Below are 53,604 nucleotides of genomic sequence, written 5' to 3' on the forward strand. Positions count from 1 at the left end.
CCAAAATGTGCCCGAAAGGTGCCCTCTGCATGCTCCCTACATCGTGGGGTGAGGATGCAGAAGTGGGTTTGCATTACCCTCCGTAGCGGTGACACCCTGGCAAAGCCTCCACAACATCCCACTGCTTCTCAGTTCCCATCACCTTTCCTGCCAGGCCCATGTTCTGCAGTAAGCTGTTCCCAGCTGATATTAACTCCACCTGGATTACAATCAGATACAATTTTGCTCCTCTGACTCAGTGCAGCTGCATGATGTGATGGGCTGTATCAGCATGGTAGGGACCGGCAGGTGGGGGTGAGCCCCTTCCCACCCCCACGGGGACTGTGGGCTGCTCCAGTGCCGCCGCATCAATTTTAGTCTTGCAAATGTTTCCCAGTCAGCATTTTCCCTTATTTGTTTGCTTGCTTTCTGCCAAGCCATGCCTACTTGCAACCATACCTTTTAATCCAAATCAGGTCCAAGTTTTGAGGTTTTTAATCTGAGCTGTTGTATAATTTAATCTGAACTCATTAGATTAATGAAGGTGTCACCAAAGCAAAGACCGGGTAAGGGCAGCCCACCTCAAACTTTGCAGACAGATGATTTTAGAAAAGATGAGCTGAAAGCAGTTGCCTCACTTCCAGCATCACTGCAGGTGCTGTCACAGCCTGGTACTGGTACGCAGCACCCTACTGCTGATGCCTGACCTTCCCACTGGGCTGCATCCCACCCAGAAGGGATGCCTCCCAAACACCCATATGAGCGCACAGAAAATGCTGCTCATTGGAAACACACTTCCCAGGGAAAAGCTGCGGCTCCCAGGAGCTGAGCTGTGCTCGGTGAGATAGCCAAGCTTTGATCGAATAGCGCTGGTTGGAAAACAGCAAAGCCATGGACCTGAAGCCGTGGGACAGCAGGAGTACAGTAAGAAAGATGAGACCTGCATGCATGTTTCTAACTAAATGCCACTTTCCCCTCCCAACTGGTGATGTTGGCCAGTGTGGGCAGACGGGCTGGGTATACAATTAGCAGGTACACAATTTTATTATGGCTGAGCCTGGCACCAATCCCAACTGCCCGGGGGGTGGGTGCCGTACCAGGCTACCCCATCCCAGACTAACAGCAATAGCGCAGCATTTAGTGCATTAGTTATTCCGATGCTGTTGGCTGGAGGCAGGTACATGGTACACTTTCTGGGGCTGCTGCCTATGCAAGAAAATAAGTATTATGCCTAATTAATATTCAAGCTGTGAATAATTAAAATACTCCACTCCCTGTTCCAGTTATGCTTGCTATTTACCTGTAAATCCTTTACTCTTGCTGAAGTGCAAGCAGAATCTATTGGAACTGGGGATTTATGGTAGCTGCCAACCACTCCGCTCTCCAACTGCAATAAGTTATATTCCTATTATGCAGCATGCAATAAAAAAGGCTGATATTTATTCTTTGGATTTTTCTTTCCCAAGAAAGTCGCCAAAACTCACACAACCACTAAAACGTGTCTCTGTATTTCACAGGCGATGTCACCGCAGCCACCAGCGTGGCGGGGATGTGGCAACAGCTCCGTGCAGCGGCTGGGAGGAGGTGAGCATCACCTGGGCATCTTCACTGGCCTCTCCCGCTTGGGACCCAACGTTGCCCTGCAGAAACAAGACAAGCTGAAACCTCAGTTTACCCCAGAAAAAGGCTTTGTGGACTCTCCAGACTCCACCACAGACTGTCTCCAGCCCCATGGCTGCTTGTAACTGGTTTTGCATTGGGCTAGCAGCCCAGAGGTGTTAGCCCCAGCTCTGCGCATCTGAGTGAAAGAATAACAGTTTATTTTTAGGCTGAGCACCGATGGGATGAAAGCCATTGATCTGCGCTCATAATTACATTGTTATCTGTGCCGTATGAGATAAAGAGATTTCTAGCTGCAGGCTTTTTGAAAAGCTGGGCTTGAAAGCAGATAGAAGAGGGATTTATTTAGTTGAGCTTCTCTATTTTTAAGTGAAATGTTAAATAGTAAAAGTTTGCTTTTATTCCTCCCCCCCCCCCCCCCGAAGATGGAAAGCTGTGGAAGCTTTCCCTCCTGCTCAGTGCCGCAGAAGAGCCCCAGTGCCCTCTTGATGCCCTGGGATCATGCAGGACATGTTATGAGAGGTCCATAACATTTTTTTTTTTTTATGAATTACACCCCAAGGAGAGATGTTAGAAGAGACCACTATAGGATGTGGCATGGTTTGGGTCACTGGGTGCTGCCATGATCTTCTGGAGCAACATGCACCTTGGAGAGGAGCTGTTTGGCCATATGCTTTGTTTTGCATCGCCTGCTCCATGAGAGGAGCAAGAGTCCAACACTGTCAACATCTTCAGCCCGGTGCTCATTCAGTGGGACAGGTCTTCTCTGCTTGCTGGTCCTGTAGCTTTTCCTCTGATTGTACTGGCCACTCTCCAAGGCCAGCAAGGGACCTACTTCCATGTCAACTGCTTAGCGTGCCTGCTGTCATCTGTGTTTTACAGCCCTCTCAATGAAGAGCAAATCTGTATTGATTTCAGAACAACTAGAGCTGTAAATTACTGGTCATGACTGGCTTGGCCAGTACTGAGATGAAAATCTATTGATTGCACGGAAGGTCTAAATCTAATTAGCAAGCAAGGAAACTGTATGGAACAGCAGAACGATTCAGATGTTCTGAGATGTAATTAAAACGGTAAAGCTACCTACAAAAGCAGACCATGCAAATAATGGTCCTGATCAAGCACAATTTGCAATCCAAGGGCTTCCTTTTCAGAGAGGCTGAGAAGAAAATGGGAGCAGAAATATCAATCAGGGGGAACAAAGGACCCTCTCTTATCCCCATGGGTTTACTCAAAATGCCTCTTTCTCTCTTTTGAAGCACTTTCCATTCAGGACTTTGCAGTCAACCACAGCTGGCACTACCTCGCCTGCAATTAATGAAGGCAGCATCTTAATCACAGGGGATATGGCGATGCTTGCTCTGGTGCTCGGCCAGAGCTGGGTGGCCAACCCACTGGGACCTCTCTGGGGCCACTCACCACACCTACACCATGCAGCAGCAGAGAGGAAAAATCAATGGGAAGCTCTCATGCTGAAAAACACTAATAAAAGGAAGTTAAAGCTCAATTTTAAGGCTGCTAGACATCTCTGGGAACCATTTTTTTTTCAGAGGACACAGACCCGGCTATTTTCTGCCACTAAAGTTTTGGAAGAGAACAAGGTTTGCAGCAGAAAAAGGGGGATGCAATTGGACCCGCTGTTCTCTGTACAGCTGGTAATTACACAGGGATGGTGGTTTGCTCTTTCTTCCACCCACCCTACCTAAAATACCACCACTGGCAGTCACCGGCAGCGAGCATGCATACAGCTTCACCCTTTCTGGAAAACGACCTATGTTGTCTGTTCAAGCCTCTTAGCATGCAACATGACATAACCAAAGAGCTTTGTGCTCATTGTCCTCACAAACCACCCTCTCCTTGTCCTCCAAAGAGGAGACAACGCATCCTGCAGCTAACTGGGAGCTAGCATCATTTTTCCTCTTTTCCTTGGAGTTTGCCCCCAAAGAGGAGCTCACCTCAGACAGTTCAGGCACTGCTGTGTATGTTAAACCTCTGGTTGTTTTCCTGCTAGCATGCATGAGAACATGAGGTCTTCTCCTAACCGGTGGGAGAGCTCAAGGTCCTCATTAAGAGCAGGCCATACAGTTAGCACAATATAACAATTTTAAATTTCTCAGCAATTTTCTATACTAATCATTGCTGCTGCTTTTCTATGCACAACCTAATTACCACAAAGTAGTATCTCATTCGCCATTTTGACCTTTTTGCTCCAAGACGAGTCCAGCTGACCACTAGTGGCTCAGGGGAGGAAGGTGGACCCTGGCCTGCAGGTCTCTCCCGGGCAATTAATTCCAAGCCAACTGAAATGCACTGTAATGGCATCTCACCAGCGTAGACACCTCAGGAGGCTTTAACTGCCCACTGACCTCTCTTGAAGAACCACCGCTGGTCCAGCCTTGCGGAAACCACAGGTTAAACCTGTGTTGTGTAGGAGCAGCCATGGGGCTGGGGCAGCCCCATCACCACCCCAAGGCTGCCATTGAGGCTCAGCAACAGCTTATGCAAAGACTGCATCTGGGGGGCCACCACCACAATGGGTGTTACTAAAGCGGTGGGGGGTCCCACCACCAAGATGGGTGATTCTGATGGGGTCCCACCACCAGGATGGGCGGTGCTGAGGGGACACCAGCCCTGGTCGTGGACATCCTTCTGGCACCTCCTGCCCATCCTTCCTGTGTCATACCTGGAGCATCAGTGACATCTGCTGCTGTTCCTGGGCATTGGCACCAGACCCGCCATGCAGCCACCCTCCACGGCTCGGCTCCATCCCCGCGGGCCCTTTCTAGGTACATGGAGGGTGTGAGTGTCCCCAGAGAGGCCAGGCCACCACCCCTCTCCCCCTGCCCAGGGCTGGGGCACGGCCCCCATGGGACCACCACTCGCTGCTGTCCCAGGCGCTCCCACCAGCCCAGCGCACCCTTCCCTGGGGCCAGCACCTGATGATCTGCTAGAAATTGATCCTAAAGATGCCTAAAACAGTGCTAAAAAAAAAAAATGGAGGGGAGGGAAGTTTTGCTTGGGTGGTGCAGCAGCTGGAGGGGGTGTTTTCCTGCAGTGGTGCAACAGGAGCTGCAGCTACATATAGAAACTGGGAAGAAAGGCTAGGGCAGGAAGGGCAGCAGGAGGTTCATTTATCATGGGGTGGGTTTGCTTTTTGAGGGGACCCACAGAAGTGCCAGAGCAAAGCAGCGACCACCGCTGCACTGTGGTCTTCCCCAGAATCACGTACCCATCACGTTTGCACTCAGTGAGGCACAAAGCAAGCAGGAGCTCACGGATGCCTTGGCTGCATACACAGAATTGATGCCCATGGTGCACCCAGGATTTTATGCCGCACTGTTCCCCAGCACTCATGTCATTCCCATTACCCCCAGGTGTGCAGGAAAGCCCAGCTGAGCAGGGCTGGGCCCTCTCCCTGCTATCCCAAACCTCTTGAAGCCAACACAATTTTCTAGCATGCCCAAGCCCACCACAAATTCCCACAGCCAGGACAGGTGCCCCCAGCCCATGCCAGGGTTCACATTCCCATAGTGAATGAAAGTAGCCAAAAACCATCATGTTTGGGTTTTTTTTTTCTTTTCCAATAGTCTCACTTTATTAGATACCACATCAAGAGAAGATGTTGTGCTGCATGCAGCGGAAGACTGGAGTACTTCTAGTTCCTGTGTAACATTTTCTTTTTCTCTTAATAGTTGTAAACTGATATTTTGCTGTAAAATCACTGCATGCAAGTTTGAATGCAAACAGCACTAGAAGAGGCTTTTTTTCTTTTTGCACCATTCCCAATCCATATGTGCATGCTTTATTTACAACAAAAAGTAGTCATTCAGGGCAGAAATTACCATCAGAAAAACTGAGAAGAAGGTGGCAAACAGAGATGAGGACCGTGGTTTGCACAATACCGAGAGGGGGATGGGTAAGCTGCATTTAATTTTTTTGGGTGCAAAGAGATGATTGGAGTAGCGTTTGTCTGAAGGGAAAGCAAGGGGAGCAGACAATGTCAATACAGGACAGGATAAAGGCAACCTTAATGTAGTTGTTCTGCACACACAAAAAAGGCTGGGCTGCTGCAGGTCTGGAATAAATTAAGGAATTGCTTACATTTTCTTTTGTTTTCTTTTTTTTTTGTTTTGATTTTACAGGTAATTTCATCCCCAGCCACCCATTTTCCCAGCATAGTTCAGAAGGGCACTGTGCCCAACTGCTGCTCCAAGAGGTATAGGCAAGGGCCGTGCAAAGGTTTTGGCCAGCTCCATCACTCTAGAAGAGATAACAGCAGTATTCTACAGCTGAACAACCTCTGCCTGGAGCAGCGAGGGCCCTGGCACAGCTGCACAAGGCAGCACCAGACACAGAAAGAAACAACCCAAAAGAACCAGGTCATGGCAGTCTGGGTCCTCTGCACAGCCCATCCTGAGGGCAGCATGGCTCAAGGTCTCAGGACATTGCAGTTACTGGTGCGGAATCAAGAACTGCATGAAAAGGAGAGGAAAGCCATTTTCAGGGCGTCCTCTCCCATGCATCATGCCCAAGCACCTCTCATCTCAGTGGCCATGCCACAGGACACAGTCTGGGGCAGTGGAAGAGCTGCCCCAGCTCCAGCTGAAAACAGCAGAGGAAGCCCAGGCTGGTTTAGGTTTACTTCCTCAATCCTTGCTCCAAGGGTGGCTCCCGGTGGACAGCAGAGTACAATGTGTTGGCAGCACCCAGCCAGGGCTGGTGGGGAAAATCAGCCCTCCATGGGAACGCAAGCCCTGAGCTGGCTGGGCTGCTCTGCATGCCGCAGCACCGCTCGGCACACAGAGATGTTACCGTCACACAGCAATGTTAGCATCGCTCAGCACGCAGGCCCCACCAGCTGCAGAAATCACAGCCCTGGAGAGACGCTCATCGCAAGTCAGTGCTCAGAGCAAATTCTGCTGGGGAAAGGGTGGAGGGGGAAATCAAGAACAGGAAAGTAACTCATCCAATTCAAAATTCAGCTCTGCAGTACAGCTGAATTGAGAACATGCCACATGACAGCATGCCAGCAGACTACAGCAGCGGGTTGCAAGGGAAGTCATGGGATGACAGTGTGAACTGAGGGGGCTGAGGTTCATGTTTCATACCACATGTGCAGTGTGTAGCTGACCAACAATATAATCCAGTAGTGCTTATTGTGCTGCTATCAACATTGCTATGCTTGAGGCTGTCCAGAGACAGCAAATGGTACCAAACCCGACCAGCATCAGCCTGAAAGTGTTGTGACTCTCCTGCTGTCGAGAACAAATTGAACACCTCCAGCCCATCATTAAAGTGCAGGTTGAAGACAACGGTTCTTGTGCAGATTTGAGACAAAAAGAAAAAAAAAAGTTGGAAGACCTCTGTTTCAGCTAATTTCAGTATTCATGGTGTTTTAAAGCAATGGTCCTTGCGCATAGCGGCTAGTTGGTGGGAAGTATCTTCTCCCTCAGCTTCCCTCCTGCACGTGGCATGGCAAACAGTCAGCAACACAAAGGATAGTCTGAGGAGGGTCAGGGGCTGCCCTCAGGGTTCAGCTAGTCACTACTATGCAGCTAGGACGTGAAGAGGAGGTAGTCACAAGCTTGAAACATGGGTGTGCTCCTACAGCAAACTGAGTGCGCAAGTTCCTCAGGCGAAAGGAACCGCACGTGGCGGCTGGAAACGAACACGAACCAACCCAAATCTCTGTTTCCCTGCGAGCACAGAGTGGCTCCCTATTTCTCATTATTGTTATTGTATTATTGGTGGATCTTCTCAGCAAAGGATGTACCACAATATTGCTCAAATGTACCAAGTCAGAACTAAAGCTCAAGCAGGACTCGCAGGATTATATCAGTGACACAGGCTTTTGCCTAATCACGACAACACAGATACCAGGCTACGGTTACGACCCACACCAAAGCCAAACAGCTTTTTCATTATTGCAACTGAGGTATCAATATCACGCAAGCAGAACGGGCCGATGCTCGGACACCAGCGCTCAACCGCCCCTATGCCGGACAAGAGCACAGCCAGGCTGGTGGCCACACATCCCACTGGGAGACAAAGGAGCCACGAGCCGGTGTGATGGGACGAGCCACACGAGTGGCAGCTGGAGGAACATAGAGCATCACACATACAACAGACAGGCTATCACGGCGTGCGTGAGACTAGTGAGAAAGAGGAACAGTCAGAGGGTAACTATTGCTTGACAAAATTACACACCAGGATAATCCAATGACCCAAAAAAAAAACCCAAAGGAAGTGAATAGAAAAAATCTGGGTTAGTTTTCAGGTGGGAGTGAGAACAGGTCACAGAAGATGCTTGGAAAAGGCAGAAGAGTGTTGCTGCCCTGGAACCAGAGGTGTGTAGCAAGGCATGACTGTGCTGGAAGACAGACATCAGAGACCTACAGGGGCTTGGAGGAGGATGGGCCAATTGGGGAGGTTTGGGCAGCAGCTCCCTTTAATCACTAGCAACGTGGTTCTCATTTTGGAGGGTGTGCCAGCGTTCAATCTTCTTGTCCTTGTTCTTCAAACATTCATACCAGTGTTTCAAGCGCTCCCCCTTAGCTGTAATGCCGAGCTGACAGCCGCCTGGAAGAAAGGGGGAAGAGACATCATACTCAGAGATGATGCTAATGTTCCAGTAAATCGGTTCCAATGGGAGATACCTCACATTTGCAAACATTTCTTTCTACCTTCTGGATTTAAAGTCTCATGGAAACAACTAGAGATGCTCTGCCTGCACAGAAGACCCCATGGGATGCTGGAGATGGGGCAGCGCAGTGGGTCCCAGTGCTGGATCAGCCATTTGATGGCCTGATACAAGTGCCCAACCAACCTGCATGGTCCTACTTCAAAGCTCAGCCCGGGGTCCCTCACAGGGCAGGTGACCTATGCAACCCTCCCATACAGCGAGCATTATACTGGGCATTAAAACCACACCCCAGAGCACAGAGACTTGCAGCTCACCAATGTAATCATTCGATTTTCCGATGTCGTAATCCCAGACAGAAATGTCCAGTGACTTCTTGGCCAGATCGCTGTGTTTTATATCATAGAAAAACTCCTACAGAAGAACACCCATGTCACCCCAAGTGTCCCAGGAAAACACTCCCAGAAAAACGCAGTTAAGCAATTGCAGATGATCTCTCTGACAGCCTGACTTCAAAATCCAATGAGAGGATATTTAAAATACACTAATGAAGAGCAAAAGCCCCCTTTCCTTCAGCACCTCTCCTCCCAGGATCACCACATACCGCACAAACCCCTAAGCTGAGCTCACCCCTTGTATCTGAGTGCTTTGCAGGTGTCCCATCAAGGCAGCACGGGGCACAGGACTCCCCCCAGGATGCTCATCCCACCCATAGCCCCTGGCTGGGGTGACAGGGAGTCATCAGCAGAGGCATCAGGGAGGTTTCCTTGTGTACCAGTGCTGCCTGGCACTGAACTGGTCACATCTCCTGCGGCAAAGTCATTCCTGAAATACTCCTGGGTGCAGAAAGGGGAAGAGAGGCTGAGCGAGGAACTGAACCTCAGGGAGTTTGTCTTCCATCTCCTCCACACAACGTAGTAATTGGCTAAGTTGATTTAATAATATAAAAAATTAGATTTGTCCTTACCTCATTAAACTCAGGATTCAATGTTTTCTTCTTAATCTGTGTCTTGTGTTTAGCCTTTTTGCCCATGTCAGGTTTCAGCCAACTGGGGGCAACAGAAAAAAGCTCAAAACTCAAGTGCAAGAACAGTGTGAGTTTATAAGCTAAAAAAAGTGAGTTTGGGGGCTAGAAAAGCACAACTGAAGATATTTAAGGCAAAGAAATAGGTTAGCCAGTCTCCCTCCCCACCTTCTAAAATTATCTAAAATAAATGTAAAATTAGTGAAATCTTGAACACTCTTTTGTTTAAAGGTTGGACTAGATGATCAAAGGTTGGACTAGATGATCCCTGAGGTCCCTTCCAACCTGTGATTCTGTGATTTGTTGGGGTTTTTTTTCCTCCTTCCCCCTGGATTGCCAGACGAGACATGGGAAACCATAAAGACCTGCTTTGTGCAGAGCACTGAGCTCAGCAGAAACCTTTCTGGAGGAGCATCTCTTGCTCAGAGCATCTGGGTAACCTTCAGACACCAGAAAGCAGCAAGCCTGCACATGCACTCTTGGCGTCCCTCCAAACCATGCATTGCTCCCAAGTCCTTTCTCCCCAGGCCATGCTAAAATAAATGGTTGGAGGCATTTTATGGTGCAAAAGCAGTGAACTCTGCATTTTGCTGGTGAGGAACCTGCTGAGGCTGGCAGCAGGGAGCCGCTGAAACGGTCAGGGAATATGGAAAATGAGCAGCCAGGCCGGTCGCCAGCAGACAAGGGCAATCACATGGCCGGTCAGAGCCTGGCCACTGGAAAACCCAGCCAAGAACATGTGAACACACACAAAGATGGGGATAAATATGAAGAAAAAAAGAGATAAAAATAGCCCATTAGTGTTTAATACCACAGACTAGTAAACTCAGTCAAGGTAGGTTCACCTAGAGAAGATGGGAAAAATTAGGCCTTGGGCTTCGCAGCCTGGCTGCAGACCTAGAACTAAAATGTGGAGTTGGCATTAATTAGATCTGTGTTGGAAATTGATTTAAAAATGGAAAGCCAAAAAATAAGAGACTGAGAAGAAAAACTACTCAGTTCCACTCAGCTACAAGAAGGCATGCAAAATGCTCAACATGAGAGTTACTGAATGACTTTTAGGGAGAACAGAGGGGTTTTTTCTGAAGGCAAAGAGAAAACAGCACTGAAAACCCATCTGCCACAACCACAACCAGGAACGACTGTAGGGTCCTCTCCATGTCACAGTTTATGAGGTTTGAGTTAAAATGATCTTGTTCCCCAATGTTTGCAGAAGCCTCTCAACAAGTGCCACTCCCCCATCATCTACCTCCAGAGCTCAGAGCACCGATGGGTGTGCTGCCGCTCAAGGAGACCCGCTCCCTGTTGCAGCAAGGCATCACTGGCACGAACCACAGCAAACATCACTATCTGCTTAAATTAAGCAGATTTGTTTGCAGTGGAGACATGACACAGAACAGGGACAGGCACAGCAGGGCAATTCCTGGGCTCCCACCTACAACAAGCACATGGATTTATGGAGCAGCAAGCAGGGCACGTGCTCCTCATCATGCACGGAGGGACATCGAGTGCTCTCCACCCTGCAGGCATGGTGGGTCAAAGCCAAGGAGAAGGACTTCTCTTATTCTCCAGCTCTGCATCTACGGGGTGGCTGTTGGGTCTGTGCATTTGGGAACCTACAAGGAATGGATGGACCTAAGGGCTGGGTCAGTCTCACCTAGCTTCAGCCACAGCAGGGGCACTAAAGCAGAGCGTTATGACCTTGCATAGCTGCCCACCGGTGATGCCTCTGTCCTACACAAGGTCTCAAGGGGCTTGGGAAACGCTCTTCTCTCTCCAGTAGTTTTGGAAGGAGCTCTCAGAGCATCAGCTACTGCCCAAGGGCAGTGAGTGGCTCCATGACCATGCATTACCACACTACACCAGCCCCAGTTCCCACTTACAGTTTAACAAAAGGGTCTGAGTATCCATTGGCATCCATGGCTGCTAAATGCACGCAGCGTATGATGCCGACAATCAGGCCGCCCTGCTGGGTGCTGTACATGAGGGACACTAGGATCTTCCCACGCTCCTCCACATCCCCGCCACGATCTACCTGCAAGAGGAAGCAACCAGAGATGGTGACACGGGGGCTGAGTGAGGAAGACTCTCAACTGCTCTGCAGTTGAGACAAGATGAATACAAGGGAATCATGTATCCCCGTGGGGGGAAGAAAAGGAGCCTGTACATGAGAGATGATGGGTGAAACGTGCAAGGAGCAAGTCATCCTCCAAGGACTCTTACCTCTTCTTCGTACAGTGCCATCCCACGGGATGAGCCAGTTGTTCCAGCACGCTTCATCTTGGATGGAGAAGGGAAATGAGAGACTGCCGTGAGTGACTGCAGCTGGGAGAGGCACCATCCTACAGGAGAAACACCCCTGGGAGCCCAGCCCAGCTCTTTGGCTGGTGTCTGGAGTGGAAGGGGGCTCAGGTACATTCATCTGCTCCATCAACCTCCACCTCAGCAGACTCAGCACCTTACCCACAGCATGGGGGAGCAGAGCTCAGGGGTGCAGCAACCTGCCCTCTCCTCCTCAGCAACATACATGAGCACAGGCTGGAAACGCCAGCAGATCTACAGCCACCAGTTAGGTCCCCGGAGTCACTTCCCCTGGATTCCCACCACGTGCTGTTAACTCCTGGCCTTGATGTGTCACATCAGCCCAGACATGGGTGGGAATCCAACTCCTAAAAGATGCTGGTGAAGTCAGACACCTACAGCACTTGGCTGATTCCAGCTCTAAGCTCACTACTTGCTCCCTCACATGCCACTTGTTCGCAACCTCAACATTAAAGGTAGCAGAAAAAAATTTCACAGAAACTCACTGGTATTACTCTCTCCAAGCAGATGTTGAAGTTCTTTTTCTGATTGGCTTTGAGTTTTTTCAAGGAAACTCTAGTTTCTCCAATAAACTCATTGTGGCCAAATTTGTCTTCATCACACACAGAGATCCTGAAGGGAACAGGAAAGGTGAACATCAACCAGGCTGGAGCAGTACGTGACTCCGGAGCACAAAACCGCTCCTGCAAGGGCACTATTCAGGCAGTGGATAAAGCAAAGCACCATTGAAGCCTCCACTCATCTGGCTCTCCTCTGATCAAAAGCAGTCAGAAAACAGAACTTCTGTTTTGCCAGAAAAATTAACAGTTTTAATACTTGCTCTGAAACAGGGCAAAAAAAAAAAATCAAGAGGTAGAAATTTCTTGTAGGAAGGAAATGTCAAACATTTTTAGAGACATCTAAACCTTTTGGTGGTATCTGTCAAATCATGCACAGATATGCAATATACAAATCTCTATGCTGATAAGAATAATAGTAATGCCAATAATTTAATATTAAATGACAGGGTCAAAATGCCTTTCTTTCTCTAAAAGGACTGTAAAAAATCACCATGCTGATTTTGACCAAAAACCCTGCATTTCCAGGCGCTCTATCAACACCTGCACTTTGCTGCCTGTGCCCTCCTGAGGAAGGCTGGCTTGCTATGCTCCATGTGAGGAGACCCATGGTTCCCATCCCACTGTACCACAGGATACCCCAGCTCCTCTGCTTGCCTGAGGGTTTTCCTTTGCATGTCCTCATCTGTGATGCCGTGGTACACCAGGGTCTCATTCCACACAGGGTTACGGGTGTTGCGCAGTGTCTTCGTTCTCAGCTTATTTGACTATGGCATCAGAAAAAAACATGGCATCGTTACTCCCCTGAACTCCTCCCAGCCTAAATTTCAGCTCCTGGCAGAGTGTAAATTAGACGCGCCATCACCTCTGGCTCACAAGCGGTGGTTTGACTGGGGCACCGAGGGCTCTGCAGGACATCACTGCTGCCTGCTGAGGCTGTCGCGCTGGCAAGCCATCAACTCCAGGTGAGCATCACTGACCTGACAAGGTGGACTTTTATGCAAGCACCGAGGACTCTTTTGCCTGCAGTAGCCAGGGCAGCCTTCACTGCCCAGCTTTTAACTATCTGGGGCCTACTCACTCAAGGACACTTGTACAAGAAAAGATTGCACAGGGCAGGCTGTGCGGGACTTGGGTAATGGCTCTTGTGGTCCAAAGGAGGTGACAGCTTGAGAAACAAGGATCTTTATCACTTCTTCGTGTCTTTCATAAACACATGTGCAAAATAAAAGAAAGATCAGCGAACAAGAGAGCAATAGAAATCAAAGCAATTCCCAAGATCACAACACCTTGATTTACTCTGTGCAGGACCAGAAAGTCCCCACACAAAGTAAACCTGTAAATATCAATCCAATTGTATTGTTATCAACTTTTCCCCTTGTTTTACACTTAGTTCCTCTGAGCAAAACTCTGCTGCTGGAAAGAACTTTGCAGCCCCTGAGCAAGGAGCCAGCGGTGGTCATCTCTTCCTCAAAGGTTTCCCCACCAAGTTCAGCTTAGCTGGGCTGGGCAGTGGGATTTCCAGGGCTTTTTTTGATGGGGAGGAGCCAGAGTTTACTCAATGGTTATTTCTTCACAGCTCTAACGAGAGCATGATGTATCTTCAAAGCAAATGAATCATTCAAACGCCAGTAGTAATTACATTTTTGCAGATGTTTTGTGGTGCATTAACAGTGTCACCTCCCCTGGAGCTCCCCTCCATCCTTAAGTAGATCTCTGTCTGTAGAATGAGCTGTTCCTTGGGTATGGGAGAGCATCTACAAGCATCATCGCTTTTCAGAGATACCTCCCAGGTAAAATAGCCGCAGTGAACAACTGTGCAGAGAAATCAAGGGGAGGAAGTCTGATGCCCTCAGGGGGCTTTGAGAAATCTCTGCTGTATCCCCAGCCCAAAATGCATCCAAACCAGGCAAAGCCTCACCTTGCTGGCTCCAGGCAAGAGGTGCAGTTTGACGTAGGGATCTGCCAGGCCGTTTGAGTCCATTGGCTTTAAGCCCTAAAAGACAAATAATGAAAACACAGTGCATGAATCCTCCTCAAGCAGAACCAGGGAAGAGAAAAAGCTACCCATGAAGCAACTCAGTAGAGAGAAAATCCATTCAGCAAGCCAACAGCCTTGTCCTCTGCCCCGAGCAGGCATGAGTGCCACAATGTGCTAAAACATCAAACCCACCCAAGCAGAAGCCCCACAGACCTCTCTTTCAAGGCCAGGAGCAGCAGTGCCAGCAGGCTGGGCTGGGCCTCCAAGGGGAGCAGCCTCTGCCAGCAGCCACACTGCTCCCAGCCCACTGCACCAGGGGAGCTGGGAGCCAGATGGACTTAAATTGATGAAAGAAGGGGAGAAAAGGGACCACTTACTTTGGCCTTGATGAGGGTGCAGTGCAGGGAGCTGTTCTCCTGGTCATAGAGCAGGCTGAACTCCAGTGCTCCCAGCGTAGCTGACAGTGGAGGGGGGAGAAAGGAGTTGGAAATAGGACCTCGTTAAAACCCCAGCCAATAATGGTTTAATCAGCCCTGATTAGTAATAATTAGAAAGATTGGCAGTTCAAATGTAAAGCCATTTAAAGCACATGGGTCTGCGCCAGCATCATCCAAACTGCCACACACAAATCCAGCCAGATTCACAAGCTCTGCTCATCAAAGCTTTACAAAGCTGGAACTGGGAGGGCAGCTTGGGGCCTTTGAGCCAATTTTAATATTCATCAGGCAAAGGAGAACGTGAGGGTACAAACCCTTCTCTGGGCACAGCTCAGGGAGGCAATGCCACCCCAGGACCACCCTGAGAAGGTGTTTCAGCTCGGGTGGCCAGTATCTCCTCCCAAGGCCTGGGGACTGGTATTTGGCCCCCATTTTGACTTGTTAGAAACCAGCTCACACTTGTCTTCATGTGCTCACGGGAAAAGATCACAAGGATGAAGAGTTAGCACAGAACCTCAGATGGGTCCATCTGCTGCTCTCCGAGCACGATTTCTGCGCCTGCTCCTGGCCCAGAGCAGTGCTCTTTGTTCCGGGTGGAAGCAGTGTGGACAGGCAAAGCAGTGCCCTGCCACAGATGTTCACACTCAGGCAGCAAACTCCCTTGTTAGGGGAGCAAATGTCTGAACACCAAGATCTCACGGCATAAAGGTACTGAAGCCACCAAGCCTTTCCTACGGACAGGTCTGGTGGCATTGCTTGCAGCGAAGTATGCTCTGATGGAAAGAGGCAACCACCTTCAAGACTCGAATTTGGCAACGGGAATGTTCTGTGAGCAGAGCCTAAACCATCACATGTCACAGCTCAGTAATTTGGTGCAAAACCAACTGAAGGTCCTATGAGCTGTGCTGAACTGACTGAGCGGGGACAGCCTGCAAGATCCTGCCCCAGCTCCGAGCCCTGGGGGGAAGCAGCATTCCGCGAGGATTCTCCCTGCCAGAGACCCATGACCATATGGTGCAAGTCACAGGTCTGGAGCAACCACCTCCCCAAAATTCCAGATTTCCCAAAGAAACCGCTCCCTGCCCTTGGGCCAAGCACCCCAGGTACATACTGCCTTCATCAGAGTCATAGCTGTTGGCGTCCTCCTCCTCTTCCTCCTGGGGCGGCTGCCGCAGCGGGGCAGCAGGCGCTGGTGGGATGGCGGGAGACTGCGGGAAGGCGGGGGGCTGCCGGGCTGGCCTCTCCTCTCTGGCTGGGGGCACAGCATAGCCCCCTCCTCGCTCCTCCCTGGCAGTGGCGCGGGCTGGCTCCGGGGGTCCCAGCGGCGGGCTCGCTGTGGGAGGGACCCCGTTAGCCCCCGGTGCGCTCTGCCCCTCAGACCCTCGCAGGCAGCTGAATTTTACCTTGTCTTTCCAGGAACTGGCCAGTTGCCCTGGGACCCGGTCTTGCCACTGCCGCTGGTGCTGGGAACAGATGCAGCATTACTGGGGCATTCACCCGGGCAATGCCCTCCATCCCCTCTCCCACCCCAGCACTGGCCCTGCCCCAGCAGGGAGGTCCCTGCTCAAGGCAGGACACCGGGGTGCCTGCCCCGGGGACCAAGCGTCCAGGCTGCATCCCCATCGTATCCTACCTGGGGGTGCTGCTGGACCAGGACCAGGAGCGGGGCCGGCAGCAGCTGGTGGGGGCGGACGCGGGGCTTGCAGGGAGTTGGTCCGCTTCGCGCCTGCGAGCAGAGGGGAGAGTCAGCAACAGCGTTTTGGGCCCCGGGGGCTTTGCCTGTGTTGACGAGGGGGTTACAGCTGGAATCGGCCAGGGAAGGGCAGCCAGAGGCAGCTGATAGTAAAGAGGTTTGGCTGATGTCTAGAGGTGGCTGAGATAACGGCCCAGCCCCTCACGCTAGTGGGGTCAGCGCTGCAGGGAGAGGGTCCTGCCCGGGCTGGCGCAGGGAACGTTTCACTAGGGGGACCCCGTGCTGCGCCGATCCGCCTGCAGAAGGGGGAGACGCAGAGAGGTGGAACGAGAAGGATGGATGTGGAGAGCGGGAGCATCCTGCGATGCCCGTCACACCCCTATCCCCCCGCATACCCGACCAGCAGCAACACTCCAGGACCACAGCTGCACAGCATCCCAAGACAGCCACGGGTGCACCCTCAAGAATTATCCACCCAAACACGAATTAAAACACCAGCTCCCCATGGCAGGATCTCGGGCAGCCCTAAACACCCTTCTCCAGCTATTATCTGTCTATCTATCCCACCATTGAGTATTTTTTTTCTTCCCCAAAGAATTAGAGAGAACTTGGATATTTTCCAGACATTTTTAGCTTCACCAATTAAATTTGCAAGCTCAGCCCCTAAATGAAAGGCGATCTCTGCAAGTGCCTTTCCCCTTCTGGAGGCACCTGGGGAGGATCTAGGCCCTGCCAAACACTGTCAGCCACCCATTCATATCACAGCCATTTACAATAGCTTGGAGCACATCAAATTTTCATGACACAAGTAGTGACATCCCCAGCCAGCAAAGCACAGGCTCCCACAGGCAGGGCTGGCCCGTGCCTGCTCCTTCGGCAGCACCTCATGGGGCCCATGCCCACCTCGGCAGCGAGAAGGGGGCATAGCAGCATGAAAAATGCCTCTGCGTAGGGTCCCCAGCACAGTTGCATTTCATGCATTTCTGCTTAAAATCAGCCTGGTAAGCACTGAGCCCACTCCTCTCTTCACTTACAGTTCTCACATCGGGTATGGGGCTTTTCAAATTCATGTCCTTCCACAGGCCATAAAATGCCCCTTTGCAGGGAAAAGCGCAGCAGGGGGAGGGATGGGCATCCCCCTCCACACCTCCTCCTAATCCCACCTCCACACCGGACCACCCCATCAGCAAACCCCACGGAGCAGTGTAAAACAGCAGGCAAGCGGCACGGAAAGCAGGCAGTAGCGCTCTGCAACATGAAATCCTCCAGCATCACTTAGTGCTGCACATCGAGCAGAGACAACCCTCGTATGGCTACCAGCTTTGTGCTCCCCAGCCTTCTTCCAAGCGTGCAGAAGCACGCAGAAGCGCAGCTCTCACCGGGGCTCCTGCTGACCCCGCTCTCGGCAGCGTAGTCGCGGCTGTCGACCTCCCCGCCGGTGTGCTCGCTGCCACACGGGCCCGGTCTGCCCTCAGCTGGCTTGCGACCAGGCGCTGCGTAGCTGCCCCGGGCAGCCGCCGTTGCATCGCTGCCTGCAGGGAAAGCAATAAAGGCTGCAGTGAGGCTTGCACCCTGACCACCCATCCATCCCCAGAACGGGCTGGGGACTGCTCTGAGAGCAGCTGCTTGGGTGATGCCCAGACTGGGAACAAGCAGGAGAAAGAAGAGGAGGATGGGTACAGCTGCTGCGGCATCACACCCAGAGCATTGGGGACTGCCAGCCACCCCGCACCTGTGGGGCGGCAAGAGAGCTCTGCACCATCAAACCCGCACATGGCAGTCAGGAAAGCCCAAAGGACATGGTGTCCCCACGGTTTGCCAGGAGACATGACAGCCCCACAGGAAAACAAGACCAGAGGCATCTGTCAGCCGGTCCTCAGCGTCCATCAAACGTCTAATGCCGTTACAACTCCACAGTCCCTGAGACAGGGGGTTAATATTTTCTTTTTGCTGATCATCCTCCATTTATTAGCGAGACAATGGTGACAGCTGCCTTTGCCTCTCACTTCCATCCACCCAGCTGTGGCTATCTGAGTGGATAAATACCAGCCACACAAGCCAGGGTGCTGAGACCACTTCACGGTGATAAATTGCAGCCCACAGATGCAGTGGAAAAGATGTCAGTGCTCTGCCGGAGATGCCAGGTATAAATCTTTGCTGTGACATAAATGGGATGTTTATCCTTGGCTGGGCTCTCAGGGTCGCTGGGCACAAGGAGAAAGCAAAATGCAACAGATTGCAGGTGGGGGAGAAGAGGGAGGTAAAAATGCCACGATGCTGAAGAGGAGGGAGGAGGGGAAACGAACATCCACAACCAGGAGCCCCATGGTGCAGAAACAGTGATGCAATAAATAATTTTTTGAGGGAGCTTTAGGAAAATCGTGGGCATGTCACAAGCATGCTGATCACCAGGAGGGAGCTGCGGAGCCTGACCAACCCTCCCCTACTTGCAGGCAAGCCAGCAGCTTAATAAAAGCAGCCTGTTGTGGGGCCAGGAAGCTTAATGGCACCAGCTACCATCGCGACTAAATAGTCTTAATTAAGTGGTTTCCCGAACTGCTGCTGTGTGGGAAGATGAAGATCATCACTTAGCACAACCAGGCTGGGCACAGCTTTGCCAAGGCTTACCCAGAGCCCCCTGCCGGCACTGTGAGCTGTAGCATGGGCTGCAGCTGAGCCCGTGTACCACCCCCACCATGGGTACCCCAGCCTGGGCACTCTTGCCTGGACCTCACCCCGACACCACCGCCCAGACCCACAGGATGCATCCCCATCACAGCAGTGCTGCAGGGTGGAGGAACATGGCTCAGCACAAGGCTGTGCCACCCACCAAGCCCACTAAGATGCAGCCTGCCTGCCACCCTGCCCACAGCCCACCCAAATATGGAGCAGAGCCCCAGGAAGCCACAAGTGGGAAATCAAACACAGCCCTAGGAACCAACTGTTAAAACTCCTGTGCTCCAATCGCCATCTGCCACCTGGGTTATCGCTGCCGCAACATACCCTGAGCTAAAGGAAGGGTGGGACTGAGGGGACCGCTCTGGGGGTGTGTGGTGTGTGTCATCAGCCCCCTGCTGCCTCCTCCACACAGCCAGGGAAGGGGAGAAGAAGAAGAGGGTTTGCAGCCACTGGACTGCTCTCATCTTAATCGTTGCCCAGCCAGGAACAGCCGGTGCCAGAGGGAGGTGTCAGGTAGTTTCATCACTTGGCACTCCGATGTCAAACTGTGAAAATGGGGGCTATTATTCAAAATTAATTCCCAGCAGCATGGCTGGTCTGGGAGCAGTGGGAGCCCCAACCCTAGTTCCTGCTGGTGCCAGCAGCAGCACCCAAGGGATGTGGTTCCAGAGCAGCGCAGGGTGTATATGAGGTTAGAAATTGGGGAGCCCTGGTGAGGAACATGGCTTCACCCCACAAGCAGAAAGCACTGATTGATGCTGCTTAATGCAGCTCCCTCAGCTGGCGTCGCTATTAAACATGGTGCAGGCAGAGCCTCGGGTGGCTGTGAGTGCTGGAGGAGACAAGGTATAACCATAAAAAAGACGGCTGCATCTCGCTTGCTCTGCTACCCATGCATGGCACAAGCCTGGGCGTGGGGCACAGCACTGAGAGCTTTGGTGGGAAAATCCAGCATGGCCCGAGCAAAGAGCAGAGCAGCTCACTGCTCCATCCCTCGCAGACATGCACAAGCCCCCCACAAGCCTCCTAAAGTTTCCACGGGAGGTTTTCTGAGGATCTAAATAACCAGAAAAACACCTGCCAATCAGCAGCAGGAAACACCACCTACAGAGGCAATTTTGCTCAGCACTTTCAATTGCGGTGTTTCAGCCCAGGCGTGTGCAGTAGGTGGGGAAGCCCCAGAATAACTTGGTCCCCGCATAGTGGGTGGCAGCAGCAAGGAGAGGTCCTGCTGCTGCTGCAGCCCACCCTGGAAAACCCTGCAGGAAAATCCGGCAGGGAAAGGAGGGAGGGAGGGGGCTCAGCGCAGGTGGCACCAAGGCAGCAGCACAGGAGATAGTGTGAACACTGGTGCTTACCGTTAGAGTTCTGCTCGGCCGGGGCATCCGCCTGGCCTTGGGGGCACAAACAGAGTGAGAAGCAGTGAACCTGCAGCCCGCCCACCCCAGCAACGCCAACCCAGGCTGTGCTGCCACTCCTTCCCCAGGTTTCTTTTTATGTTTTTTTTTTTTTTTTTCTAGGCTTCTGCATCACCGCGTTCATACCCAGGCACTGCCTGAACCTGTGGCCAGGTGCCCCAGATCCCCACGCAGGGCTGCTTGGCTTGAGGAGATCCCTGCAAACCTAGCCACCCTGACCTGGACAGCCAGGAGAAAGCCTCAGCAGGCAGGGAGGACAGCAGGGCGATTTCTGTGCCTTTTAGAAAACAGGCAGCAGCTACACAACTGCTCTGGATACTTTTTGCTAGGGCTTACACCTGCAAATGGTGGGGACGAGACCCAACACCTTGCCCCTTGCACAGAGAGAGGGAGGGGGTCAGCACCTGCTGTCACCTACCTCGGGTGGGCGCGCGGGAGGGGAGTTGCGGGTCCTGGGTGGGCGGCTCCGATGGGCTGGGCTCGCTCAGGGCTTGGGGTCCCTTGTTCTTGCTGACGGGCATTGGCTGGGGCAGCACTTGCTTGGGCAAACCCTTGAAGAACCAGGCACCGGAGCGCTTCCACACCTGGGGGTGCAGGCAGTGGGGTGGCACCCATGTCTCGGGGGGATGCTGGGTGCAGTCCTGGCAGCCTTCGTCCCCCTGCACCACCAGGGTCTGCCTCCAGTAGGCAACATTAAGGACGTTCACCTCTGTACCCGCTGCCCCACAGAGACCCCACAGCCCATCCTGCTAACTAACTACAGCTTTTACACATTGTAGGCAGCAGGGAGCCACAACAGCCTCTTCAAAACCAAGACTTTTTTTAAATAAAAAAGCCCAGCATTTTATATAGCAAACAAGATCATCCTGTAACAACCAGACTTGAGTAGCTGGGCCAGGTTTAATGGTGCTGGGGGACAGGCTAAATGTCCCTGGGAACATCCCCATCTGAGGCTGGTCCCTTCTCGGAGGTCTGGGGTGGGGACAGTGCCCAGGATGAAAACAAGGGCAGGGACCACATCCCCACTCCAGCACAGGGAACGCCCAGGGCAGGGGAAGCACCTGGGCTGCCACGCTCACCTCCCGCTGCTCGCTGCAGATCTTGCAGAGCCAGATGGTGTGGGGCCGGCTGTTGGTGGTCTCCACCCCACACTTGGTGCAGACGTTCTGCAAAGAAAGCAAAGCGCCGGGTGGCAGCAGGGACACCAGAGCCATCAAAAGGTCCCACCACACCAGAACCACCCCTCGGGAGTGTGAGGTTAATGAGAGGCAGTTAATGAGAGCTCTCCCACCACAAACATTGGTGACTGCAGAAACACCTAGGGGTGTCCCCTTGTGCCCCATGCGGAGGGATGCTGGGCAATCAAAATACGCACCAAAAGACCGACCTGCCCATTTTTGCACCGGGGGGATGTGTGGGTCCAGGGGGCTGCACCCGGCAGCGGGTCACAGGGAGATGCCTCACCTTCTTGCAATCCTCGCAGACGACGCAGGCGGATCCCCGCGGCCCCAGCTGCTCCCCACAGAGGATGCAGCGGTTCACCCCGTCCCCCAGCACACTGCGGCGCATGTCCTCCAGCCGGGTCATGAGTCGCCTGGCAGAAAGGGGACAGGGGCTGTCAGGAAAGGCACCGCATGGCCGGGATGCGGGGGTCCCGCTCCCAAGAGGCTGCCTTTAGTCCAGCTGCTTCTTTTCCTCGTGCAGCTTCCAGCAGAGCCTCTCCTCTTCCAGCTACAGGAACTCAACCAGGGGAAATGACACATCCCAGGGGACATGGAGTATTATATTCCCCCATAGCTTTATATTGTACAACTATTAACTTCCACTGACACTGCCAGAGAGCAGATACCAGCCCCGGCTCCCACAAATACACACATGCATAAAATCCACCCAAGTCAGCACCTTTGCACAAAATGGTTTGACATCAGTGAAGCAGCTTTATTTCCCCAAATGGAAACCCTTCCACCCAGTCCCAGCAACTGCCCATAGAAAAACTGCGAGAGGAGATCTGGCAGGAAGACTGGATTAATTAGTTTTCTCATTTTCTAAGAAAAAAACTGCATATAATTTACTTTATGGAAATTCTTAGCCCTTTGAGTAAAACACAAAAAGCCCACTGGAGAACAGGTTATAAAAACACATCTGTTTACTGGAGAGGTAAAAAAAAAAAACAAAAAAAACAGTGAAACAACTTCTGCAAAAACCAGCACTGGCAAAAGCAGTTTGCAGAGCAGGAGCGAGCTGCCTGCTGAGCACCCAAGAGCTGGCAGCAAGTTGTACGCTTGGTTAACCCAGAATCCTGGCCCTAAAAATAGCACTAGAAGGGAAAAAGGATGCATTATTGATGCCATTCAGTGAGGAAGGAGATGGAATGAAGAAAGGGAGAAGACCCAAGCCCACTGGGGAGAGCAGCAGCCACCCTCACCTGCGGGGCTGCCATCCACTCCCATGGCAGCCTGACCCAAATCTGACAAAGTCGCTAACACAGCGTGCCATAAAAAAAAAAAAAATACCCGATGTTTAAAAGACATTTTCCCACATGTCTGATGATGGCTTCAGATTTATGGCAGCTCGGCTGGCAGCACTTAAGAATTCCTCATAAACAATATATAAGCTCCCCTCTACATAAGATGCCTCTGCGGTTGGTCTCCAGCGCTTGCAGGACAGCCAGTGTTCCATGGACTGCACGTGGAAATGCAACAGCTTTATTGTACATGGGTGCTTCATAAAGAAATAGGAGCACGAGAGGAAAAATAAAACATCACAGAACACACAACCTATTACAGTTCATAAAACGCCCCGTTGGAAACTTGCTGCAGTCAATAGGAGCATCCCAAAGAACTTCATCAGCCACTGAGTCAAGTCCAAAGCGCAGACCCAGCTCCGTGACTCAGCGCACATTTTCTGACCAAAGTTGCTTTATTACAACATCTCGTTTAGGTGGAAGATGTTGGCCATGCTAAAACCCACAGAGAATTTCCCACTCCTCCCCATGCAGGGGGCTGATCTCCCTGGGTTCGAGCATGCTTGGGGCCAAGGCAGCTGCCGATGTGGAGGTGCCTCCTGACGGTTGTTAGTGAACCTGCAGCCCATGCTGGGCGAGGAGACAGGAAAGCCAGGCTGGGGCCGCGCATCCAGCGGAGCCAGACGAGCCAGCAGTCAGGAGAAACCACTATTTTCACAGCTACGGTGTCACCAGACAGCAGATGGGTGAGCTTGCAAGCTCCTTCAGTTTTCATCACCTGAAGTTTCAGTAGAACAACAAGACTATGGGCTGTCTAAATACAACAATTCTGGTTGTCAACCTGAGCTAGTTTGTTTCCTGGAGAAAACACTTTTTGTTGAAAAATAACATCCTTAGACTGCAGTGACGTGCTTTAATGCCTTTCCACCTTGCTCTTAACAGGGAAGCTATCTGTTAGCCTAACTCCCTGCTCCGGCGTTACTCCTGAGAGACGTGGCTGTCTATCCCTGCCCTCGAGCACCTGCTTACTGCTTTGCAGATGATCCATAGGTGATTTCTTCCTACAGAATAAGTTGGCTACTAGAGTGATTATCTGCCCTCGGTGCCTTCCCAGGCTCCGTGGCCAATACACCCTGCTGCAAACCTGAGAGGTCTCAGCGATTTCAAGGCAGCCACATCATCCCATAAACATCCGGCCAGCAACGAGCAGTATTCCAATTAAAACCTGGATAACTGGCTGTTCCCCAAACATTTCTTATTTAAATGAAATGAATCACACCACAGTTGTTCCCAGCCCACATCCCACCACATGCAACGCAGGGTCCCCGTGAAGAGCCCACAACAGCAAATAACCAACATCCAGCTTCTGTTGCAGCACATTGCTCCCACCTGTGGAGGGAAAACATTTCTGGGGCAAAACCTTCATTTTCCTAGCAGCAAAGCACATGTACAAGCCCATATCTTCTGCAATTCACCTCCCTGTGCTGCAAGAGCTCTGCTTCAAGAGAAGCAGCTTCCAGTTGGAAATCTGCAAGCCCAAACAAACTTATTATAGAAACTAGAACAAATGGCACAATCAAAGCAAAATAAAAAAAGAAAAGCCTTTGCATTTCAAGAGATTCATTATTTAGCTGCAAAATCGTTCCTAGTCTCTCATTTACCAGAAGCATCTCCTTAAGAGGTTTTTTTTAACCAGTGGAAGAGCTTCAGCAGTCAGTACACACACCTGTGGTACCCGTTTCAAACAAAGCACATTTGCCTAATTAAAACATCCATCCAAGCTGGAGAAATTGGGCTTTTTTTCCTGAGTCAAACTCTGCCATAAAAGGATTGTATAAAAATTAAAAAATTTAAGTCCTGGTATGAACCTGGCAGAAAAAGGGCAGGACCTGGGAAAGCAGATACCGCACCAAGACTCATGGGCTGGGAAGCTCCTGATTAAGGTGATAACTGGGAGCAAAAAGCCCAGGTTTCTCTTCAACTTCATGCAGCACCACCCTACTCATGTGCTGGAGCCCCATGCGCAGGCTGTTCGCCCATCACTTACCAATAACCAGAGGGATGCCCTGCTCTGGACCAGGAAGCATCCAGGAACAAGCTTTCTGCCTTCCCAAAACCTTTTCCCTCCCTCTCCCCTAGATATATGATTTGTTTCTCATTTTTTATTGCACATAAAAGAGCTATTCAATTCATCACTCTCCCTTGCACGTCTCTAGGACTACAGCAACATCTTCCTTACCATTATGCACACTTCAAAGGGCCCATCCCTCTGGCCTCTGTAAGACTAACTTCAAACAGCGGGAAATATGCTTCAAATTGTTAAAATAGGGGAAAAAACCCAAGAGAGGGGTAATTGAAGCCGATGGCAGGGAGCTGGCTAAGCCTGGCACCTCGGAGCGTTGCCGCTCCCAAGACAGCCCTGTGGAGAGGGAGAACATCCGTCATCTACTGAAGAAATATGTATTAGTCACTGATGGGAGCAAGATATAAGAACCAGGCAATACACTATATCAGAAATGCTTAACATGCACCTGAGATGATAACCGCAATAAAACATTCTCCTGATAATATAATATCTGCCTGGACCCATAAATATGGTTTGGAAGAGAAAGGCAAGCACCCCCAGGGCAGTGAGGGCTGGTGGGAGACCTTCCCCGCTGGCTCCTGCCCACACCCAGGAGCCCTGGTGCTGGCAGGGGAAGGGCTCGCGTTCGGAGGAAGACCTGCAAACATCTCTTGTGATTTCAGGCAGGCAGAGGGTCCCACAGGGCTGCTCGCCGGGCTGAGGGACCATCTCACCCTGGGCCGGATCCTAGATAGGCTAGAAACCTGCAGTCCTACAGCATCGGCATTTTCTCTTGCGCTAGGACCAGAGCAATCCAGAGAGGGACAGAGAGTCACTGGCATTAAGTGCTGATGATCTCAGGAAACAAGATTTAACAGCAGGGCAAGCACGCACGAGTTTGTTGTTTTTAAATATTCGTTGCCACTCTGCAGAAATGAATGGCTAAAGATGTGCCTAATGGGTTTTAAACTGTGTCAGGGAGGACATTTAATACAGCAGACAATGAACTGCTACACAGGAGCGGGAGAAAGACCTGACCTGTGAGAAAGGACCTGATCTGGAGCAGCATGAGCCAGGCGCTCCCCAGCCCCATGCAGGAACCTGGAGGGAGGGACTCAGCCACCACTTATGTGGCAAAAAGATTCAAGTAAAACACAAAGGAGGTCACAAAGTGCCTCCAGAATTAAGCACTGACTTGCCTCCATAGGGAAATCATGTGCCTTAAAGGGCTGAATATTAAATTAAGACTAATTTTAATGGTATAAAGGAGACAAGAAAAGAAGCCAAGGCACAGATTAAAGAAAACATAATTAAAATCAGGATGAAAAATTAGAAGCAATTTTCTTCCCTTACAAGTGCACAGGTAACTAAAGGTAAAGCATCCTTTGAGCTTTTACGGGTTGACTTTCAAAGCTCATCCTCCATCAAGAGCCCTCACTATGGAGGGAAGATGCCCAAGGAGGCCAGGGGCATTCACGCATTTCAAAGTATCCCATTCCATGCTAGTGCATCACTCCAGGTGTTTGTTGCCTCCTGTGATGTATTACAGGAGGGTTGTTATTTTGCAGGTTCATCCTGTCTTGTAAATAAGAGAGGAGGGTTGGCAGGAGCAGGCTGGGAACAAAACCAAAACCCACAAAAAGTCAAGCACCACGTGAGCTGTCTTCTGGCCATGAATTAACCTCATCTCTTCTAGAAGTTGGCATCTCAGGAGATATTTCTGTCTGCCTCCAATAACTACCCTGCCCTTCCTGGCCCCTAATTTTGTTTTTGTGTCATCGAACACAAGGAAGAAAATAACGAGGCTGTGGTCCCCAGAGAGCATCTCTGCTGCTGACCACTGAAGTTAATGACTTAATCCCCTGTGACTTCAGCCATCTGCTCCAGCATTATGCATGTGTCATCCCAGCCATAAACAGCCAAATTAAAATCCAATCCTGGCTGATAGCTGGTCCTCTCGGAGGAAAGGTGAGGGGCTGCGACCCACAGGGAGACGGTCAAACCATTGCACTTTCAGAGGGGACCAAAAGGAAGGGAACAGATGCACCCAGGCAGGGGCACGGCCAGATCTGGGAGTGATGTGTCACGTCACCCCTGGGAGAACTGGCTTTGTACTCTGCAAGGTGCTCTCCAGAAATAGCAATTTCTAACTTCGGATAGTTTAAGACAATTTCTTCTGTGCTGAGAGCACGACAGACCTCATTAGGCAGCAGAGTAGACTTGGCAGGTTATTGATGGCCCCCAATTATAGGTGCATAACAGAGCCAATTAGTGCCTGCAGGTGCTCTGAGAGGAATGGGCTCCTCACGGACCACAGCTGGAGCATCACAGCAGGAGACAGCAGAGAGCCACCTCAGGGACCCCTGAAGCACAAGTCCAGGCCAAGTGGGGAGGGGGAAGGGACAAGAACAGATCCATCCCTGCCCCAGGTCTGCTTCACCCTCCAAGCCCTTCGCCTGCCAGCTTTCAGCCCCTGTGCCCCTAAACTGACTGAAAGGATTATCCCCAGGCAGTTGTAAAGTCCCTCATCAACTCACACCTGATGCACTCTTGCTGTCTTGCTGTTTATTTCAGCTCCTATTATCCTTCTCTGTACTACAAGACAAGCCAGAAAAAACAAAAACACACACCAAAAAAGCAAAAAGAAAACCCACCCCAAAGCATCCCTGTCCTACAATCCCCACCAACATCCACAACATGCATCCCACAGGCCTCCATGTGTCCCCAGTACTAAAAATACTCTTTCACTACATTAATTTGTGCTGGGTTTGACATGAAGTCCAATTCCACAAACATCATCTCAACAAACAGCATCAATTTGTTCCCACCCTGCTCCAGCCAGATGAGGTAAGGGGCTCGTGGGACAGTGGACACAGAAAAGGAAACATGAAAGGGCAGGATATGGATGGCACTAAATCAGGAGGGACTTCAAGGCACAAGGAGGTTCATCTGCAGCCAGCACCCAGCTGTAGACTTCATGATTGCTCAAGTATTATATGTAAAGCTCAAATGCACCCCCTCAAACACCTCCACTTATTAAGACAACTCCAAGTATTTACCATATGTTCCCCCTTTGGAAGGCACATTCACTTCATGGATCTTCCTTCCCTCCGCCCCCCCCCCCCCCCCCCCCCCCCTTACAGGGTTAGAAAATCCCAGAAAATTGCAGAAAATCAGGCTTTCCAGGGGCACCTCCCTAGAGCAGCCTGTCTGACCAAGGGACACTGTCACAACCACTGCATCCCTGCCAGAGGCCAGCCTGGCAAACCAGGATTATTTTGTAATATAAGGAGCTATCCTGGATAACGTCCGAGCAGCTCCTGAACGGGTGATTCTGTACGAGACTGATATAGACACTGTCCCATATTTCTGTAGCTGCACATCCTACAGCTCTTGTTGTGCAAGCCAACAAACACAAAGGAGTTGGCAAGGCTCCTGCTACGCCTACACGCAGGAGGCAAATCAGCTGCGACTGCACATCCGCCAGCCTTCCCTTGCTCTACTCCAAGCACAGCACAAAGTCCTCTGCCGGCTTTTTCATGAATGAGGATGAGAAAACCGCTTCTGACTTGGCTAACAAATGTAAAAGGGAGAGTTTCTGCAGGTTTGCAAACAGCTGCAGGAATGCGCAATGAAAAAGAAAAAAAACCAAAACCTCTCCCACTGCTAAAGTTGATTTATGCGTAATCCAAAGGGCATCATGTTTGAGAGTAATTCTTACCAGGCTGCAAATGTGCAAAGCTGGGGAAATGCTGCTTGTAAGCACTTCTCCAGAATTAATCACCACCATTCATAGCTACTCTCACCTGGTTTCTGCCAGAAAGCCAGCAGAGGAAAGCATTGCATGTTGTAACACGAGGCAATGCCAGCCAGAGTGCCACCCCAAGCCCAGGGGAGCAGCACATCCATGGGGCACACGCTGAGCCCCAGGCAGCATGAACAGCTGCTGTTGAGGCAATACCTGCCTAAGCTGGTCACAGACCTGCTCCTAACAAAGTGTTTCTAAAAACGAGTAAATAAATCCATCACTTAGGAGGCAACAAGCTGCGGCCACCAAGGAAGACTGTGTGCTGCAGCTGGAGGACCCCGTGCCTGCATCGCAAACGCACGCTCAATATTTAAGGGTTATTAAGCAGCCTGGGTGATGGATTAAAGCTCCAGCTGTGGTGCAAGGCTTTGCGGGTGCAGGCAAGGTCCTCTCCGTGTCTTATCAAGCAGCTGCACTGCAGGGCCACGCGCCTGTTTGCTGAGCAAAGCTCTCCCCGAGTTACGAGAGGGGCTTTGACGTTCTCCGAGGCAGTGGAAAGCACAGTTCCTGCCTGGGCCTGAGTATTTTCCCTGCAAGGGGAAAAAAAAAAAAAGCTGTTGATGCTTAAGCTCAGCAAGAATAAAATGCTTCTCTAATGAAAAAAGGCATGACGCCTGACAAACAGGATTACGGAGATCCCCTCCAGAAAACCATCCCCAGCACAGCAAGTCGATACCTAATTATTAGCACTATTTTGCCTGGCACCTTTGCCCAGGCAGGGTAGAGATGCAGTAAAAGCAAAACACAGGCACTTCTTGCCCTCTCCTTCACACCAGGTGCTTCGGCACCAGGGATGCCCACAGCCACCAGCAATCATGCGTACCCCACCATGGATGCGCTGGGGCAGCACCAGCGCCCCCAGCCCTGCCAGGAGCTGGTCCCAACATGTGGCCAGTCCTGAGGCTGGGCATCACTTAGACCTATTCAGCTTCACAGACATCTCATTTCTGGGTGGCAGGAGGGATTAACTGATGGGACATACATCTGGAGGGGGTGATGAATCCATCAGTGTTCCCAAAACAATACAAAACACCTTTTGAACACCTTCTGGTGAGCCATGGCTTTGCCTGCGTTCACAGGTGCTCAGGCTCAGGACTGGGCAAGCAGCAGCAGCTTCACTCCCAAAAATGAGATGTTATTAATGATCCTTTCTGGACAAAAAAAATAAAAATAAATTTAAAAAAAAATCGATGAGACTATAAATTCTTGGTCCAGAACACAGCGCACACTAAGCAGCCGTGGCACATCAAGCAGCTCCCTCCCCTGCTTACAGGTTCCTTCTGGCCAAGGACCAACACCAGCTCAAAAGATCCCCCGCAGGCTCCCTTTCAGGAAAAACACTGCAGTGCAGTAGCTGCTGGCCAGGAAAGCAGCCAAGTGAGCGCTTTCCCCCATAGGCACCAGCAAGGCTCGGGGTCCCTCCTATCCCACCAGCGCGGTGGTGCCAGCGCCACCACTGCCTTACCCAATGCGCTCCTGCTCCATCTCCTCCATCTTCTCGGCCCGGGCAATGACTCGGTTGATGATCTCCTTCTCCTCATCTGTCAGCTCCTCACCCTTGCGCTGCCGGTCGGGCTGGCCACCCCGCGCTGCCCAGCCTGCGGGGAGCCTGCGGGAGAGAGGGGAGCCAGGGCTTCACCCACAGATCATATGTGCGCGTGCACACGTGTGCGTGCAATCACACATGATGTGGGCAATAGCCAGGCACCAATTCCCAAGCCCAGGGAGGAAGGGGTACAATACGGCCCCATCCTCCAAGCTCTATTCTAGCAGGAAGCCTGCAACTGGTCCCCACCCACCAGGTGGAAGCTCTTATTTCCATTTTGGGGGTTTCATATGGAAACACTTGTTTTGTGTGGAGAAAACCAATTTCCTTTTAAAAAATATTCTCATTATTTCCATGTTAAGCATCAACTGACATGACTAATTTTGCATCCTGCTCTCTGCCACGTAACACCGGGTTTGCCAGTGAGCTGTGGTACTGGGGCGATGGCTGCAGAAGCGGGCAGGTTTTTGGGTATATTTCATCAAACATGGGAGTTTTTCCTCTCCTAACATTGTTCCCAAAGATCCTTTTGCACAGCAAGCACAGCCCAGGTGTCAGGCAGCTTTAACCTGGTGACACAGTGCAAATTAGCAGGCAGCAGAAGGGCAGCACTAACAAAGAATGAAAAAGGCAAACGCCCCTCCTCCTCTCACCCTTCTGCTCATCTAAAGACCTTTCCTTGGTCTTTTGCCTCCAAGCTGAGCAGACCTGCATGGTCTTAAACCTTAAAATTCATTAAAACCCTGTGCAATGCTTTGCAAAATTAATTGCTTTTTTCTTGCATCCAAGGCAAGGTTTTTCCTGTTCTCTCAAGGCCGTTAGAGTAGCTGGTAAAGAGCAATAAGCCAAAAAAAAAAAAAAAAAAAGAAAAACCACGCAAGCGAGATACTTACTGCTCCTTCTCGCTGCTGGGAGGCAGAGGGAAAGAGAGGTAACAAGGATTAGGTGAGAAAAGTGATGAGGCCAGCTCAGCCTGGGCACAGCCAGCACTCTCCCACCCTGAGAGTGACAGTCCCCGACAGTGAGACCCTCTCCATGGACCCCCGCTGCTCCTCCAAAGTGGCGCAGAGCAGCGAGCTCCAAACATGAGCTTTCCCGGCCTCTGCATTTTCCAGGCACCCAAAACCAGCACCCATCCAACCAGGACGGAGACCGGCCACGTGGTGGGATGCAGCATCACCCTGCAGGGCAGCCACGTTGGAGAGCGTCAGGACAGATGGATGGGGCTCCTCACCGGCACAGCAGTGTGTGCACACCCATGGGCCTGTCCCCACCACCCTTTCTCAGGGGGTTTAGGAGGCAATATGGCAAGATGTCCCCATCGAAGCAATGCAAACCAAATTCCCAATGTCCCCAGAGGAGGAACAGGGGCAGCTGCACCCACATCACCTCCCGCCCTCGGGGACTCTCCTCCCTCCCGCACCAGCAGCATCCCTGCACCCCCAGCTCCCTCCTCTCACCCGGCCCGGAGAGACATGGTCCTATCACCGTGGCACATCCACTGGTCAGAGCTGCCACCCACCACCGCATCGGTCATCACTGGCTGCCAAGGGGACCCGGAGGACACGCAGAGCGAGTTTGGGCACCGATGAGCACTGACTTGGCACGCCTGGGAAGTCAATCACTTTGCTTGTCTGCCCGTGCTCTCAGCAGCGATGCCGAAAAAGGTAACCTGGTGCTTTCAGCCAGGCTGTAGGGAAAAAAAAAAAAAAACCACTAAAAACCAAAAAACCACAAAATCATGCTGGGCAGGGCTTTACTTTTGGCATTAAGAAGGAGTAGGAGCAGGGAGAGGAAGAGGAATGTCACTTGAGTTGCCGTCTCGATATCACACGCGAGATACAGGAGCCTACAACCACCACCCTCCCAGGAGGGCAGCACAGCTATGCTCAGCACAGATGTAATTAATGAGATACCCGACCTCACATTAATTATGAGGCTTCAGGGCTGGGAGGGAAGAGGATGTTTCCATTTCAGCGAAAAAATCCACAAACTAGGAAACTTTCCCCCAAAAACCCAGCACGTTTTGCTGCCCTCCCCCAAACCACATTCCCTCTGGAACAAAACTCCTCCTTTTTAATTTTTGTTTTCTGAAGTTTTTGCAAAATGAAACCCGGAGAGGCACTGAAGGAGGATCTGGCAACAGGACCCGAAGATGATATTCTATCTATTCATCTCCAGAAGGTTCATCAGAAAGGGATCTCTTCAAACCCTTCTCCTTTCAGCAAAACTGATAGATTTTTATTAAAAAAATAATTTAAAATTCAGAACATGAGCAATTGTTTATCCCCACATTCTGGGGTGTTTTCCCCCTCCACCTACCAGTGCTACTCACTGCATGAGGACAGGGACTGGATGGCAAAGCCCAAGCTGATGCCAACCAGCATTGCCCATGCTGCGGGAACGGGTCCATCCATCCCATTGACTCTTCTGGGGCAAAACCAGTGCTTTTACACAGGACAAACACCACAGCCAGAATCGAGTCCCCCAGCCAAGGGCATGGCAGGATCCATCCTCCCGTGCAGCCCCTCACCCCTGCCCAGCCCGTGGGGTGCTGGGGGATTCTGCCATTACACCGGGAGTCACCGTCACACCTGCACCCATCTCAGGATGGTCCCCAAGAGCAGAGGATGCAGCTTGTGGGTCCGTGGATAGCATCAACCTCAAGATACCGCTTGCAAAGAGAGAAGCTCAAGTGGAGCCTCCTTTCAGTCATTAAGATGGAAATAAAAGAGAAAAGCCAATACATCCACAAAGGGCTTGGCTTTGCTGCAGCACTAATGAGAGCACAAGGCACCACAGAAGATACAAATCACCCCTTCGTTAGGGCCCCCCGCCGATGGGGGAATTTTTTGTGAGCTCAACTCTTTCCCATCCACGGGTTTTTCCCCCCATCCATCTTCTCAGCAGAGCACCAAGGCAGAGCCAGCATGGGGTACCCACTGGGATCCCCCCACAGCAGCAGCCTCCCGCCTGCATTGCTCGCAGTACCTGCACTTGAATTGCTTTCTCCTGCCTGCCACAGAACTAAGAAAACCCCATAAAACCCCAAACCCTTCTGCAAAGCCCAGCCTGCAGGCACTGAGGCTGCTCCCAGCATCTGGGCCATTCATCCTCCCAAACCTGCTGCTCCAGACTGCTCAGCCACCCACATCCCGCTGGGTCCCAGCGGCAAAGCCAGTGTCCCAGAGCTGCCAGTGGGCCCCAGCAGAACCGGAGCTCAGCCCAAACCTGGCAAATGCACCTTTGCAGGGCACAAAGTGATTCCAGCTCTCAGCAAAACTCCAATGGGAGCACTGGGAAGGTTGTCCCAAGGAAAGGATGGAAAACAGGAGCCTGCAAAAACACCTGTCTGAAATCACAAAGTCCAAGCCATGAAAAAATGTGCAAAGTTCCCAGAAAGAGGGAAAAATATAATTCCCATCCTCCACTTTCTGCTCTGCAATATTGCAGGGGTTTCTCCATCAGCCTCTGAAGAGTCAGCAGAGATTTGAGGATCACCTTTGCTTCACTGATAACTTCCAAAAACACAGATTATATATACATATTTAAAAAATAGCGAATCACGTGGAGTAATTAGTGCTTTGCTGGTTTCATACAGCAACTATTCCTGTGCCAAACCAGAAGGCTCTGATTGACAAGGTCAGTTAAATAAGCAATTTGTTCATTTACAACCCTACCGCCAGCTCCACAATCTGCACTGCAGCAGCAAACTCCTGCTGGGGATTTAGGGTCCCGCCACGGCCGGGAGCAGGGGGTCTCTCGGGGCTGCACACAGACTTAATGGGGTGCCCTGGAAGGGCAGTGCCATGCCACTGACACCCATTTTTGGGGAGGCGCAGGTGGATAAGGGACTTGCCCAAGGTCACATGGGGCAGGAGCAGTCACCCTGGCCCTGCAAAGAATAGGGGAAAATCCCTGGTTTTTCCTAGCGAAGTGGGGAGAGCAATCACCAGCACTTCAGCTGGCAGGGAGGAAAACTCCTTCCCTCAACTAGAACTTTCTGCTAATAATAGAGAAGCCGCGGGTGTTTCGCTTTGTTGCAGATGGAGAAGAGCCTGAGGATGGCTCCTGGAGGAATACACAAGCCTTTCCCTCTGCCTATAAATAATAGATTTTGAAGATCTACTTTGCATTACTTCCAGCAACTACTCTTGCTTGTCCTAATGCTTGCTTCTGCATTTTTAGCGTAAAGAAGAAAATAACAGCTTACGATGGCTTTTTCCCCCACGCCAAATCCTTGCTCACAAGCAAAAGGATGTGACAATCCAAGTTGTGATTGATAGGATGCAGCAGCATTTAATTAATGAAATGGAAATATCCCACCCTAGGAGGATGCCAAGTCCTTCCAGAGTTTGGCTGTCCCCAAAGGGTCCCAGACCTGCCCCCCCAGATCCCTCTCATCCCCACAAGGTGCTGGCTGCTCAAGGTTCTCCAATTGCAAGCGGAGGTCAGGAGGAGCGAGGCGGCAGCTCCTGCCGGCGTGAACACAGTGCGCCCCAGGCAGAGCCAGGAATAGAAGCAAGGTCTTAATTTCTGGCCTTAAGGAAGAGCCACATGACTCTAATCACGTCGCTCCATTACTTCTATATGACGGAGCCCATGAATTTGATCATGCCTTAATAAAAAGGCATTGAACGTCTTCCATGAATCACTCTGCCTCTACCCAAGCCGCCGGCGCTGTCGTCCCGCGTGCAGACACCGATCGCTCTGAGCCAAGAGGTGCTGATTCATGGGCCCATTGCCAGCACCCAAAATCCAGCGGATGCAACAAGCAGCCCTGCCCCAGCCAGTCGCCCTCATCCTTTACCAGCCCTGGGCACGTGGGGAAAGGCAGTGGGAGCCCTGAAACAGGAACACATCCTGCCCCATGGGCACCAGGAGGCACATGGGACAGCCGATGCCCCAGGCAGGACCCAAAGCTACTGGAGGCAGCCACACTGCCACCACCAGCTGGGCATCTGCAAAGAGAGACCGTTACAGGGCTGCCCAAACACACTGGTTTACCCATGTGGAAATAATGTACCAAGGTAGAAAACAGAAAATTCAGTATTTTAAAGAATCTCAGCACAATAATAAGGTTTTTACAGCGATCTCAACATTTCACACTTGGCAGTGCCTGCAGAGATCATCTCCACCAGCAAAGACACTGACACAGGCAACCTATTTCTCCAGCCTTCTCAGCTCTGCAATGCAGCTTTCTTAAATATTGAATAAGTCTGCTGCTCTACACCACCTGCCAGTGCCAATGATGAGGTAATTTTTGCATTGACAAAGCCTAATGCAATTAATCTGGTTTGAAAGAGCAGGTTTTAGAGCCCTTCCATTCACTCAGCAAAACACACTTGCAGACAGAGCATCGGCCACAGCTTCTTATTCACCACCAGCAGCCAGACCCCAAACAAATAACCCAAACTGCTGCTCGGATGCCAAGTCAGAGGTTATTTCTCCGTGTCATCGCCAAACAGTAGGTTTTGAACTTGAACAGATCCAAACACCAGGCTCATGGGGTTTTCACACCAGCTCCAAGGCCAGCCCCAGCACGGGAGCCAATTTACACTCCCCAGCTGGATGGTGGAGCTGGGATGGAAAAATAGAGTATGAGCATGCGATTGCCTGATGGGGCTACCTAGCCCCATGCCCAGGGAGAATGGATGCATATTTTGGGTTAGCAAGGACCTAGTGGGAACCCCCCAGCTGAGTGGCAAGAAGAGCAAATGCAGAAGCCAGGACACGCTGGCTGCCCCAGGACAGGAACCGTGCCTCCCTGCCTCTCAGCAGGCACACATATTCCCAAACACCATTTTTAGGTGGTGTTCTCTTCCAGCTAGCAGCAACATTTGCTACCATCTCAGGTGTCTGTCAGGGCTGGATCCTGCCCTCCTCCATACCCCAGCACCAGAGCCGGTGTCTGGTGCCCACCGAGAGCGCTGCGCAAACTCCGGGGAACCCCGGCGCAGACACTGCACACCCTGTGTCCAGCTCTGCCCCAAACATCTTGTAACACCCAGGCTCTTCCCCTTTCCCAGGAAAAAGAGCCTGCCCAGTGCAGGAGCCACATGCACCTCACAGCATCCCCTATAGCATACATGTGTGGCTATAGGGGCCACGGAGAGCTGCTTGAGCAGACAGCGGGGCGCTCACTCCCCTCCAGAGTCAGGCAGGATTTGGTACTAATGGATTTACCTGCAGAGGGGGAAAAAAAAAAGGTGGAAATAGCCCCAAAACAACTGCTGAAGCAGCTGCATAATGCTGCAAAATAATTAGCAGACCAGATGGAGGGGCAGAAGGGCAGCCCAGCCCTGTAGGGTCCCGCGCACCAAAAGTGTCTCAAATCCCGACGTCCCCAGGCAGCCAGCATCCGCGCTTTGTCTCATCTCTGATGTAAATCATTTTAGAAAGTTCGGGCAAAATCGGGCAAGCTGCTTTATGGATGGCACTTCAGGAAGCAGCCCACATTCGAGACTTTCCTTTAAAAAAAGAAAGAAGAGAGGCAGATCTCAGCTGGCAGAAACACACGAAAGTGGCAAACCAAAGCTGCTTGGCCTGGAGCCACCTGCAGACACCCAGACAGGCCTGGCATCAGGACATGGGACAGCAGGACAGTCACCCTGTGACTGCAGGTGAAGCACCGAGTGATCCACAGCTGTGACTGCATGCGCTGCCCATGCTCCCACGGGGACCCGCACACCCCAACCACGCGGCAATGCTGCTCTACTGCGGGACAGCGAGAGGTGGGATCAGAGCCCTTTGACCGCATTGCAGCAAAGCAAAGGCCAGGGATCCTGGAAATTCAGCTTTCAGGAAAGAGCCAGAACCAGCAAGTCCTAAACTCAGGTCATTTCATCCTTTGTCCCCATGCCAGACCCCTACAGGGAACCAAGGGCCCTGCAAAACTTCCCAGGCCAGCTTGGCATCAGTTGGTTAATTAAGGCTAAACATGGCCCCACAGGTAAACGATGGTGATGGCCGCAGTCCACAGGTGATAGCGATCCACAGGTGATAGCAATCCACAGATCAGAGGCATACAAGAAATGCAAAGCAATGAAAGTCCTGGCCATCCTCTGGTGCCCCGATCCCATGGCTGCCCCCATGAGCCCACCCAGCAGCAGCCTGCCCACAGCACCCATCCAGCCCGCCCCATGGCACAGTGGGACAGGACTGCCATGACCCGGCACGCTGCATTCACTCCTGCGGCGCACAGGAGCCCTCGAGGCTGCTCCTGCCTCCGCTGTCCTCCAGCTAAATCCACACCACAGCCCAGAGCAACAGGGCTAGGAACCCTCACGAACTCAGTGCCTCTGGTTTCGCCAATGTCTATGCTGCCTTTAAATTCACATAAAGTGCTGAGATGCCTTTTTTTCCCCTCTCCCTTAATTCCCAGCTCCCTGTCATCCTCCAGACAAAGATCCATCCCAAGGCAGCTGAGCAGCAGTGCACAGTCAATTTTATTTAAGCAGCACGTTGACATTTCCTCAGCAGCTCCTTCACAAACCAAACACTGTTATGATGCTGTCACAAGGAATTACTCTCTTTGATTAACTGCAGGAAAGACAAGGGGGGGGGGGGGGGCGGAAATCAACACTTCTGGGTTTGTACAACTTACCCATGGCTGCTGGAGCTGGGGGTCTCCAGCCAGGCGATGCCCGAGCACACCCCAAGCCTAACCAGTGCTATTAAATGCAGCAGCGGCGTTGCCATCGTTCCTCTCGCTGTGGCAGAGCTGCTCCCAAGGCTGCTTAGCAACAGATCACTGCACCGCTCTGGCACACTGATCCGGCACGCTGCCCTCAATTCGGGCACTGCCAGGAACGGGCCACGCGGCTGGAGCCACCAGGATGAACCGGTCCCATCAGGGGTGCCAGCACAGGGACCCCCTCACAACAGCGGTAGCAGCTGAAGGAAGTTTAGCAACGTGAAGGGGCTGGGAAGTACCCGTGAGCCCGGCAATGCAAAGCATGCTCGGAGGCAGCAGGTCCTGCTCGCTGCTGGGGGTGGTTTCCCAAAGGCAGTGACAGTCCCCACAAGATGCCCCAGCAGTGGTTGAGGATCACAGCATCATGCCATGGGAGCGAAAGCCAGGGTAGCTGCGTGGCACATCTCCAGACCATGTCCCCGGGCAAAGTATGCTCACGGCTCCAAGCCTGCCTGGGGGCAGCAGGGTTGCCCAGCCAGGGCCAGGCTGGGGCAGAGGAGCCGTGCCAAGCCAGGCAGAGGGGGTGTCCCCCCAGCACCACAGCCTGACCCTCCCCAAGAGCCACGGGGGGCTCAGCCACCAGCAGAGAAGAGCGTGCGGCCACCCAGCTCGGCATCTGCGCCACCCTGGGAGATGCTGGGCTCCCAACTTCCCCCATCACTAAATCCAGCTCCTTTTCTCTCCCCACACACCCTCATTAAGCATCTGGTTTCATGCAGCCAGAAGTGCCCCCACTGACAACGCACGGTTCCCTCAAAGGGGAGGGTCTGTACCCACCTCCCAGGGCTGGAGGAGAGTGATGCCGCTCAGACCCACGCAGGTACTGGCAGGGATGGAACCAGGGCATCTTCCAGCACATGAATGTTATAAACCATCACAGTCATTAGCCCCAGCCACTCCCCAGTCTCCAGCTTTAAGGAGGATGGAGGAATTAATCAGGCTGACCCTGGGGCCACTGCCTCTGGAAACAGAGCTCTCCTTCTCCCCTAGACCTTGAGTGCTCGACTACCTGGAGCAATTCATTACCTATTATCACTAATCAGCAATGACTACAGTGACATCTTCACCTGTCTGTCAGCAGGAGGAGGGCACCAGGCCAGGACCACCAGAAGCACTGGCAAGCAGACAGAAGGTCTCTGCTGCCAGCCCAGCCCCCAGGACCTGCAGTGGGCACAGAGGACCATTTTGTTTTCAAGTCCCAGAGAAAGTCCCTCAAAACTTAAGCACAAAAAGAGACTCTTGAGCCAGTATTCCCCTCACCTTTCCTCAGCAGTTTTCCTCCCTTTGCCCTTTCCAATACCAGAAAACATTTAACACCAGCACACAAGTACGCACACAGCCACAGAGGCACAGCAGAGTCCTGCAATGGGCTCCTGGATTTCACCCTCGCTGCAAAGGGTGCTTCCACAAACAAAACGTGCTTTTCCCACATTCAGCATGCTTCTTGGCTCTCCTCAGGAGCCGGAGCAGTGCAAAAGCAAGACTGTGAAGAGGGAAAAAGCAGAGCAGCAGGCTGGTGTCAGTGCCAAGCACCCAGGTGGGTTGCTCCTAACACAGTTGGTGGGTCTGATGCAGGAGTGCTTTGCTGGAAGCCCATCCTGCAGACCACACACACAGGTGATGGCAAACAGCTCCCACCACATGGCAGGGAGCCCACACAGCTCTGCCGGAGGTGGCTAGCGCTCACTGGCTGCAGGGCTGCTGCGGACGAGCATCACCTGCCCAGTACTACTCTCCTGGAGGATGCACAGCAAAGTGCCCATAGGATGCCACAGCAATCCCGAGCTCAGCAGGTGGGGCTTAACCCACCACCCCACGTACCCCAGGCTGATCCCCATGGAAGGGCTGAACGTAGATCTCCCAAGTCAGCCCCTACAGCAAAAGCAAGCAGCTCACTAAATCCCTACCAGATGAATGGTGCATCATCAAATAAAGCCCAGTATCACAACATTAACAATATTTATTTTCAGGCTAAGCTGCAGCCTAGGCTTTTGATACCAGTAATTAAAGCAAATGGTTCATCTATTATCATCTTTGCATCTCTGGAGCCAACTGTTTGTGTTTTGAAGCCCTATATTATCTCTTTTTTTATTGCAGCCTCCTGAGAAGGGGTGAGGGGGGGAAGTCAGACTGATCCCTACACACTTTTTAGATCCCAGGAGCGGTGTAGCATGGAGGAAGCCCAAAGCAGAGCCACGTTCAGGGCAGCCACTTTGCTCAGAGCTTTTTAGCAGTGAAATGAAGAAGTGTTAAATGCTCAAACGCAAACTGCTGCTCTAGTTTATACCTGAAACCAGGATTAATGCAAAGACACCAGCAAGAAAGATAATCAGGGCCGCTCTCTGAAACAACCTGTCCCTGGGAACAGCAGCATTAGCAGCCGCAGCCTATTTTCCGAGGTGGCTGGTTTTGCCTCCAGAAGGTTTCAGGCTACGATTCCAAATAGCTTTTACTGCCGTTGGCAACACTTTTGTCTGCCCTGGGAGAGGAGCAGAGAGGGCGCCTGCTAAAGCCCTTGAGCCAGCCCTGAGCTCGGCAACGATGCCCTTCCAGAGCCCCAACAGGGAGCAAAAAAGCCAAAGCGCCTTCGCAGCACGCTCTCTGCTCCGGGGACAGGGTGGTCTCTGTATCCCACCGCTGCCAGGCACCCGCGGACGGGGCTCAGCTCCCGCAGCCATCAGCTCTCGCTGTTCGCGCTCGGGGAAAAGGGTCAAGAGACAATTTTAAGGGCTTAAAAACCCCCAAACGCCCAACAAGCTCAAAAGTTGCCCGCAGAGAACAAAGTCCAAAAGCAACGACCAAAGCAAGCCTCCACCTGCAACAACGCGCCGAAGGGGCGATGCCAGCTCCATACACACCTCGCACCCGCTCCGGCCGCTGCCACCTACCTCCCACGGGCGACGCGGCAGTGGGGAGGTCACCCACCGCCCGCACAGCCCCGGGGCGCTGCAACTTTCCCCGGCCGGCGGCTCCCTGCGGGCAGGCGAGCAGGATGCGCGGGGATTTGCCTTCGCCCGCCGAGCATCCCCGATCTACAGCCCGACCCCAGCCCCGCCGGAGCGGGGACCCCCAGCGCCGCCCCCGGGGCTCCAGCCCGCGGGAGAGGAGCGGCGAGACACACCCCGCCGCCGCCCGCCCCGCTCCCACACCCGGCTCCGCGGGGGTCCCGACCCCCACCTCACCTGGGCCGGGGTCCCGCCGGGCCGGGGGCTGCGGCGCCGCCGCCGTCTCCTCCCGCGTTGGGCTAGGCTGGGCTGGGTTAGGCTAGGCTGGGCTGGGTTAGGCTAGGCTGGGCTCGGCGCAGCGCGGCTCCGGCGGCAGCACTGCGGAGCGGCGCGGGGAGGGGACACGGCCGGGGCCGGCCCCGCTCCGCTGCCCGCCCCGGGGAGCCGCCCCCGCCCCGGGACGCAGCCCCCTCGCAAAGCGGGGCGGGTCCCCCCGGCTCCCGCAGCGAGCTGCGGCGGGGGTTAAAGGCAACCCCTCTCTGCCTACCCTCTCCCCTACCCCATCCCCTCTCCATCCCCCCCCCCCCCCCCCCCCCCGCCCGTTCTTCCTCCTCCCCAACACTCCTCCATCCCGTCCGTGGACAGGTTTTTGCACGCACACACCCCCTGGGAGGGACGGGGCTTTGGGCATCTCCCCTAGCCCTACCCGCAGCCCCCACAGCTGCCTGCACCAGCATCTCCACACCTGTGCGTGCGAGCCTGAAGTGGGGCAGGCGCTTCCCCCTGTGCACCACCTGCAGCATCACCCCAAAGCTGGGGGAGCTGCCTGCCTGGCTGAGCTCCCCATCACACGGGTTTTGGCCTGTGCACTCGAGTTTAAGCATCACAGGGAATCCCACAACCTGGTATCCCTTGCCTGAATTAACCCTAAAGACCCACCTGAACCCCCTGCACAAGCAGGGAACATGATACCCTTGGCCAAGCTCTACAGTGATTTTTAGCACTGCTCGGACCTTCAGAAGAGCACCAATCCTGCCTGCAGGGACACTTACTGCAGGGAACCAGGAAAGTAGGTGATTTAGAGCACAGAGAGAACCCAATTCCTGAGCTGAGGCATCCATGGCTTTATGAACAGGAAAGGGCAGTGGCCTGAACCCACCCCCCAGCTGTAGAGCTCTGGCCTCCCTCCCCCTGCAGCAGGGACCCTGTGGAGGGTGAGGGATTCAGCTCACAGCTGGGAGGAAGCTAGAGCCAGGCTAGGATGGAGCTTAGCTCACAAATATGCTTTTTTGTCAAGTCCATCAGCTGCAGCAGCCCCCTCTTACCCGCTCTTGATACTCCAACAGGGAACTAAAACACCCTCAGGCTTTCATGACTTTCCAGAAGATCTCCTGCAAGTTGCTCCTGCATCATCTCTCGCCAGGTGAAGTGAGGTGGATGGATCATCTGCCGGCAGGAGGGGATAGAAATCAATGCTAGCCTCAAGCCTCGGTACGAGCAGCAGAGGAGCGAAAGTTAATAAAAAAGTTTGATAAAAGGATGCTGTGAGATGAAGTAGAGGGGGTGAGACATGGCTCTGGGAGACCCAGAGGCTTTGAGAAATGCACAGCCACAGTTGAGGATATGGTGCCTGAGTCAGGGGGAAGGAAAGTTTCTCATTCCTATAGTGGATTTCACCACTTTTATATAAAAGATTTTTAACCAGCTGCAAGTAAGTCTTTCAAGAAAATCCTAATTTTTAAAAAATTTATTTAAAAAGAAATCTCTGAAGAGGCAGAAACCCTTGAAGGATGGAGCATGATCCTGCCTTCAGCAAGCAAAGTATTCCACCACTCAAGGTTGAATCTTGATTAGCATTCATCTAGATGCTTGATGGACATCTTCTCTTCTAGGCTCAACTATGTATTTTTATTTAGTGAAAGAATGCCTCACTTATGCAAAGTAGTTGGAGAGACAAGCACAGTACTTTCAAGCTGAAATGTCTTGACACCTTCCTTGGAGATTCACAAAAAGAAGCAGCATGTGCAGAAGTTGAAAAATCAGATCTAAAACCTGCTTTCCAGAGAGGAAAAAAAGAAATACCCGCAATTCTCTGTTCTGAATACCTGGCACTCTCACTCCCTCTTTTTAGCCCATCTTCTAAAAATAAAAGAGCCAGTTTGATTTCTGTTGAATTATAAATACATTTTGGCAGTCTGGCATCTCCTGCAGCAGATCAAAGCATATGAGTTTTATTTATTTATTTCCTTTCAGGTTTATTTTTATGTCCCTGAGCCCTCTAATTCTCAAGGATTTTTTATATTTCCCCTTGTGATCCAACTCAGCACACAGCAAACTGCTCCATTCAACCCAAGAGCCATCCTGCCCGGAGGCCCAGATGGAGCCTGTCTGCGGCGCTCGGCCGCAGCACCGTGCGCCGGCAGCTCCTGCCCGCATGCTCAAGTTCAAGCATGGAGGCAAAACTCCCGGAGGTTATTAGAGCAGTGCAGCCTTTCCCTGCTTGACGTCGGAGAAGCTTAGGCTGGATGCACTTGGGGCACAGCTGCACAGAGCAAGCCTCCATTGTGTGGTCTTGAGTTTATTACCATTGGCAACCCCACCGATTTCAATGGGAGTAATCAAGGAATAAAACCGAGTTTATGCTTACAGACAGCCCCAGGCATCAAATCAGCGCCAGACCTGGAGGCAGTGGGGCCAGGCTCTGCTTCACCTCTAGACATCTCCCGTCTTCGGCTGCAGCTGGACCTGGGGATGGAGCCGGGAATGGAGCGCTTCTCCCCAGGACAGCGCGGCCGCACAAGCACAGCCTGATGGCAGGGCATTGAAAATGTGGCTGCACTGGCAAATTAAGGCATCAGAAGCGTGGCATGTGCCATACTGTTGACTCAGCTTTTGCCACCCTTGCACTGCTGCTCGGATGCTCCGGGAGGAAACCTCTCCCCTTGTTTTACAGCCCAGTTAGTCGCTTCTAATTGAAGAGCTGGACAGGGTATAGGGAGCAGTCAGCCAGGACCAGGCTGGGGTTACCCCTCCAATGTCTGCAGAGTCAGGCAGTCCCTTGGAAAAAGGAATATGAGCTTTATAAAACATTTTTTCTTCAATGATTTTAATTAGGATTAAAAGCATTCCAGTGGAAATCTATAAACTCTCAGAGCTCGAGCACACGAAAGCTCAGGGCTGAATAACAGCTGCTGTCGCTGACTCCAATACCAGGAAAAATAAACCAGAAGCCCTCATGGGCAAAACGTCAAGCCCTCCCCTCACAGTCACTGTTCCAAGCATGGTTGCATGAGTTAAATTAAAATGATTGATGGCAGCTTGGGTGCCCAGGAGAGCATTTTTCACCTCTGTAAATCACTAAAAGCTGAGCTGTTCCTCCCCAGGCCTGCCTGGCCACAGATCCCAACGGATGCCCCCAGGAGATCCATGGGATGTGACAGCAAGAAACACGCGCCCACTGCATTGTAACTCACTGCCGACCGCCTTAGCGTGCTCTCCCCTTCCTCTGTGCTAAACCCAAGTGCTTTAGTGCTGACTTAATCGTTTGCTGTGCAAGAGAGATGGGAAAGGACCCACGTCCCGACACCTGAAATCCATGACCAGCTGCCCAGTGCAGCCACCGCGGCTCCTTTCCATTAAATTGTGTTTTGGAGACAGAGGTGGAAGAGAAAACGGAGAGGAGGACAGAGAAGGGAGTGACGGGCACTGGCCCGAGCTCTCTGAGCAGCAGGATGGACCCTGGCAGCTGAAACTGAGGAGGTTGTGCCCAGCACTTTGGGGACCAGAGAGTTTGCACCTGCTTTTTCAAGAAGGCAAAACACCAAGCCAAGATTTAGGCCAGAGCAGGAGAAAACCATCCCTCAGAGTCTCCCCCAGGACCTGTGCAGGATGCAGCTGAATGCACACAATTTAATTAACACCTTGTCCCCCTCTAGCCCCACCTCCTGCTGGCTCAGAAAATAACGAGCAGGGCACAAGCCAGAGGAGACATCCTGGATTAATGCTCTCGATTAAAGCATTGGAATAATCATTAAAAAAAAAAGAAATTAAAAAGGAAAGGAAAGCAAGTTTTCCCCCTTGTCACTTGATTTGGGTGCTGGGGTGTCACAGGGATACCCAGCTGCTCCAAGAGCTGGTAACAGGGGATCTTCTCTTCTGCAGAAGCAGTGGCTGGAGAAACAGGAGAAAAGGACCTTGTGAGGGTGCCAGGACATTTTTAACCATGCCCTGTGCCTCTCCACAGCATGTCAGCCCTTGCTGGCCCCATCCTGGCACCATCCCTGCCAGAGACACAGGAAAGCATCCGCAGCGAGGGGACTTCAGCATCCCAACCTGCTCCCACACATCCCAGGTGCCAGCAACTCCAGGAGAAAATCCCCCTCCCCAGCTCACTTACCACCTCACCCTGGGGCCACCAAGTCCTGAGGAAACCCACAGGGACCCCAAATCCCTCACCAGCACCCCCATCTCCCCTTCCTGCAGCCCCTGCAGTGGCACGGGCAGGACCAGGACCCCCAGCCCAGGCGGGGGGCTCAGCCCACAGTCCCAGCAGCAATGCACAGCCCTGAGCTCAGCAGGCCCAGCTTAGTCATGTAGGCAGCTCATTACACTCTCTTAATAAGATATGTGCTAGTTTTACATTCATTTTTCATTTCTGATAATGTTCTGTCCTATATAACTCCACTATTATACTTGGCGAGGTGAGGGGAAGAATATATTTCCTAAAAGACTGCCTGCATTAATTTTTCAGTAAATGCCATAAAAGATTTAATCTCCAGTTCCTCTTTTGTTAATGGGATTAGTATAACTTATTTACTGATTTAATTAATTGGCGTGTCTTTCACTCAGCTGAATACAGTGTTTCAGAAACTTATTGGTTTCAGCTGAGAATAACTGGGCTTCATTTCATTTTAGAGACTGCAAAAGACATGTGCCTGTAAGCTTTAAATTATTTACATTATTTCCAACAGGGCACATTAAAAAGCAGAGGAAGGAGCTTCATCTCCCTTCCAACCCATGAACACAGAGCACTGGCTGTACTACAGCATTGCCAATATATATTTGACAACAACAGTTGTCGCTGCTGGTAACACCCTCCAGCGCTGGGATGGACCTGCTCTATCCCATGGTGGTCAGAGGGACCTGCCTGCATCCCACCTGCTGCATCCCTGCATGCCCAGCTACACCACATCCTCACCAAACGAGGGGGTTTATTAATTTGTCCATCTCCCATCCCCTCTGAAGCCCAGGGCAATGGTGCCTGGGGGCATGGGGTGTCCATGGAAGGGTCCCGAGCCACAGCCCTGGGGCTGGGGGACCCGCACCCCCCAACACCTCTTCCATCGCTTTATATAGGTCACCCTGTGCTCGGCGGCGCGGCAGCCACGCTTGCAGCGGGGGAGGTTGGACTTCACACTCTTGCTCTCCGAGCTGCTTTTCTAGGTCACCAACCCACAACGGTGTATTAAAATAGAGTCTCTCCACTTCCCATTTCCCACGGCTGTAGGCTGCTGAGATGCCTGGGCTGTCACAGCCGCGAGCCAAAGGGGAAGGGGTGCGAGAGGGCGGCTGCAAACCCGGGGTCTGTGCATGTCCCATGCTTGCGCCTCTGGGCACCCGCAGCAATGCACAGGGTGGGCTGGGGGAGGCAACGCTGCGCCCCCAAAATAAGCAACTCCAAGGACATTGGGGTGGGTGCAACAAGATGTGCCCATGCATGGGGATGCCACCAAGGCGGGTTGGGGATCCTGAACAGGGACCAACCATCCTCGTGGCACTGGGTCTCACCTCTGTGTCCCAGCTGGTGACCAAGGATAACCGCCCTCTGCCAGCCTTTATATAAGGAGATAATAGATACTAGCCCCCAGCTCAGCATGGGAGGTGCAGCCTCCAGCAGCAATTTTTGTTCAATCTGCAACAATTAACTCACAGCAAATAGCGATGCCCAGGCAGGTGGCCACATTCCCAGCCACACACAGAAACCTGGAAATACTCTCCTGCAGAGAGGTAGGCTGTTCCACTGTGAAGCAGAGAAATATCACCTCGCTCTTATCTCACTCCCCAGCAGCTTCCAAATGGAAATTTTACACTGGGAAAGAAAAGCCCAGCCCAGCAGCAAGCGGCAGCACACAGGTATCCACTCGCTCCACGGCCCAACTCCAAGAATATCTTCCCATTCTGCCAAAAAACGCAGGCAGAGTTCAGCTGGCAACTCCCCCTTCCCTCCCCAGCCGGGGAATTGCACACAGACCTGCAGCAGGGAAGCAGAAAGGCTGCTCGGGTGGTGGGGATGGCAGCACCGGGTCACTGTGGCACATCTCACCGAGACACCAGACATGCCACGGCTATCCCTGAGCTGGGCCGACAGCATAAATAATTAGTCTTTTCAAGTGGTGGTGACCATGCCTGTTGGTTGTTTCCCCTTCAAGGACTCCCTGGCAGGGCACCCTCTTGGGATCATTTGTTATTTTTTCTCTTCCCTTTGATTTTCAGAACGCTCCTTTTCCTGCACCCTGGGTATGCTGCTCAGCCCCTTGCTCCAAGATGTCAGCCCAGGCAGAAGGTTCCCTCTTTCAAGAAAGGAAAAAGTAATATCTAAAGCCCACAAGGAACCTCACAGAGGCACTCCTATAGTGATCTAGGACGGAGTATTGTCCCCTGCCCTGCCGGACCCACTGTGCCCAGGGGCTGAGGTCCCTTCCCACCACCAGCACTGAGGACATGGCTGAGCAGGGCTGTAGGACCGTAGGTTTTCTGGGGACTCGTCTCTGTGCCATATGTGCTCCCTTTTCCATACGAATCCACAGCAAAAGTCTTGACAAGTCTGGATGCCCCCAAATCTCTGTTCTTCACATGGCAACTAAGAGGTTAAATCAGCACACGTTATACTCACATGGGGACAAAGCAGGAGGGGACCTTTGCCAGCAAGTGCAGCTTGTTTAACAAGCTTAGAAATCAATACTGCCGTCAAGCCCTATCCAAACGACAGTGTGAGCGAGACACCGCTGCAAAGGGATTTTGCTGTCAAGCCTTCCCAGCATGGAGCGATTTTCTGGGGCCAATTCCAGCAGCAAATCCCATCCCAGACAGGGAGCCCCAGGGGAGACGTAGGGTCCAGGGGCTGCAATTTGGATCCCCTAGGAGCACCAGCTCAGCATCCCCTCACACCCAGAGGACATGCTCAGCTCAAAGCCACCAGCAACCATCTTATACAAACGGCTGGTTTCCAGCTTCTTTTATTTCCCAGCAAAGCCTGCAGGGTATCGATCCTGCTCAGGCTGCTGCCTTGAGGGTAATGATTTGCTTTGAAAAATTAAAGCAGCAGCAGCTGAGTTTCTCACGAAACACGGAGATGGGGCTGCAAGTGGAAAGGTTGCTCAGCCAGTAGTGCAAGGCTTTAACTCGGGAGCTGATAACTGGCTGGTTGGATCTCCCAAGACGTACAGATGGTGTATTTACAGCTGCCCTTGCTACCGGTATGCTCGGCTTTGGGAAGAAACCCAGCAGACATCCCTCATCCCGTACACAAGCCGGGCAGCAAACTGTGCTAAGAGCAGCCTGCCGAGATGCTCCACTCACCCAGTGAGGACAAGCAGCTCCTCACAGCCAGCCGCGGAGCAAGCTGGAGCCTCTGCAAATCTCCCAGCACCTAGGAAGGGTTAAACCTGGAGTATGACTGCATGAATATTCTCAGCAACACCTGCATCTCATCCGCAGGGAAGGGAGAGGAGAGTTTTAGAGATATGCCAGAACTAGTTGCTTTGATCTTTAGTGATGTGGAGTCTTATTGCTGCTGCTTAAAGGAAAAACAACGTCCAAGGGCTTTGCTATTCTTGAATACATAAATGCTTGGAGAAAACAGCAGGCTGAGAAGATCTCACTAGTAGTTAACGTGTATTCATGCTCAATTCTGCTAACCTGGATAAAGAGGGCCCTAGTGAAAAGAGCATGCTCACAGGAGGGTACTTGTACGATTCCTCTTCCAGGAGAAACGTGCAGAAGGTCAGAGAAAGTCACCCAGATCAGACCAATAAATATGAGTTACCCATCGCTTGGCAAACTGCAGTCAGTTAGTTGAGATCTATAGCTCTGAGGTTTGCTACTGAAGATAAAACGCTGTTACTGGACTTGTGACCCAAGAAGGGGGTGCAGTATGGAAGCCACATGCTAAAATGTATTGCTGGGTGTTCGCTGGACAGACAGACACACACGGCCAACGTCCCTCTTGAACACAAAGCAAGTGACTCATATTTGCTCTGCAGCCCAAGATCTACCTCCTGTGTGAGGATTTCCAGGCTTTGCTCTGACTCTGGGCAGCATCTCTTCAGTCAAGCGGCTGCTCCTGCTATAATGCTGCAAACGTGGATTTTTCTGACTTGCTGGCAGCAGGGACGATTGCAGGCAAGAGGGTTAAGGCAGGATGCAGACAGCCTGAGCTCAGCATTTGGTTTGACAGATCTCATTTGATCCCACTTCCCAAAGGATGCTCCAGCATGATGCCACTGGCACTCGGCCATTGGCCACTTGGCCACAGGGTCACGGGCAGCACCTTCTCACCCCGTGCTGCGACAGGACCACAAATGCACCTGCAAACCCTGACCTGAATTTCCACACAAAACCTGACAGCAATTTGCTGTTCTTACCCAGAGGACAAGATCTGGGTGTTCTGGTGAATTCAGCAAATGCAGCCAAGGTCAGAGACAGATGCTCCCATACAACCGTACAAAGATACCATAAACACATCCTAGTTGGACCAAGAGACAGCCAAGGAAGACCAAGCAACTGCAGTAGCTACAGCCTGCACCCAGCCATGCAGATTTGGCCAGGGGCAGCACACGGTCCCCTGAGCAGCCGGCAGCACTGGGAGAAGGCACCCTGTTAGTGCCAGCACCGCGCCAGCTGACAGGTTAGGAGTGGTGGTCCAGAGTCCTGTGGCTGTATATCTCTGCACATCCATGGAGGCCAGCGGAGATTCACGAGCTGGTGCTTGCAGGTGAGAAGCTGATCCATCTCTGCATCCCTGGTCAGAAAGTGGGAGATGTGGCAGGAAGGAAGGAATTCAGCTGTGAGGAGCATCTGCCTGGGGTTTTGCACGCAGCGCTTCCAGAGAGACCCTCAGTGCCAACAGCACCAAAGGCTGGCACCAATGAAAGGATGGCATAGATTGGCCTCGTTGCAAGAAAAACTAGCTACGTCCATCCCAATTATTTTCTCCTTACAGAAAGTCAGCACTGAGCGCAGCAAGGTGCCATCCAGGCTTGCATGGAGTGGGATGGAGAAGGCACCTCTGCTGGTTGGGACCACTGGCACTGCCAAGAGCTCAGGAACCAGGGCAGGGGAGCTGGATGCAGATGTGGGGCAGCCCCCAGGCCAGCCCCTTGCCCCAGTCCCCATGCCCAGACCACCCCTGGCAGCATCGCCACAGCGGGGGGATTTCCAAGGTGTCTCCCCACACCACCACTGGAGAAGTGACAGTCAGGACCAGCCTCTCACTATATTAGCAGAGGCAAATGTGCACATTGCAACATCATCTGTCCCATCCTCCTGCAAATCCCACCTGAAAGATTTCCTCTCTAAATCTGCAGCCGCAGCTCCCTTGGGTGGTGGCCAGGAGCTGCCTCTGACCACTCCAAACTCTGCTCACAGCCACTAACCTCAGAAACATTTTTAAAAAATTATTTGTCTTCCAGGAAAAGACTAAAGTGACCCAATTGCCAAGACTGCTCAGATACACCTGCACATGCAAAGTCATCCACTGAAAGGACTCTGCTGGTTAATTATTTCCTGAGCCCCCCATCCACACGGCCGTGGTCTGCACAGCTGCTGCTGGCCGTGTCCTGCTGCCCTGCAGCCCCCTCCTCTCCTCTGCTTGCCCCCACAGCTGGTCTGAAAGTCTTTGCAGAAGGAAGAGTGGGATTCCTGCTTATGGCTGGATGCAGCCACCTCTTGCCTGTGATCATCAGAGCAAAAGCTGAGCGGCCTCTTGCCCACTTAGGAAGCAAAGGAAGTTACATGTCCTCTTTAATCTGTCTTCAGCCAAAAGCTATAAATCTGTGGCCATGCTGCAGCCCCAGCATCCCAATGACATCTCAGGGACACCTCAGCCACAGCTCCGACACGCGGCAGACAGTGCATCCTGATGGGTGGCCTAAATCTCCCTCCACGTCCCCCTCCAGCTCTGGCACATCGCCGGCGGCAGGTGGGAGGTGACCCAGCTGGGGACACGCATGTCCCCCAGACCCTCGGGGCTTTGGCAAAAGCATCCCCGGTGCCAGGCCCTGTGCCTGTGCCTGGCTGCCCCCAGGTCCAGGTCAGGGTAAGGAGGGCGACCGTAATGACATCGCCGCCAGGCTCACAGCGCCAGCATGGCACCATGTCAGCATCCAGCCAGCACCCCTCGGGCAGAGACCATGCACAAACAGAACCAGCCTGTCCCAGAGCCTCCTCCTCTTAATACAGCAGGAAAAACGACCTTAAAATAACCCAGGATGAGCTTATCCCCCAGACATCCCGCACCACAGCATGAGTCCACAGGACTGTGCCCACAAATCCACCTGCAAAACCTGACCTGAATTTCTATGCATAGCCTGACTGTGATTTGCAATTCAGTGGATCAGATCAGGGTGTTTTGGTGAATTCAGCCTTTGCTTTGGCAGCATCACTTTTCCTCATCCTCTCCTGCAGGCTCAGAGGGGCTGCGTGCACTTGCAGCACCCTGCGCCACGTCCTGTCACCATGTTGCAGCACCCCAGGGTGGCACCAGGCACAGGCAGGACCGAGCGGTGCGGCTGCCAGATCAATAGCTTTTATCTGCATCATTATGTACCTTTGCAGTGAAATAAATTAGACTTGCAGGACACCGATCTGCCAGTGTCGAGTCTTATGCTACAGGACAAAACACCTCCTTATCCATCCCGACAAGTCAAGTTGTGAATCCAGAAGATGACACGTGCCCAGAACTGGAAGTCAATCCCAGTCCCGCACAGTCCTCTGCTTTTTTCTGGATTTCTTCATGTCCTTTGGTCTCTCTGACTTCTGGACCCCTGTATGATAATGGGCCAGGGGAGCTTCCCCCATGGAGCAGACTGAGAAATCCCATCCTGCTGCTGGCTGGGGGAAGGTCCTCCCCATCCCATCCTTAGACATTGACTCAGGCATGAGAAACCCGTGGGGTCACCTTAGATGATGGAGTTGGATGGGAGGCACTAGGCAGGTCCCTGCTCCAGTGAGACAGAAGCAGCTCAAGGAGTGTAAAACCTACCTGCTGGGAAAAAATGAAAGGAAAGAAAAGGAATAAAGAATAAGAGAAAAGAAAGAAGAAAAGAAAGCAGGAAAGAAGGAAAAAGGAAGAAAAAACGGAAGGAAAAAAGGAAATAGTGCATGACTGTGGGCAAAGAACTGCTGCAGCTGCAACACTACCATGTTTTGGTGCCTACCCATCTGCAATCAGGGAGCTTTGCACAGACAAGCAGTGATATTTCATGATGCGCAGCATTAATTAAACACGAGGTAATTTTCCCATTTCTGTGGAAGAGGAAGAAAAGGCAGGGCGGAGGCTGAGGACTCCTGCCTGTTTGCAACGACCTGCAAGGTGAGAGCTCGCCTTCTTTCCCTTGATTTTCAGAAAGAGATCCATGATTTCAGCCTGAATATTTTTGGCAAAATGATGATGAACAGCTGAAAACCGAGGTCCTATCCTAGGAAGTGCCAGGCAGCTCAAGCAACAAGCAGCATAAGCAGCCCCAGTCACAATATTGGGCTCTGGGTGTGCTCCAAGGGCTGCCAAAGTTGGGCAGAAGCGGTGGCGACGGTTGAGCGGGATGCCCATGGCCGGGCGCGTGGCAGCGATGCTCCAGCCAGAACAGGAATCACCAAACCTGCAACCACAAACAGATTTTTACTCATTTTTGCACCCATCCACTTTTCCAAACATGGCTTTCTCTGGGTCTGCAGCATCACAAAGCCCCAAGAAACATCCAAATCCCCTTCCAGGAACCCCCCTGGTGCTGCAGGTAGCCTGAAAACAGCTTTGCTTTCTCCCATCCCATTATCTGCCCCAGGAGGGAAGTCTGGGCCCAGGCCAGCCCTTTCCCAGGCCACCCAAGCAGGCTGCTGTAGCCTTTTCTTTTCTAGGGCTGTAAACCCTGACACAGAGCATTTTTTCCTGTTTTTTACTGTTTGGCAGCTGTTCAGGTTATATTTGTGTTTTGGCTGCCAGCAATGCAGCATTTACAAACCTGCCCTGGATTTATCTGCTGCAGAGTCGGCCACTAAATTAACAAATACAAAAGTTGGGGATGTTTTGGAAACAGCAATTTTATAACACCTAAGATGTGCCGGCCCTCTCCCGCCCACATCTCGCTTCTCCTGCCTCCATTCATTCCTCGTTGCAGCATCAGTCAGCTTCATTTTCTCCCAAAATGGATTAAATACACATTTTGCTCTTTCTTCCTCTCTCGCAGCTGGGTTTGTCCTGTGCAGACCCCATGCAACAGCTCCAGGAGCACTTCCCCAGGGGTTGGGGTCCTAGCCCTCCTAACCTTGGTGTTCCCCCTGAGACCATGTGGCACTGCAGACTTCCCCCCCATAGGCCATTACTGCGGTGTCCCAGTAGATTCTCTAGTGTCTAATAAAAACTGAGTGCCTACCCTGACATCTCTCTGGCGGACAAGTTTTTCCTCTGCCTTGCTGTTTAAGCACACCAACTTGTAGGAAGTTAATTACCTTTGAA

At 52.2% G+C, this 53,604-nt stretch overlaps 1 protein-coding gene across 1 annotated transcript; it reads right to left on the minus strand.

Annotated features, from left to right (window-relative positions):
• Positions 1-5,733: 5,733 nt before the first annotated feature.
• RPH3A (rabphilin 3A) lies at positions 5,734-41,199 on the minus strand. The gene is made up of 19 exons (XM_075110550.1): positions 41,112-41,199; positions 31,694-31,923; positions 30,153-30,296; positions 21,815-21,944; positions 21,430-21,516; positions 20,769-20,934; positions 17,633-17,785; positions 16,194-16,286; positions 15,964-16,023; positions 15,672-15,893; positions 14,501-14,580; positions 14,064-14,138; positions 12,800-12,909; positions 12,071-12,197; positions 11,487-11,543; positions 11,147-11,298; positions 9,207-9,288; positions 8,557-8,653; positions 5,734-8,178 (listed from the first exon to the last, which is right to left on the minus strand). The coding sequence occupies exons 2-19, from the start codon at positions 31,768-31,770 to the stop codon at positions 8,048-8,050; spliced, it is 2,043 nt and encodes a 680-aa protein (XP_074966651.1). The 5' UTR covers positions 31,771-31,923; positions 41,112-41,199; the 3' UTR covers positions 5,734-8,047.
• Between the last annotated feature and the right edge of the window lie 12,405 nt (positions 41,200-53,604).

Source organism: Phalacrocorax aristotelis, chromosome 15 (genome assembly GCF_949628215.1).
Source record: "Phalacrocorax aristotelis chromosome 15, bGulAri2.1, whole genome shotgun sequence".
Lineage (NCBI taxonomy): Eukaryota > Metazoa > Chordata > Aves > Suliformes > Phalacrocoracidae > Phalacrocorax > Phalacrocorax aristotelis.

Excerpts from the sequence above, each read along its gene's own strand:
- RPH3A (XM_075110550.1), bottom strand. The coding sequence starts at position 31,770 with ATGACCGATGCGGTGGTGGGTGGCAGCTCTGACCAGTGGATGTGCCAC. Across the intron at positions 20,935-21,429 it reads TCTGCAGCGAGCAGCGGGAG|GTGTGGAAGCGCTCCGGTGC; the intron begins GTGAGCGTGGCA and ends CTGCACCCCCAG. Across the intron at positions 12,198-12,799 it reads ATGCAAAGGAAAACCCTCAG|GATCTCTGTGTGTGATGAAG; the intron begins GCAAGCAGAGGA and ends TGTTCCCTTCAG.